Raw genomic sequence first — 72,089 nt, 5'->3', positions numbered from 1 at the left:
CTCTCCACAATTCTTTGCAATCTCTTGTTATAACATATATATGCTTTTCTTTCATTAGAATAACCAAGAAATATGCCTTCATCACATCTAGGATCAAATTTGCCAATAGTATCATCTCTCCTGATATAACATTTACTACCAAATATTTTGAAATACTTAACTGTAGGTATATTGCCAAACCATAATTCATAAGGTGTCTTACCAGTTTCTCCTTTGATATGTACTTTGTTGAATGTATAAACAATTGTGCTCACTACTTCTCTCTAGTAGATATGAGGTAGACTAGCTTCCATCATCATTGTTCTAGCAACATCCAAGATAGTTATGTTCTTCCTTTCCACAACTCCATTCTACCAAGGTGTCCAGGGAGTAGAAAATTATTTCCTTATACCATGCTTCTCACAAAAGTTATTAAACTCACTGGATGTGAATTCTCCACCACGATTTGACCTCAAACATTTAAAATCAATCCTATCTCAGTTTCCACTTTAGCCTTAAATATTTTAAACTTTTCAAATGCCTCAAATTTTTCCTTTAGAAAAGTAACCCACATCATTCTAGAATAATCATCAATGATTAGCATGAAATATATATCATCTTGAAAACTTATAGCAAGGCCACACAAATCAATCTGAATAAGATCAAGAACATCATTAAATTTATCTTGTATACTCCTAAAAGAGGTTCTGACCTGTTTACCCATTTGATATTCTTTACATACCGAATTATAGGGCTTCATAATCTTAGGTATATCTCTAACTGCCTTAGTTGAATTGATCTTCACAATGCAATCGAAATTCACATGACACAAGATTTTATGCCATAGCCAACTCTCATCAACATATGTAATCAAACATGTCATCTCATCGGAGTTCAAATGAAATATGTTACCTTTTGTCAGTGTACCGATTGCAATCTCCAAACTAGATCTGTTAATGATTTTTCATTTTCCATCCTTGCACTGTAATTGAAATCCCTTATCCACCAATTGTCCTACACTCAAAAGATTATGCCTTAAACCTTCAACATAATAAACATTGTCAGTATTGTTCTTACCATCCAATGATATAAATCATTTTCCTTTGATCATACATGCTTTTTCATCTCCAAATCTAACCAGAACACCATTAAATTCTTGCAAAGATAGAAACTTCCCTTTATCTCCAGTCATATGATGTGAACAACCGCTATCAATTACCCATTCATCCTTGTCCTCAATCTTAGCAACAAGTGACTTCTCTTCCAGTGCCGAATCTGATCGACAGTTCACATAACCAGAAGACAACTGAGAGGGGGGGGGGGGTGAATCAGTTGTCATAGATTCAATAATTATAACTTTAATACCGGAACCCAAAACAATAATACTGGAATAGCAATTAATCAATTAAGCATAAATAATAATCACAGAATAAAAGTCATCTACACAACACCAAGATTTGTACGTGGAAAACCCGATAAAGGGAAAAACCATGGTGGGAAGCCTACCCACAGTCAGATAATACTTCTACAGTAAGTATGTGAAGTACAATGAAGGGGCTTGTAGTTTCAAGAAGGCCAACAATCTAGAGCACACTGCTCATCACAAAAGGAGCCTCACTGACTACGTACAAATCCAGACAATAATCTGGAGAAGTGTTGAACTGCAAAAGATAGTATCTCCTATGTCAGAGTACAGTTCCAGTTAAGCTCGATACTGGAGGACTAAATCCTCTTACATAAACCCAATTCAATCTCCAATGATCGACCAAATCCTCTACCTGAATGATATTACATTTATTCGCACATTACATTCCTTGACCATGACGTCTTATATTAACAATGATGATCTACAATGAGATCTTACATCTATTTATACAAACGCTCGACCATAAACAATCAGGTCAGTCACCAAACAATAAACATATTACATAAGTACAAACCATGTCGGCCTTAGACCAAACAAATAATAACAACACATAAGACATCTCAAAAATATATCTATAGGTCCTATCCACATGTTATATTAAAGCCAATCCATAACCTAGATCAACAGGGACCAAGTATAGGTCCACACGCTTCAACAATGATCTCCAACCACCAAGTCTCGAACATGATCACCAACAACATCCTGAAACTCCATCAGAAGCTACACCAACACCACTTATGCAATTCATAAAAGATCTCCACTAGAAGCTTTGTCAGTGAAACCCTCACCAGAACCAGAAACCAATCTTCTAAGAAAGTAGGATACCATCCAATCACCAGACCAAAACCAACTGACCAAATATGAGTATAAGTATCATGAACAAGCCAATTCCATCACTAGATTATATTGGATCCTATCTGATCATGCCAGATCCAAGTTAACCAGAAACCACTTAACCTACCGAGACCAGAAGGGTGCTGGTAAAGCATCCAAATAGCTAGTGTTGACATCAATGACAAAACATCAATGCAACACATAATCAATTCCACCAAATGGACAACAATCTCCCCCTTTGTCATTGATGGCAACACTAGATATAAAAAATATCTAAGTACCAAGAAATGCTAAACAAGTCTCCCCCTGTGGAAGACAACCAACAATCACCCGCATATAGCTTTGAATATCTCTCCCCCTTTGACATTTCTCATTTCCTTTCTTTATCTTTTTCACATCAATATCACTCCCCCTTTGACATCAATGCCAGAAATCTAATAGAAATATCAAAGAAAAAACATAAGCCTCTGAATCTCAAAGATGACTACTCCCCCTGAGCAGTAGCATCCCACATCAGTGTTAGAATGAATAGTATCTTGATAATTCATGCCAGACTGATGCCAAACCACATCAATCAAGTCTCTACCAGAGGGGCAGAAACTCCCAATCTATCTCTCAGATACTCAAATGATTCCTTGGATAAAGGTTTAGTGAAAATATTTGTAGTCTGTTCTTTAGTGTTCACATAAATCAGTCTAACTTCATTTGCTTCCACCTTCTTCAAAAAGTTATACTTGATAGATATGTGCTTTATTTTAGAATTAAATACCAGATTCTTTGATATATCAATAGCATCAGAGTTATCAATAGCATCAGAGTTATCAATAGCATCAGAGTTATCACAGCATACCGAAACCCAAAACAATAATACCAGAATAGCATTTAATCAATTAAGCATAAACAATAATCACAAAATAAAAGCCATCCACACAACACCAAGATTTGTACGTGGAAAAACCGATAAAGGGAAAAACCACATGGGAAGCCTACCCACAGTTAGATAATACTTCTGCAGTAAGTATGTGAATTACAATGAAGTGGCCTGCACTTGTAGGAAGGCCAACAACTTAGAGCACACTTCTCATCACAAAAGTAGCCTCATTGACTACATAGAAATCCATACAACAATCCAGAGAAGTGTTGAACTGTAAAATATAGCATCTCCTATGCCAGAGTACAGTTCCGATTAAGCTCAATACCGGAGGACTAAATCCTCTTACATAAACATAATTTGATCTCCAATGATCGACCAACTCCTCTGCTCAAATTATATTACATTTATTTGCACATTACATTCCTTGACCATGACCTCTTACATTAACCATGATGATCTACAATGAGATCTTACATCTATTTATACAAACCCTCGACCATAAACAATTAGGTCGGCCACCAGACAATAAACGGATTACATAATTACAAACCATGTCGGCCTTAGACCAAATAAATAATAACAACACATAGGACATCCCAGAAATACATCAATAGGTCCTATCCACATGTTACATTAAAGCCGGTCCATAATCTTGATCAACCGAGACTGATTATAGGTCCACATGCTTCAGCAATGGTCTCCAACCGCCAAGTCTCGAGCATGATCACCAACAACATCCTAAAACTCCATCAAAAGCTGCACCAACACCACTTATGCAATTCATCAAAGATATCCACTAAAAGCTCTGCCCGTGAAACCCTCGCCAGAACCAGAAACCAATCTTCTAAGCAAGCAGGATAGCATCCCAACACTAGAGCAAAACCAACTGTCCAAATATGAGTATAAGTATCATGAACAAGTCAATTCCATCACCAGATTATACCGGAGCCTGCCAGATCATGTCAGATCCAAGTTAACGAGAAACCACTCAACCTACCAGGACCAAAAGAGTGCCAGTAAAGCATCCAAACAACTTGTGTTGATATCAATGACAAAACATCAATGCAACACATAATCAATTCCACCCAATGGCCAACAGAATCATCTTCCTTGATAGCCAGGAACACCCATTCATTCCCATTGCTGGAACCACTAGCAGAGTCTTCTGTTAGTTCATCATCAAAATTAGTAATGCCTTCCTCATCCGCTATGTAGCATGATTTGTCTTTGTTTTTCCTGTACTTATACTTGTTCTGATATCCAGGGTTAGGCTTAAATGATCTTTTAACTCTTTCTTCAAATCTTGAATTCCTTTCAGGACATCTAGATGCAAAATGACCAATCTTATTACATGCAAAACATTTAAAAGGTGATTTTCCTTCATACTTACTTCCTACCGGTCTTTTAGGTACTCTTCTAGCAAATAGTGCTTCAAGTTGCTCAAATTCTTCATCTTCTCTCTTCATATCATCCAATTCCTTTGCATATAAAGCTTTCCAATCTTTCTTACTGGTTGATGATGCAGATGCATGAAAAGCTAGTTCAGACTTCATAGCTGCAGAAGGTCCGAATTCTTCAATCTCAAAAGCAAATGGTTTCCCAACCAAGGTATCTTTGTTCACAGATGTATTAGACATTGTTATCAACTCATTAATAGCAGTAGTCTTCATCTTGTAAGCCAGTGGTAGGGCTCTCAAGACTTTATAAATAATTTCATTTTTGCTCAGAGTTCCGCCACAACATTGAATTCTCATAACAATCTCATTTATCCTTTCCATAAATGTAGTAATCCTTTCATATTCTTCCATCTTGAGGTTTTTAGATCTCACTTGGTAACCATCAAGTTTAGCAATATTCACTATTGGGTCACCTTCATTAAGAGTCTCCAACTTATCCCATATAGCCTTTCCAGATGATTTGTTGGTTAATCCCATTATTTGCTGATCAGAAAGTGCACACAAGAGGGTTTCTCTTGCTCTACAATCATTCTCAAGCTCCTTATCCAGGTTTGTCAGAGGAGGATAGCCAAATGTCGGATTATGAGGTTTGACACCATTCTGTGTGATCTCCCAAATCTCCTTGCTAAGACATCTTAGATGAGTCTCCATCTAAATCTTCCATACTATGTAATTTGTTCCATCAAGCCTCGAAATATCTCTCCGAAAGATATCTCTAGATGAACTGGATGAACTTGAACTATTAGATGCCATAGGATATTCCTCAAGTAGTTAAGCTTTCTGTAGAGAGGACCAAAGCTCTGAAACCAATTGTTAGACAATTCAAATAACTGGAAGACAACTGAGAGGGGGGGGGGTGAATTAGTTGTCACAGATTACTAGAACTATTAGCAATTAAAACTTTAATACCGGAACCTGAAACATTAATACTGGAATAATAGTTAAACCAATTAAGCATAAACAACAATCACAGAATAAATACCATCCACATGACACCAAGATTTATACGTGGAAAACTGGTAAAGGGAAAAACCATGGTGGGAAGCCTACCTACAGTTAGATAATACTTCTGTAGTAAATATATGATTTACAATTGAGGGGCCTACACTTGTAGCTGCACTTGCAGGAAGGACAACAACCTAGCGCACACTTCTCATCACAAAAGGAGTCTCATTGACTACATAGAAATCCAGACTACAATCCGGAGAAGTGGTTGAACTGCAAAGATACCATCTCCTATGCCTAAGTATAGTTCCGGTTAAGCTCAATACCAGAAGACTAAATCCTCTTACATAAACCCAATTCAATCTTCAATGATCGACCAAATCCACTGCCTGAATGATATTACATTATATATACAAACCCTCAACTATAAACAATCAGGTCGGCCACCAGACAATAAACCAATTACATAATTACAAAACATGTCGGCCTTAGACCAAAAAAATAATATCCAACACATAAGACATCCCAGAAACGTATCGAGAAGTCCAATTCACACACTTCATTAAACCGATCCATAACCTAGACCAACCGGGACCCAGTATAGGTCCACATGCTACATCAATGATCTCCATCTGCCAAATCTCGAACATGATCACCAACAACATCCTGAAACCATACCGGAAGATGCACCAACACCACTTATGCAATTCATCAAAGGTCTTCAGAAAAAAGCTCTGTCGGTGAAACCCTCGCCGAAACTAGAAATCAGGCTTCTAAGCAAACAGGATAGTATATGATCACCAGACCAAAACCAATTGACTGAATATGAACATGAGTATCATGAATAAACCAATTCCATAACCAAATCATACTAGAGCCTACCGGATCATGCCAGATCCAAATCAACCAGAAACTACTCAACCTATCAGGACCAGAAGGGTACCGATAAAGCATCCAAACAACTAGTGTTGGTATCAATGGCAAAACATCAATGCAACACATAATCAATTCCACCAAATGGCCAACAGATGTAATTTCCTTAACAATGCCTAATGTTAAGATAGCTGATTTACAAAGCGAATGGAAGAATATCAAAAGTTTAATAACAAGATATGCATGTTTCTCTTGATGTTGGGCAACTAAAACGGTTAATGAATGACCAAATTATTGGTAATTTAGACATGAAATGGTAGATGGTGGTCAAGTAATTGATAACGTGTGCAATCCGACAATATTTACTTGATTAAAAATCTCAATTGTTGTCTTCACACATGCCAATCTCAACATTTTTTGAATAATATGCACTATGATTTAGCCATATATTATACAATCTAAAGGAATGCATGATGTTTTCCCCATCTTTCAAATTTTGTAGTTCATTTTGAGTTATAACATCATTTTAAGCCAATTCATATTCTTAAACTTGTAATTTCTTTGAGTTGGTTTGAATGCTTAAGATATCTATGGCAATATTTTCTATTTTTATGTTCAATTGTTATGTTGCCTATTATGTAAAAACCTATGTTACATTTCAGGTTCAATGATTTGTAGATTTTTCCTCCATTTCAATACAACTGGATTTGGTCATAGCATACACACATGTAGATGCAAAGACATGTATATATGTACCTGTATATATGAATACTTATATATATTTTTCAATACACTTCTCTTCTCATTGGTTAATGGCGGAAAGTTTCATCGATTTTTTTTTTCATTAGAGTTTAATCAACTTATTCATTGGGTTTTGATGAAATATATATTTTTATCATGTTAATCTTGGTTTGAGTGTGAGTTTTACAATAGAGAAGATTTTGTTTTTAGAAAAATAATGAGCATATTTCAAATGAAGATGGAAAAATTGAATGACACCAATTTTGAGTTTTTGAAGCTTAGTAATATATTGAGATTTATATGAAGTGGTTTTCGAAAGCAAATATATTAGAATTTAAAAACATGAGTGGAATGTGTTGGATAAAAAAGAAAGTAGTTTCATTAGGTTCTATTTGATTAATTGTGTGTTCTTGAATGTTTTAGGAGAATCCATCACAAATATCTTGTAGATGAAGTTATAAAAACTATATTGAGGTAAATAAATGGTGAATAAAGAATAATTAAGGGAAGGAATTTATTCATTGAAGATGGGTGATGATGAATTTGTAAATTTGAACATTTGAATGAGTTTAACACCATGGTTACCCAATTGAAGACCATTGGTGTTGTGATGAATGATGAGGATCAAAATGTCACATTAGTATGTTTTAACCAAATTCATGAGACAACCACATAATGGCTATTGAAAGTACTTCACCAAGCTCACACATGAAAATGTGGCATTTTCTTTTAAAAAGAGTGAAAGGAAGATCAAAGTCTCATGGTAAATTCAAGAGAAAATTTCAGAAATATAGTAAGAAAGACCACATTTGGAAGGACTACAAAGCAAAGAAGGAAAATAATTGATATGATGATGATATGGATTTCAAAACTTCTTAGGATGAATCTGAAGCATTTGTTATAGCCTTGGGTATGCATGCATAGTTGAAAATGCATTTATGATCAACTTTGTTGCCTCTTTTCAAACAACTTCACACAAGAAGTGTTTTTCAAAGTGTGAAAATATTAATGGCAGAAAAATCTACCTTAAGTTGACAAATATGGACTCTTTTAGAGAAGATTCATGTATCACTATTAGGATATTAAATAAGCAACAACTACTCAATATTATTAACATTAATGCGAGAAATGAGAGATATAGATGGGAGAGGGGTCTCCACCTTAAGAATGAATTATGAAGAAGGGCTTAGTGATGGGAGTGGGGGATTGTTTTGCATAGTTTTATAGAAAGAGGCATATGGGGTAATGTTATAGATTACATTTTGGTGGAAAGTGGGGTGTATTAATATCAATGATAACTAGTGAAGGAAATCGAGAAACATTTGACAATTGGTGCATCGAAATAATACTAGAGAAGAAAGGGTAGTGGTAGATATGAAATTGATATTAGTAAAATTCAAAGGTTTAGAAAAGGATGGTAGGTTTATGATTGGGTGGATTAGGGAAGCATTTATGGATGAAGCCAAGATAAATTGAACCCTTTTTGGGTTATTTTCATGCAGGTTCAAGGGAGGGGAAGAAGGGGTTGGGGTATAGAGAATTTGAGGGTAAGAAGGGGAAGGATCAAAAGGAGGTTCAATGGGTATCGACCAAAAATAATTTGAGAAGTTGTCAAGAAAAGAGAGAGAGGCTAGAATCTATTGTGGTGTATTTCATGTACTACTTTGTTATGTAGAGAATTTAGACATGTATGGAATATGGAGGGGACTAATTTCATTGTAATGAGCCATGGGTGGCCCCAAATTCAAATAAAAACAATCAAAGTTAGGGATAACAAAAAAGGGTATGTTTAAGGTTTTTGGTTCTACCTAAAATGAGGGGTAATTAAACCTAAAGTAGGTAAATATAGGTTTTTGTGTGTGTATAAAGACTTTTGATTTCTCATATTGGTCTTTATACAACTTGTGGATGTATAGGAACTCCTCTATGCTGACAATGATCATGTTGATGGGGTCAATGAGGAAAACATAAACAAATTTCAAATTAACCTTAGTAGGGATGTAAAGAGGCCCATCATACATGTTTGTGATAATTTTGGCAAGAAAAATGATTAATGATGGGTTCAAGGATAGAGAACTCTTGAGGTGCTCAAGGTTGGGTATCCATCATTCCCACCATTCTATAAAAGAGAGGTAAATCAACCAACACTAGTTTCTAACACAAGTTGGGGGGAAGTAAGACCAAAACTATTTGAGGAATGTTGTGGGAACATGTTTGTGTATATTTTTATATTTTTATTTAGTTTAGTAAAGAACTTGTTCACTTTATCATTCTTAGTAGAAACCTAGATCATGTTAGAACTAATGAAGTCTTGAAAAGTATTTTTAAGATGCAACAATCATTTTGTATCATACCAAGGAACCCTATAGAACTAAAAAAATATCTTTTGGTCATAAGAAGGTGGAAGGGGTTGTTGATTGATATCTAGGGGTCTAATCAACAATAATTGAACCAAGTAATTATTTAGGAGTTGCTAAAAAATAAAGTAAAAATATTTAGACAATTTTGTTGATTGTCAATTTCAATGTGGTTTTAAAGAATAGAGGGCCCGAACAACAAATTAAGATGTCACAATCAAATAATTAATTTAATTTAGTAGATGTGTTATTTTTAAATAAATATTTATTCTTTTTCATTGGTTCACATATTTGTCTCCTCAAAAAATTAGTTTTAATGACTCTATTTCACCCAACAGTGAAAACAAACTATTAACAAACAGATGGGTAAATTATTGATTAACTTTCCTTTGAATTATGAATAAGGTACAACTCCCTTTTATGATCAAATTTTTAGATTTTTGATATTTTAAATTGGGGTATACTTTTAACCAAAAATTAGAAAAGGAAAACTAACATCTATTCATAGCCATGGCATAAATGCAATTACAGGACTTGGTACAAAATATTTTAAAATGAACATTCAATACATAGGTTTGAAGACAAATCAAATATTTTAAATAAAATGGATTTCACAAAGGACCTCAATGTAAGGATTTAAATACAAGCAAATGGAATATAACTTTAGGATTGAAATACAAGAAAGTAGAATATAACTTTAGGATTGAAATAAAAGCAAGTGGAATATAACTTTAGGATTGAAATACAAGAAAATGTAATATAACTTTAGATTGGAATTTTGAAACACCGCAAAAGGAAATGAATGTTGAGAAAATGGATATCACATTTACACAAAAAGATAATATCTAGATATTCATTAAATCACACAAACTTATAAATAAATATCAAAGCATTACATTCAACTTTATATGCACATATACAAATGAATTCCTCTAGAAATGAGCAAAATTTTATTGCTCTTTCTTTTGATAGTGTCTCTCTCTTACACTACAATGTAATGGGGATCAAATTTTGAACTCCTCTAATGTCTTTGCAATACATATTTAAAGAGTTACAAACATAACTACTGCAAAGAGTCTTCAAAATCAATTCTTTTAAAAGAATCATAAAATAAAAGTAAAAAAATTAAACGTTTAAAACTAAAAAATAAAATAGCGATTACTATTAAGGTGGTTAATTTTGTGGGCCCACATTTGCTCCATCCACTAGGATTTGTTGAGTAGTTACCACATGTGCCTTGTAATTATACAATGTTTGTGACAATTGAAATATTTGCATTATGAGGAATTCTTACTTTTTGGTTTTGAGCTTCCAAAGGGCTTTGTTAGCACAAAAGGTATCCATTTTAGCAATGAAGATGGTCGGATGACTTTAATGTCATGACAAAGCTAATCAATTCTTGCAAACTTCTTTAGATTGTATTTGTTGAAAAAAATTTCATTTGAAAATGCATCAATAACTTTTTGAAAGTCTCCCTTCAACTCATCTACAATAGCATCACTAACATTATCATAACTTTTTAGTTTACATCCTATATGCAAATATTCTATGATAAGGTCAACCTAGATGTGGTTACACTCTCCCAACAACTTACCTTTCTCCTTAATATTTTGTTTGAAAAATGGATCTTTCCATTTTATGCTCTCCCTCCACATCAAACACTTGTTATCACTTACACGTTGAATAATATGCTCCATCACAACTTTATCTAAGCCCATATGTGTAGGAGTTCTTTGAGCTCTTGGCCAGTTTGAAACTATATGGACTCTTCTTGTTTTGTATTGTCTATCTTAGTATAGATAGTGTTCCTCTACAAAATCAATTAATCATAAACATTTCTCAATTGATCAATGGAAGAAGATCCTTTATCTTTCAAATCCTTCACCCATTCTTGAGTGATTGTAATATAAGAGTTATCCTTTTGCACTTTGTTGATCATTTATTTCCCAATTACATAATTGGGATCAAAGGAAGCACATTTTTGTTTGATTGGTTGAGGCGAGAGATCAACCAATGACTTTAGGCATCTTGTAAGCAATTTCATAACGTACTTGAGTTCATCCTTATCCTTCTTATCTCTTTTTGTTCTTACCACCAACATGAAAGTTATCACTTGAAAATTGTGCACATCCCCATTTCTACTAAGGGGTCCTAAATCAAACTTCATCATAGTGTAGTTAGCTACAATAGCCTGACCAGGTTCCTTTTATGTCAATGTTTCTAAAATTTTCACATACAAGTGCCTAAAAATACTATCCTACATAGCCTTGATGGTATCTTCAACTTCTTGGGCTTAAGAGACTTTTATAATAATTGACTTATAATGTTTTCTTTAGGTAAACTCACCGGTATTGTTTTTGTTTTCTTGGCCAATGTGTTCTCCAACCATGGGGGGGAGGAGTACAACCAAATTGAGATGAAGAGCTAAGTGATGAGAAATGCAATTCTCTTCTCAATGGAAATGTTTTTGTTACATTTTGCAAACTAAATTGAAAGGGGGAGTTTTAACCTTTTGGGCAGTTTTGTCAGGCATATTTTAAGAAGGGTCTAGCAATGGGCTAGAGGAATCAACATTGACTTCTTGAATTTCTTTTTCTTGTTCATAATCCTTCTCTTTTCCTTTCTCCTTACCCTTCCTTTCTTTCTCACCCATTGCACCATCCTTTGGTGGACCATATCCACCCCCTCCTAGTGTGGTTGTTTGTTGTGAAAGGATTGACATTGTACTTGATGAGGAGGCTCCTACCTAGCTAGGATTAACCTCTCCTCTTTTCTTTTTCCATGCTTTAGTATGTTCTTTAGAAGCCTCAACCTTTTTCTTAGCCAACCAATTTTTTGTCCTTTTAAGAACAACAATAGTCCTTTTATCAAGGTCCTTAGGTTCCTTCAGACTCCAATCAATTGGAACAATAGGTTGCATTTGTATATGATATGTATAGATAGAATCCACCAAGTCAGACTCATCATCTTCAATATCATTAATATCACATCCTAGTCTTAATGTCACCATTTGCCTCATAGTCATTCTCATCCAACATCTTTTTCTAACTTCATAATCATCAAAGCAATTTTCCCAATAATATTCCATATGAAGAATGTGGTGGAAAGTAGGTCCCAGTTGCAGATTATTCTTCACAATTGTTTTATTGTCAAATGGGAATCTCATCTCATATGTTGAAGAAGTGTGTTAAACAATGTCTATCTCAATGTTGAGAGCATCTAATCATGACTAGAATGAATAGTATCCAAGTCCAATTGGAAATTGGATTCCCGTCTTCTTTCTCTCTATACACTTTTTATTTACTTTTGTAACTTGTTTGTAAATTTCAATGAGGATGAACTCGTCCTCTGCATATTTGGGCAACTTGTGGGGTATTACATCATGACCTCCGAGTTTAATGTAGGTGAACCTCTAAAATTCAATGAAATGGCTTCCATATTCATTCACTAAGTAAATAGCCTCAGGAGAAATCCTTTGACCCAAGTCTCTTTGAAGCTCCTTGACTAGTCTCATGGTGAATACACCATCCACCCTTTTGTATTTGTGATAACTTCTTAATTGAAGGTTAGGGTAATAGTTATATCTGGATTTGATCATAATTTTTTTTCAGAGGTCAAAATCTTGGCCATGGTCTAGTACATGCTACAGCATAAAATTTATAGGAAGACATATAGAAAAACTTATTTAAGGAAAAGTTTGAGATCATGTGTAGATAGGAAATGTGGAAATCATCAAAGCAATATAAACATTAGCCTAGCTCAATCACAAAAACTCAATTGCAATGATTAATCCTAATTACATTCAATGAAAACATGAAGACAAGACATTCAAAATGAAATCTAAGCAAACCAAATGCAGATGTCTCCTTCATGCGGCTCCATTGTCCTTCTTTCTCCTTCAAATTGCTTTGTTTTGTGGATCTCACCTTCAAGTGCATAAACCTAATGTGAAAGCAAGATTGACGAGACGAGACGACATCATAAGGGTACTAGAAGCGTGATTGATTCGAACTTTTGATTGAAGAAATTCATCCAATTTATAGATAAATCGGAGAAAAGACAAGATTAGCATGAGGAGATTTGAAAGGAAATTTCAAATCAAGAATGACAATTATGACAAATTATGACAAATTGACACTTTCTATGCGAAATTGATTGATTGATAATTATGACAAATTATGACAAATTGCTATGTCAAAATTGATTGATTGACAATTATGACAAATTATGACAAATTTGCTATGTCATTCCCATGAAATTAGGAGAAATATTAGAAAAATAGAAAATTAGATGAATTAGAAATTAGGAATTAGAAAATTGATGAAAATTAGAAAATTAGGAATTAGGAGAAATTAGTAAATTGGAAAATTAGGTAAATTAATTAATAATTTTTCATTCATTAATTAATTCACAAAGAGAGGAGGAATTAGTTAGCCAATTAAATAAATATTTAATTGTGACAAGAAGACTTAGGATAAATAAATAAATTATTAATCCTAGAGGATAAATGACAAACAAGGTTAAATGAATAAATCATGAAACCCTGAAAATGCAAGGACGACAATTAGGTCTTGACAAAAGATAATTGATGTCGATTTGATCATGATTCTGATTAACAAAGGACCAATACTGATAAGTGATTTGATTGATAAATGCGCCAATTGACGAGGAACAATGACTAATTGATCCAAATTGACATGATTGAGAAAGACGACAATCAATGTCAAATCAATCACAAAATGACAAGATTGAAAATAACAACGATCGATGACAAATTAATAGCAAAACGACAAGATTGAAAATGACAACGATGGATGACAAATCGATCGCAAGATGACAAGATTGATGACAATTTGATCAAAGGACAAGGATCGATGACGAATCGATCGCAAGATGACAAGATTGAAAAGAGGACAAAACCCTAATTAGGATTGACGATGTCCAAAATGATGACAAATTAACACGCACATTGATGCGATAGGATAAGATCGATCAAAATCATGACTAAAGATTGTTATTGACAAGACCAAATTCGAAAGCGAGACAAATGAAGAATGCAGAAGAAGGACTCGATGCTCGCAAATGATAAAGACCAAGTACGCAACATAGAAGAAATGTTAATGCGATGCAAAAAACCTAAAATAAGGCAATGCGCCAATGTTAAAACACGACTCTGCAAGCGTTGACCAGTTTTAGACGTCTACATTTTGCCCCTCTTTGAGACAATGAGATATTAAGCGTTGTTTCAAAGAACAATAATGAAAATGCCCCAGACAATGACAATGACATATGCATGCTCCCTCGAGGAATTGGCCGAAACATCTAGAAAAGAGGCCAATTGATCGATAAGAATGATAGAAAATGATAGGAGCAAACGGACTAAAAATCGGAGATCGGATGCATGAATGACAAGCAATGGAAGGTGCAAAAGACCGCGACTAGCATAAGATGGAGAGAGAGAATGCCCATCCATGCACTGACAAAGATCTATAAATGAGACAAAGAGAGTGAAAAGTGCTCATTTACACTAGCCAAAGAGGAGGATTTGTTGCTCTGGAAAAGGACACTTGTAGAGAGATGGTGAACATTCCAATGGTAGATCACCTTGGGGAACATGTACGCACCTACAAATGACCCGACGACGCAGGAGAAACGATATGTATCTCGAAAACCCATATTGTCAATTTCATGAATTTGACTTGCTTGCAGAACATTGCGGGGCCCATAGGGAATGTAGAAAGTGACTTCTGTGCCTGTGTGAGTGCATCCTGTGCTTGTGTAGGGTATCCTGCGCTTGTGTAGAGTACACAGGCGCAAGTTGATGCAACACAGGCACAGGATATAGCACACAGGCGCAGTTGTTCACTGGGAACTCAATTTGGGTCAAAAACAACATGCAAAGGGTCCGAAAAGGGGGATAAGGGTAGGATAGGTCAAAATAGATTAAAAACACCTTGATTTGGACATGAAACAAGGAAATGCAGCTCATAGGAGCAAACCCTAAAACTGACAAAATATGCCCCAATTGTGATGCAGAGTCAACAGTATCCATTGATCACGCGGGAGAACCGACCTGACTGCTTCATGTTACGACATAGACTCAGGAGCATGGATAGAGATACATTAGCAGGACTTGGAATATACTACATCACATTCATGCTTGAGATTAGGGCAAACATAGGACTACTTACCGCATTGGCAGAGCGATGGCATTCAGAGGCCTCCTCATTCCATCTGGCGACTGGAGAGGTGACTGTGACACTAGAGGATGTATGGCGTATCCTCCACATTTCGATTCATGGGGAGATGATAGAGTATGACCCAGTGACAGGGAGAGATGCTTTGTGCAGATTATTTGAGTGTGATGTAGATGATCTGGATATCGTAGAGAGGGAGATTGGCTAGGAGACCATGGCATCAGAGTATGATCGACGATATGTGGTGATAGCCATGGTGATAGCATGCCTACTAGTAGGGGACATACAAGGACATGGATTCCCTATTAGATGGGGAAGAGTGCTAGAGCGGATGGTGACAGAGGGGACGGTGTACGCATGGGGACCATGTGTACTGGCTATGCTATATTTTCAGTTGCATCAGATAGCATGTCAAGGAGTTCAGACTTTGAGCTGTGGAGTCACATTGTTACAAGTATGGGCCTTTGAACACATAGCCATATGTTGACCAATTGTAGAGAGACAGGTAGTACCACACTAACCATATGTGTACTGTTATGGAGGAGCACTGAGATAGGGTCCTTTTGGATACATATTGTATTGGCGATATGAGCTAGACAGATTGAGAGAGTTCACATGGAGACCATATCTTTATTGCCCTGGATGGTCAGATGATAGTGATGAGCTATCATTTTGCAGACAAGAGAGATACCTGATTGGGTGACTAGTGAACTGCTAGAGAGTGATTGAGATGTACCTGCCAGAGAGAGTCAGATGACAGTTTGGAGAGAGGTAGGATGTACCTAGAGGGACTGCACACTTTGCTCGATCTCATAGAGAGACGAGTCAGTGGGGGAGGATGATTCAGCCACACATAGCATATGCTGACTTCACACAGCTACAGTAGAGATAATGGGATTGGAGATCAGATGTGGTGGACACCGGGATGACATATGAGTATGAGCGATGGTTTGCACGACGGTGGCCAGTGCCATTGACAGATCCTGACATTCTGGTACCTAGGAGATAGGAGGACTTCCCACTCGCTGGAGAGGAGGAGGGAGATGATGAGGATAGGGATGAGGATGAGGACAGAGAGGATGAGGGGGATGACGAGGATGAAGATGATGAGGATGAGGATTATGAGCCAGATTCAGCCGATCAGGAGTCATTGCAGGATATACCCATAGAGCCGGAGATAGCTAGGATAGAGGAGATGGAGATGTGCAAGGCTACCATAGCGAGTCAGCATGATCACATTAGGACATTAGAGAGACATAATGCCATCTTAAGGACAGAGCATGATCAATTCAAAGCAGAGATAGCCAGATTGACAGCGGCTCGAGATACAACAATAGCCCAAGCACATCGAGAAGAACAGAGAGTCACTGAGTATATTGGGTCGATTAGGGATGCCAGTGCACGTGAGATGGCACAAATGTTGGTAGAGACCAGAGAGGAGATACGCCATTGGAGGACACTGTATGAGAGTGCAGTTCCACCAGAGTAGAGAGCAACGTCATATCGGGCACGATCGAGGATAGAGAGCAGGGCACGCTCTCGGAGGTTAGTGAGGAGCATGGGGATGAGTCAACCTATGAGACCACCATAGCCAGGACTAGGGACAGGAGGGACATCATCCTTGAGACATGGCAGGGATGAGGAGGACAGAGGGAGCACCCAGTGACAGAGGCACGCACTCCTTACGACAGAGACATATGTAGTTTGACATTTTGTAGTCAGCCCGCAGGCCATACTTAGGACAGACAGTCCAATTTTGTACTCCGATATTATTTTGATATATGATATGACATGCATCGACATGATGGGATGCAATGTGTTATGGCTTATAGTTATTTTCCATGTATGGATGTTGTAGCATCCTAAAATTGCGACACTTGCAATTTTGACTACATTTGGGTCTTCATGATGGCGGCGCAACGTTGAATCTGAATGGAGACCTCGAAACCTTCTTGCGACATCAAAAACTACATATTTCTGCACCTTGGCCTGATCCTTCCTTGCACCCTGCTATCCCGGGAGGTGGGACCATGGTGCCTAGCGCCCTGGTCCCTGGCCCTATTTTGGGCCCGATTTCTTGTTGGGCATCGGGTCTTTAAGTTTGCAATTCGGAAAACAATACTTCTAGGTCGGCCTAAGGTCGGAAAAATCAGTCTCTCAACCCTAATTGACAAGTATATAGATTACTTTTCCTCTCCTAGAAAGGGAGGAAGGAAATAAGCAAGTGCAAGGCACGAAAATGACATTCGAACATTCAAACATTCAAGCATTCAAGCATTCCTTCAAACAATTGAGTATTCTAAGTCTCCATTCAAGGCTAAGTGTTGCATTCAAAGACAAGGATTCAACCATTGAAGAGGAGATCACTTACAACATACAAAATACAACATTCATTACACCTTCGCATGTAAGAATACAAACATTCTTACAACAAGGTATCAGTACTTGTTTACATTACAAACATTTACATTTATAGCATTCTCATTTCTTGGTTAATTCCAAAACTGGGGTTTGACCTAAAGGCAAACCCCTAATCCCTAACCCCCCAATCATCCTCTCTTTTCTGTGTGTAGGTTACAGGTACGCGGCTGTAATTGAAGATCTGGAATCCTTGTGCAGAGATGAACAGATCCCCCTTCGTTTCGCGGATTTTTTGGAGGACCGTGTGCACTCCGGGCGCCATCGTCCCGTCAACTTTTGGTCAAATTTGCAGAACAGCATCATCTCGACATTTTACTACTAATTTCAGGTCCGTAGCTTCATCCTGTGTCCCTATCTCCATTTATAAGTGAATCTTTCTTACTTTACATGCATTCCTAGTTCAATCCTTCTATCTACATTCTTTACAAAAGAGGGTATCCTTGATGTCTTAACCCTTGAAACTCATTTAGAATCCAGTCTTGCATTGTGTGAGATTGGATCTTGTGGATTTCAACCCCTCTTTTGAATGTAAAGTCTCTCCTAAGTGAAAACCGTCAACCCTAGTGACCCTCCTTTCTCTCTCCTTGGAGTGGAGTGGGGGGAACAACTAGGGTTCGATTTTTCCGCTTTACATTTTGGTGAACCCGTCGTGAACATCCTAATTTTGATTATTCATGGTTAGATCTGAAAAATTGGCTTCCTTAATTACATTTCCATGTTTGATCTTTTGCAAATTTTAGAGGTTAATTGCATAAAAACCCTAAAATTTTCTTTTTAGTAATTGAGCCTGTGAAATGTTTAATTGTTAATGCTTGTTTCAGATCTACCCTTCTATTGCAAATTGTCAATTCATATTTGTGCTTTAATTCTGAAAATTAAGTGGTTAAGTGTCAAAACCCTAATTTTTAAAACCCTCTTGATTCAACCTTTGACTGATAATTTCACTAATCAAAACACCTCCAAATCGGCTGTAACTTTGGATTCTGCAACAAAATCATAATATCTCTCATCCTTGAAAATTTTGAAAAAAGTTGTGAGGACCGTGTGCACCCTGAGCGCCATCGTCCCTGACATTTTTTCTAAAATTTTGGGAGCTAGATCTTAGTGTATTTTTCTGCTAAAATCCAGAATCTTGGCTGATTTCATTAATTTTAACACTTTCAAAATTAAAGTCAAAGTTGGTCTAGTGATTGCTTGGATAAAGGCTTATAATCATTCAAAAATTGTTGAAATTGAAATTTTTGTTAAAATTGTGTTTCTTACAGTCCTAAATCTGAAAAGTGTGTTGGCATTCATTCGAAATTTCAATGCTTTGTTCAAATTTTTGTAGTTTGTGACTTTTGAAATTAAGTGTTTAATTGCATCAACCTTGATTTCCACTTTCAGAATTGAATTTTGCATGAAATTGAGTCAACTTTTAAATTTCAAAGCTTGCACTACTTTTAGTATTCCCTCTAAAATCATAAAATTTAAAATTTCAGTTTCCCTCTCTTTTTCAAAATTCAAATTTTGCATTTTTTCAACAATCTTGGTAGGGTTCAACTTTGAGATTACAACTTTATTTTGGCCTACCTACAGATCGTAAAATCACTCAATTTTTTCAGATTAGCTTTAAAATCATCATAACTTTCATCCCTGAAAATTTCAAAAAAAGTTGCGAGGATAGTGTGCACTCCGTTCGCCACGGTCCCTGACATTTTTTTCCGAAATTTCAGGAGATTGTCCTGATTGCATTTAATAGCTTAAATCTAGGAGATTAGCTGATTTTATTGAAATTTGCTACCTCTAAAATTCAAAATCTTCTCTCTCTCTTTAGTGCATGAGTTTTACAACAATAAGCCCTACTTACACTATTCTCGTTAGACGAAGCCTTAGAATTAATTCCTTCCAAGGTTAAATTACCGAGGAGATGGAACCTAATTTGAATGGCCTTTTTAACAAGGACATGGGTAATTCCTCTAATCCTCTTAATGATGAAGAAGCTCTCCATGAGGTTCCTGTAGAACAACTTTCAAAATTGGATAACCAATTTGATGATTTTCAGCGATGGATGTCTCAAGAATATCCCGATAGTCAAGCTCTTTCATTAATTGAGGGTCTAAAATGTATGGTTCAAAGTGATAAGAATGGAATTGATATTTTGCGTGGTATTGCACACATTGTGGATTTGAATGTGATGCCGATGAAAAGTTGTGCCGAAACTTTAGGTTATACACAACCTCCTACTCAAGTCAATCATTCTATTCCTTTGACGACTTCTATTGCTAGTATACCTACTTTTACATCAAACATAATGACTACTTCAATACAAGACATTCCACCTATGATCACCAGTCATGGGGGCAATCCTTCCTCTTCAATCAACCCTCTTCCTTCATTCAATCCAACTTCTTCATTCATTCCTTCAATAAGTGTTCCTATTACATCTCCACAAATAAACACGACGCAAGGGGGGAATTCATTTAACCATTCTATTCCTCCTTGTAGTGTTCCTCCTTTCCAATAATCTCCTATGACTAACTATCATAGTGTCCCACCACCTTACTCTCAATCAATACCTTCTTTCAATAACATAATACCTCCATCACAATCTAACACGTCTAATATGAACTCTTCGACTGAAGCGACCATTAACAATCTTGCACAAACTGTCTCTTCTTTACAACAACAAATTGCCTCTATGAATCAATCTAAGTTTAGTGTGCCCACATTTGATGTTGCGAGCCCACTTTCTCTTGACATTGTTTGAGCTATCCCCCCTAAACATGTTGAAATCCCGCAATTGGAGCTTTATAATGGTAAGGGTGATCCTCTAACACATGTTAAGACCTTTCAAACAATATGTACCGATTTTGCTTATGACCAAAGGTTGCTTGCAAAACTGTTTACTAGAACATTAAGAGATAAAGCCCTACAATGGTATTGCTCGTTGCCTTCTTATTCTATTACTTCTTTCAAACAACTTGCAAATGCTTTTATTCAACAATTTCAAAACAATATAAGTCCTAAAGTTACTTTGATTGATTTAATGCATTGTAAACAAGGTGTTAAAGAAAGAGTGACTGATTTCATTGGTAGATATAAGCATTTGTATGCTCAAATTTCTTTTCCAGTACCTGACAATGATATTCAAAGAATCTTTATTTCTAATTTACAAAAAGATATTAGAGAAAAACTTCTGTTTTCTGAGTTTACTTCTTTCCAACAGTTGTGCGCAACTCTTCACAATTATCAACTGACTGTGAGTCAAATGGAACAAGCAAATCCTATGGCTCTGAGTGATAAGGGTGATAGTAGTCAACAACCATTTGGGAAGTTTAAACCGAATGGAGAGTCCATTAAGTTCAATGAAAACATCATCAACAACAATGTGAATGCAGCATCAGGTGTGCCTCCTATTTCTAAGTTTTTCAAGAAAGAAAGAAAGTTTACTCCTTTGAATGAATCATTGCATAGTATTATGAATAAGTTATTGGAACAAAATGTGCTTACTCTCCCTCATATAAGGCAAATAGATCCTGCAAAGATTAATTCACCCTATTTTGATAACAAATCTTTTTGTCAATTTCATCGTCAACCTGGGCATGATACTGAAAAATGTTTTGCTTTAAAGGGTAAAATTCAAGATTTGATTGATAATAATACTATCTCTGTTTTTGGTGTGAATGATAAAGGCAACACATCTGTAGCTCCTCCTAACCAAAATCTTAAGATTTTTACCGATCCATTACCTTCTCATACCTCTAATGTGGTTGAGACTATTGATTCCTCTGTCTCACCTGATGATCTTGTGTCTGTGACTCCGAATGTGATTAACTTTGTAGAGCAGCAGAAAATCCCTAAAGAACCTTCCATCACATTTGATTCCAGTGAAACTATCAGGGCACCTAATGGTCCTTTATATATAGTTGCAAAAGTCAAGAATACACCTTGCCGTGGAGTGCTTATTGATCATTCTTGCATAGTTAATATCATTACTAAAGAATTTCTTTTTACTTTGCAATTGAATCAAGTGATCTATGACGAAACAAATGTGGTTGTGAAACTATTTGATGCATTTTCTTCTCCTGCAATTGGTTCTATTACATTACCTATTGAGGTCCATAACAAACCCCTTGATGTGGACTTTGCTATTATTCCATCATCCGAACAATTTCGTGTGAAGCTAGGCTATGCTTGGCTATCTTCCATGAAAGCTATTGCTTCTCCTATTCACAAGTGTTTGAAATTTCCCCATAATGGTGAAATTGTTACTGTCAATCATAGTCTCTTTAAACCAGCTGAAAGAACTTCTAGCGTTCCTATTGATTATTTTTGGCCTAAACAATTTCAATCTCTTCCACCGCGAAGTGATCATCTTTTCAAATCTTATCAAAAGTGGAAAAAAGATATGATCCTATCTCTAAGTGAGCCTAGAACACCCAAACTTGATATTCCTATCATTCTTGAGAAGGAAGTTCTTCCTTTGAAAGATAAAACTAATGTCTTTCCTCAAGAAGATTCCCAACCCATCCCTATGAATGTGACTATGTCTATGACTAATAAACTTCCTAAAAGTAGACCTATACCTCCTCGTCATGATGGACTTGGTCTCCTTCCTAAACCACATATTCCTCCTTTATATGGAGCAGTTCCTCCTCCTCCCTCTTATAGAGAGAAGAGACCTTCCTCTTCTCCTATTGTTCAACCTAAGAGACCACAACCTAAACACCCAAGTGATAAGGATGAGAACATTCCTCCTCCTCACTCTTCTCAACTTCCTACTAAGACTAGACGAAATCGTTCTACACGTGAACGCTGACGAAAGCGTCATCTTAGAGCTCAGGCAGCTGCTTCTCAAACTTTGCAATCCCCAAAAACACCTTCAGCTAGTATTATTCCATTTTCTCCTCAGCCGAAAATTGAGCCAAAATCTCCTAAACATAAGATGCATGATGGTCTTGATCCTGTGTGAGTTAAAGATCCTATTTTTATAAATCTTGATGATGATATAGATGAAAATGTTATTCATGATGAAAATGTTACTCCTCTTTCTTCTGATAGTGAATATGAATATGTTGATGTTGATAACCATTTATCTAACGCATTTTCTAAAGCACTTATCCTAGCTCCTAGACAAGAACAACGTGGCTTGGAACATGAACATAGCCCTTGTTTGGATCTTGTGATAGCTGCATCTGCTGTGTTGGATGTTCCTCCTCTAGCGTGTTTCCTACCTTCCCAAAATATTGATCAGCAAGATCGGGGGGTGGATGACGTGCTAGACTAGTTTCATTAGCATAGCAGACTCTCTCCTCCTCTCTTGATCTCTTTTGTTACTTCTTCTGTGTTATTCTCATTCTTCTATTTGTTGTCCTTAGTGTTGTCTACTTGAGGACGATGCAAAGCATTGAGATCTCTTTTGGTCTCTCTCATGTTGACTCAAAAGACACATGTGTTCCCTTCTTCTAGGTGACCTTCCTTGATTGGGGAATGAAGAACAATTATGCATACATACATATGATATACATGAATTATCATACAGCATACTGACCCTGAGGAAAGTGAAGTCACCTTGTGCTTTGTGTTTTGTGTCTATTATCCTTGGGTTTATCTCACACTTGGGGGCTAAATCCTTGTGATAACATGCTCCTTTCCCTTCTCATTTCTTATATGTATCACTACCTTAAAGAAATCACCCCCGATGAGGCATGTGCGATCGCTTTAACGTAGGGGGGCATACACCCCGTTCATATCTCTTCAAGATACTTGAAAGTTTCTTGGCAAACTTAGCTTTGCCTTGAAAATCTTTGGTATTTTTCTTGCATGACTCATAGTGAGGGAACCTTACTATTGACAGTCATGGTTCTCCCTCGTGATCTTCCCTTTTACTTTGTCAATCGAAGTCGTAAGATCCTTAGTCCACTGGGGGCTTGGTGTATCTTGCCTCCTTGATGTGGTGAAAGTCTTTCAACATTGTTTCCTTGTACTTTACTAGAAGTATGGGCATACGCTTATACTCCTGCTAAAGTGGGGGCTAAATGTAGCGTCCTAAAATTGTGACACTTGCAATTTCGACTGCATTTGGGTCTTCATGATGGCAGCGCAACGTTGAACCTGGATGGAGACCCCAAAACCTGCTTGCGACATCAAAAACTGCATATTTCTGTACCTTGGCCTGATCCTTCCTTGCACCCTGTTGTCCCAGGAGGTGGGACCATGGCACCCAACGCCCTGGTCCCTGGCCCTATTTTGGGCCCGGTCTCTTGTTGGGCATCGGGTCTTTAAGTTTGCAATTCGGAAAACAATACTTCTAGGTCAGCCTAAGGTCGGAAAAATTAGTCTCTCAACCCTAATTGACAAGTATATAAATTACTTTTCCTCTCCTAGAAAGGGAGGAAGGAAATAAGCAAGAGCAAGGCGCGAAAGCAACATTCGAACATTCAAACATTCAAGCATTCAAGCATTCCTTCAAGAAATTGAGTATTCTAAGTCTCCATTCAAGGCTAAGTGTTGCATTCAAAGACAAGGATTCAACCATTGAAGAGGAGATCACTTACAACATACAAAATACAACATTCATTACACCTTCGCATGTAAGAATACAAACATTCTTACAACAAGGTATCAGTACTTGTTTACATTACAAACAGTTACATTTACAAAATTCTCATTTCTTGGTTAATTCCAAAACCGGGGTTTGACCTAAAGGCAAACCCCTAATCCCTAACCCCCCAATCATCCTCTCTTTTCTGTGTGTAGGTTGCAGGTACGTGGCTGTAATTGAAGATCTGGAATCCTTGTGCAGAGACAAACAGATCCCCCTTCGTTTCGCGGATTTTTTGGAGGACCGTGTGCACTCCGGGCGCCATCATCCTGTCAACTTTCGCTCAAATTTGCAGAACAACATCGTCTCGACATTTTACTGCTAATTTCAGGTCCGTAGCTTCATCCCGTGTCCCTATCTCCATTTATAAGTGAATCTTTCTTACTTTACATGCATTCCTAGTTCAATCCTTCTATCTACATTCTTTACAAAAGAGGGTATCCTTGATGTCTTAACCCTTGAAACTCATTTAGAATCCAGTCTTGCATTGTGTGAGATTGGATCTTGTGAATTTCAACCCCTCTTTTGAATGTAAAGTCTCTCCTAAGTGAAAACCGTCAACCCTAGTGACCCTCCTTTCTCTCTCCTTGGAGTGGAGTGGGGGGAAGAACAAGGGTTCGATTTTTCCGCTTTACAGATGTCTTATGCACTGTTTATGAATGTATTTTTATGTGTTTTTGATGCAATTATAATATGAAATGGATAAAATACTTGATATGATGGTTGATGTGATGTTGGATATAATGCAAATGTACTAACCAATGAATGTAGGATGCAACATATGTGTTTGGGGAAATCGGAGCACTAGACCGAAATGACTATCCGAACTAACGGAAGAAATGTTAGTAAGAAGAAATGAGGTAGAGGACAGTTAGAGACAAATAAAAACTTGCTTTTAGTAATGCACTTTGTAGGTGAGAACCTTTATTTAATGTAGCAAAACCGATGCAGAGCATCATGGCATTGAAGGCCAGAGTTGAAACGCAACCCTTTTTGCAAAAGACAGACACATCGCACATAAGGAATGAGTGAAGCATCCTAGGGTGCATACATCAAGGGTCGAGGTGTGTGCGGCGTTCACAAAGAGAATGTACTTATCACAGACACCCAATGATATAGTTGCCCCAGTTTGTGACAAACATTCCACAAACAACAATCACAACAAAAAAGAAAGGGACCATGAACCATCCCGATCACTCTAAATCACTTAGTGACATCATCGAGCATATAGGAGCATGATCAAAGCCAAAGATAAATCAATAAAAAGATAAGACTCACGAATTCCAACAAGTCAAACAAACAACTTGTTCTTCATTATCAAAAGTTGAAAGTGTTGATAAGACGCTCATGTTTTTTGGTTTTAGGGAATGCAGTACCCCATCTAAGATAGGACACAGTTTGGTTTTGAGTATACCACACCCTGTATAAGACCCATGATAGTAGTGACAAGGACAAATGATTTTGAGGTTGATTGATATGACAATTTTGATTAGTTTGAATGTTTGGTTTGATTGAAAAAGTTCATCTGTGAATACGTGATTCCATTAAAGCACAATGTGTGATTGCGAGTCGTTGGAGGTATGCTCAGCAAGCTGTCTATGCACAAAGGGGATATTTATTGACAAAATGCAAAATGCTTGTTTTTGGATTTGGAGTTTCTTCAGGACATTAGTTGATTTTTTTTGGATTTTTGCAGGACATTTTTCAATTTTTTTTTTTTGATTTTTTTAGGACATTATTTGATTTTTTAGGGATTATTTCAGGACATTTTTCAATTTTTTTGGATTATTGCAGGACATTTTTCAATTTTTTTTTTGGATTATTTCAGGACATTTTTCAATTTGAAAGTTCCAGTGATTGATCATGACAAGAGGAACGCACCCAATGCACATCAGAAAGACATATATAGAGACTAGGACCAAAACATATGCACAAGAAACCGGAGTATGCAAGACAATGATGTTGACTAATCACAGGCCTGGAACAGAACATTGGGTCAGGACAAGGATAGACATGATAAACCTGCAGAGAGAAAGCATAGCTAGAGGTCATGATAGATGACAGAGCAATGATATTTTTACACATGGTGCCTGTTTGCTAGGTTTTCACCATGGTACTTGCCCGAAGCGCCTATTTGCCAGGTTTTCACTAGAGGGCGAATCATTTTTCTTTACTTTTTTGTTCTTTTTCTTTGTTTTTCTTTTTTTTCACTTTTTTTTTTTTGTATTTTTTTATTATTTTTTCAGGATCATGTTTGAAGAACTGCTGATAGAAAATTATGCCCAGTACTTGTGAAGGTGCATGCTATTTATAGGATCTAACAAAGGTTCACCTTCTGGAGTGGCAAGCTGATATGCCCTCGAGGCATAGGCTGCAATCACTATAAAAGGCCCAACCCAATTAGGTTCAAACTTGCCTTTGATGACGTCAGTAGATTGTGCATTCTTGGGGTTTTCCTTTAAAACCGGATCTCCCACTTCGAAGTGTCACCCTTTGACCTTCTTATTATAAGAGCGACGGAGATGGTTTTGATATGCTTGCAAATGTGTCAGAGCTGTCTGACGCTTCTCATCTAACATCTCAAGCTGATGCAACCGAGAGACTCTGTGCGCTTCATCATCAATTAGATGTTGCAAGGAAACACGCAAAGAAGGAATCTCCACTTCCAAGGGTAAAATGGCTTCCACACCATACACCAAAGAATAAGGTGTTGCTCCAGTAAGTGTGCGAATAGAAGTGCGATAAGCCCATAGTGCTAGATTCAACTATACATGCCAATCTCAACCAGCGTCATTGACAACCTTTTTCAGGATCTTGATAATGGTTTTATTTGATGCTTTGGCTTGACCATTACCTTGTGGATAGTATGGACTGGAGAAATGGTGTTGGATATGAAAATTTTCATAGAGTTCCTTGACATCTTTATTCTTGAAGGGATGGCCATTATCTGTGACTATGGCAAGGGGAACCCCATATCGGCATATGATATAATTCAGTAGGAATTTTGAAATTTGCACACCAGTGTTATAGGTCATGGGGATAGCCTCGATCCATTTTGTAAAATACTTAGTGGCTGTGATGATGAACTTGTGTCCATTTGCAGATGTCGGGTGAATCTTGCCAATAAGATCCAATCCCCATTGAGAAAAGGGCCACGTAGATATGACAGAATGAAGCTCTTGGGCTGGTGCATGAATGTAGTTTCCATGGATCTGGTATTTGTAGCACTTCTTAACAAAATCATGAACATCCTTCTCCATAGTGGGCCAATAATACCCAGCATGAATCAAATTTTTGGCTAAGTTAAGACCATTGAAATGGCCCCCACATATACCATCGTGAACCTCGTGTAAAGCCGTTTGTGCTTCGTCAGAATCCAAACACCTGAGGAGGGTATGGTCAAAGGAATGACGGTAAAGGGTGTTGGAAATGATGACATATTTGGCTGTCTGTTGGATGAAGGCTCGGCGTTGGTTAGCGGAAAGGTTAGGTGGTAAGGTTTGGGGTTTTAAATATTGATAGACATCATTGTACCACGAGGAGTTAGGGCCAACAAGAACACACATCACATCTGCTATCAGAATTTCAAAAGAAGGGACAAGCAACTGTTCGACCAAAAATTCACATTTGTCCATATTGTGGGGCATATTCATCATGGAAGCAATCGTAGCCATCACATCTGCCGACTTGTTTTGAATTCTTGGAACTTGACTGAAATGGATAGCCATGAATTTTGTCTTGAAGAAATCTACTATGTGCTTTTAGGGAATAAGCTTTTCATCTTTCATTTCGTAGTCATCATTCACCTGATGGATGACTAACTGAGAATCTCCATAGGCTTGCAAATGTGTGATATTCCAGTGGACTGCTACTCGGAGTCCTATGACCAGAGCTTCATATTCGACAATGTTATTGGTACAATGGAAAGTTATTTTGTAGGATTTTGGAATAGCATCACCTTGAGGGGTGACAAACAATATACCTGCTCCGGACCCGAACTTGGTATGGGATCCATCAAAGTATAACTTCCATTCATTAGAAGATGTAAGAGCAAAGACTAATTCATTCGGAAAATCGGTCAACATGGGATGATCATCATAAATGGGAGCCTCTGCAAGTTGATCTACTATGACTTGTCCTTTTATCGCCTTTCGCTCCATGTACTCAATATCAAACTTACTGAGGATCATCACCCACTTTGCTAGGTGACCTATCAAAGCTGCTCTACTAAGCAAGTATTTCAAAGGATCAATCTTTGCAACTAGCAATGTCTGATGACTTAACATATAGTGTCAAAGCTTTTGTGTTGCAAATACCACTGCTAAGCATGCTTGTTCAATAGTTGAATAATTCAGCTCATAGCCTACTAGTGTCCGACTGATATAATAAATAGCTCGCTCTTTGCTGTTCTCATCTTGTTGGGCCAAGAGAACTCCTAGTGCCATTTTAGTTGCAAAAATATACAATATAAATGGCTTTCCTTCTATAGGAGGCATTAGAATAGGTGGCGATAGCAAATAGTCCTTAAGAGCTTGAAATGCTGATTGACATTGCTCAGTCCATTTAAAAGTGACTCCTTTATGCAATAAATGCTGGAATGGATGACATTTGTTTGCCAATTGAGCTATAAAGTGGCGGATTGACTGTAGCTTTCCTTGCAGACTTCTTAATTGCCGGAGATTGGAAGGAGGAGGCATATTCATTATTGCTTTAACCTTGGTAGGGTCGACTTCAATGCCTCTATGAGAAACAATGTACCCTAGTAATTTGCCGATTGTGACACCAAAGACACACTTCTTTGGATTGAGTTTGAGCTTGTAGGTCTCCATTCGATCAAAGATTGGGCCCAGGATGGCTAGATGACTATCTCTTGTGACAGATTTGCATAATAAGTCATCAACATAGTCTTCCATCAAAGTATGCATGAAATCATGGAAAATTGTCGTCATCGCTCTTTGATATGTTGCACCAGCATTTTTAAGACCAAAGGGCATCACATTCTAACAATAGGTACCCCAAGCACATGTGAATGCAATCTTATGTTGATCTTCAGGAGCAATGCGAATTTGGTTATAGTCGGAGAAACCATCCATTAATGAGAGCATCTCATATCCAGCAGTCATGTCAACTATGATGTCTATATTTGGTAGTGGAAAATCATCTTTAGGGCATGCTTTATTGAGATCCCTAAAATCCGTACAGATTTTGATTCCCCCAGTTACCTTTCTAACTGGTACCAAATTTGAAATCCAGTGTGCATAATCAATGGGTCTAATAAAGCCCACATCTAGTAATTTTTTCAGTTCTACCTTGACCAAAAGAGCCACCTGGGGATGCATCTTTCTGAGTTTCTGTTTGACAAGCTTGGCATCTGCTTTTAATGGCAAGTGATGAAGGACTAATTCTGGATCAAGGCCAGGCATATCTGCATAGGACCACGCAAAACTGATCTTTTTCTCAAGAAAGAAATTGACAAAATCTATCTTTTCCTATTTTGATAAAGAAGCAGCGAAATGAATGACCTTAGGGTTGTCAGGTGTACCCAAATTGATTTCCTCGATCATTTCCACAAGCAAAGTTGATTTATCTTGACTTGATAGGGGTATGTCCACTCTTCGACCTTTGGGCGCTTCAGAGAGGTTTTCACCCGCAGGTACCTCTTTTATTTTTACTTTTGTATGATCAGAGAGTGCCTTACGGTTTTCACTCAAAGACCTATTCTTTTGATTTTTTACTTTTTCTTTTCTTTTTTCATTTTGATGACTGGGAGATGGAGTTGACTCCCCAAAATATGCTGTGGAAATGTAGATAGGAAATGTGGAAATCATCAAAGTAACATAAACATTAGCCTAGCTCAATCACGAAAACTGAAATGCAATGATAAATCCTAAAAACATTCAATGAAAACATGAAGACAAAACATTCAAAATGAAATCTAAGAAAACCAAATGCAGATGTCTCCTTCATGCGGCTCCATTGTCCTTCTTTCTCCTTCAAATAGCTTTGTTTGTGGATCTCACCTTCAAGTGTATAAGCCTAATGTGAAAGCAAGATTGACGAGACGAGACGACAACATAAGGGTACTAGAAGCGTGATTGATTCGACTAGGGACCTTGATTGAAGAAATTCATCCAATTTATAGATAAATTGGAGAAATGACAAGATTAGCATGAAGAGATTTGAAAGGAAATTTCAAATCAAGAATGACAATTATGACAAATTATGACAAATTGACACTTTCTATGCAAGATTGATTGATTGTCAATTATGACAAATTATGACAAATTTGCCATGTCATTCCCATGAAATTAAGAGAAATATCAGAGAAAATTGAAATTAGATGAATTAGAAATTAGGAAATTAGAAATGAGGAAATTAGGAATTAGGAAAATTAGAAAATGAGGAAATTAGGAATTAAGTGAATTAATTAACAATTTTTCATTTATTAATTAATTCACAAAGAGGGAGGAATTAGTTAGCCAATTAAATAAACATTTAATTGTGACAAGAAGACTTAGGAACTATTTAACCTAGAGGGGGAAATGACAAACAAGGTTAAATGAGTAAATCATGAAACCCTAGAAGATGAATTAGAAATGCAAGGATGACAATTAGGTCTTGACAAAAGATAATTGATGTCGATTCGATCATGATTCTGATTAACAAAGGACCAATGCTGATAAATGATTTGATTGATAAATGCGCCAATTGACGAGGAACAATGACTAATTGATCCAAATTGACATGATTGAGAAGGACGAAGATCAATGTCAAATCAATCGCAAAATGACAAGATTGAAAATAACAATGATCCATGACAAATTAATCGTAAAACGACAAGATTGAAAATGACAACGATCGATGACAAATCAATCGCAAGACGACAAGATTGATGACAATTTGATCAAAGGACAAGGATCAATGACGAATCGATCGCAAGATGACAAGATTGAAAAGAGGACAAAACCCTAATTAGGATTGACGATGTCCAAAATGATGACAAATTAACATGCACATTGATGCGACAGAATAAGATCGATCAAAATTATGACTGAAAATTGTTATTGACAAGACCAAATTCGAAAGCGAGACAAAAGAAGAATGCAGAAGAAGGACTTGATGCTTGCAAATGATAAAGACCAAGTACGTAACATAGAAGAAATGTTAATGCGACGCAAAAAACCTAAAATAAGGCAATGCACCAATGTTAAAATATGTTGGGTTCACCAACTAATGTAGATAGGAAATGTGGAAATCATCAAAGCAATATAAACATTAGCCTAGCTCAATCACAAAAACTCAATTGCAATGATTAATCCTAATTACATTCAATGAAAACATGAAGACAAGACATTCAAAATGAAATCTAAGCAAACCAAATGCAGATGTCTCCTTCATGCGGCTCCATTGTCCTTCTTTCTCCTTCAAATTGCTTTGTTTTGTGGATCTCACCTTCAAGTGCATAAACCTAATGTGAAAGCAAGATTGACGAGACGAGATGACAACATAAGGGTACTATAAGCGTGATTGATTCGAACTTTTGATTGAAGAAATTCATCCAATTTATAGATAAATCGGAGAAAAGACAAGATTAGCATGAGGAGATTTGAAAGGAAATTTCAAATCAAGAATGATAATTATGACAAATTATGACAAATTGACACTTTCTATGTGAAATTAATTGATTGATAATTATGACAAATTATGACAAATTGCTATGTCAAAATTGATTGATTGACAATTATGACAAATTATGACAAATTTGCTATGTCATTCCCATGAAATTAGGAGAAATATTAGAAAAATAGAAAATTAGATGAATTAGAAATTAGGAATTAGAAAATTGATGAAAATTAGAAAATTAGGAATTAGGAGAAATTAGTAAATTGGAAAATTAGGTAAATTAATTAATAATTTTTCATTCATTAATTAATTCACAAAGAGAGGAGGAATTAGTTAGCCAATTAAATAAATATTTAATTGTGACAAGAAGACTTAGGATAAATAAATAAATTATTAATCCTAGAGGAAAAATGACAAACAAGGTTAAATGAATAAATCATGAAACCCTAGAAAATGCAAGGACGACAATTAGGTCTTGACAAAAGATAATTGATGTCGATTCAATCATGATTGATAACAAAGGACTAATACTGATAAGTGATTTGATTGATAAATGCCAATTGACGAGTAACAATGACTAATTGATCCAAATTGACATGATTGAGAAAGACGACGATCAATGTCAAATCAATCACAAAATGACAAGATTGAAAATAACAATGATCGATGACAAATTAATCGCAAAACGACAAGATTGAAAATGACAACGATCAATGACAAATCGATCGCAAGATGACAAGATTGATGACAATTTGATCAAAGGACAAGGATCGATGACGAATCGATCGCAAGATGACAAGATTGAAAAGAGGACAAAACCCTAATTAGGATTGATGATGTCCAAAATGATGACAAATTAACACGCACATTGATGCGATAGGATAAGATCGATCAAAATCATGACTAAAGATTGTTATTGACAAGACCAAATTTGAAAGCGAGACAAATGAAGAATGCAGAAGAAGGACTCGATGCTTGCAAATGATAAAGACCAAGTACGCAACATAGATGAAATGTTAATGCAACGCAAAAAACCTAAAATAAGGCAATGCGCCAATGTTAAAACACGACTCCGCAAGTGTTGACTAGTTTTAGATGTCTACATCATGTAATGTAACTTGTCACTAATATGGTTTTCTCAACCAGCACAAATGATTTATATAAAGAAAAATGTCCACTCCTTAAAAGTTATTGGCATTCACATTTCCCTTCAATCTATCTAGTAGTATTATGATATCTAAAATTTCATCTTTAATGTGGGATTTATGCAAGTTCTTTCGTAATTGGGATTCACCTCTCTTGGGAATTGCAAACCATTCTCATGCAATGGTGTTCTTATTGTTCCCTTTATTTTCATTGAACTAACCCTATGATGTAGTGAATTCAAAGTTTGTAGAGATTTCTCCCTCAACAAATCTAAAATTATTATCATTTTTCTTGATTTTTGTGATCTGGATTGTAGTGGTTTATGCATTCAAGTATTCAGTTTGTTCATTGCACAATAATAGGGAAGGAAACAACTTCAAGTAAACTACTTTCAACTAGCCTTTGGGTGATTGGTGCTCTATTCAGCCTATTTATTCTTTCCCAAAAATCTCCAAGTTTATGTGCCCTAGCGTACTATCACCAAATCTCTAGCAATTTATGAGTTAGACCATGTAGGGCTCATTTACCAAGTACTTAATTTTCACTAAATTATAACTCAAAATTATGTTCTTTGATCCAAGAAAAACCTAAAAGAGTAACAACTAGGTTACATGACTTTCACTTTTGAAATTATGTGAAACAATGCTGAAAATGAGAAAAGAAAGAAACTACTTAGAGAACCAAGAATGCAAATTTGCTATTTTTATAGTCTTTGAGAACATATTCAAACTGAATTCTAGTTTTTTGTAGTTAATCTCCTTATTACAATTCTACTCTTGCATGATTCAAAAATCTCATGTCTCTTTCAAAAATACTTAAATGACTCAAATTGTGAATTTTTTTCTTTGTTATACCATGACAATTAATCCATTTACTCAACTTTGATAGCTATAAATGTTCGATAGGTAGCCTTGGCACCAACTTTTCAAAAATTGTCTTTTGGAACAAACAAAGGAAAGTTTGGTTGGCTCTCAAAACCTTGTCAAAGTCTAATAAAAGTTTTGAAACCGCATTTGATCTCCATTTTTTCTTTTTTCTTTTTAATTCTTCTTCTTCTTCTTTGTTTATTTCCCCTATTTAATCTTTCTTTTTCCTTCAATGGGTTTTGAAACTTTAAATAAAGAAGAGGTTGTGAGTTGTGTGTTGAACATCGATGAGGGTGTGAGAACCTTGTCAATTCCCTAAAGAGTTGTCAAAACTCACAAATGACTCTTTAAAACTTTGATAACTTTCTTTTTCTCTTTCCTCCAGCCTGAAACTTTGAAGTTCTTGGTTTGGTGTTGGATCCTGACAAGGTTGTGAGAACCTTGTGGTTCCTAACAATGACTCCACTACTAAAAGAAGCAACCTCTTTTTGAAAGAAACTTGAAGTTCCTTTAAAAACTTTCACCTTGAAGATAACATTTTGAAAGAGCACAAGGTTTAGAAAGTAATGCAGACTTTAGAAAATGTTGTGAGAGCCAACCTTATGGCCAACACCCAAGGACTTAAATATTTGAAGATTTTTTATGAACAATGAGAAGACAAAGATTTTTTCAAAGCCAAGGCAACTTGTGAGAATCCTGTCGTGGCTCTATGGTAGTTTTGAAACTGATTCAAAAGGCCAATTTTAATTAACAAGATTAAGTGTTAAAGGACTTTAAAGGGACTTAATGAAATTATAAGAACATAAGAAGGATCAAAAGACCTCTAAAACTTAGACTTTTCCATTTAATGGTGTAAAACAAGGAAATAAACTAGTGTGATACAATACTAGGCCAACAACGAAAACCTAAGAAACACACTAAATTGAAATCTTAACTATAGAGTATGTATGATGCAAACAAGAATGAATGAAATAAATGAAACATTTATAACTTCAAGCATGCATCAAGCGCACCTCCATTGCTCTTCTCAACTTTCATGATGTATAGTAATGCTGCTCTCAGAATTATGTTGAAGCACTTTTTCAACAATGTGATCTCACAAAATCTTTAAAGACTGTGGTTGTGAAATATTGATGATTGAAGATTGCTTTTATATATTTTCTAATATCGATCAATGATGGAGATATGATGAACAAGATTGAATATCGATGGATGACATTCAATGAGAAGAATTGATTGAGATAATTATGAAATTAATTGATTGCATGATGGAAATAGACATAATTGATTGATCATGACATGAATTCATTTATCAGTTGAACTCAAAGTAACTGGTAGTTGAGAGGTGGAAGTGAAGATATAATTAGCATTAAATAATTAAAAATTATTTAATTGAGTGCATGAGAAGAGAACATAAATACAATAAATATTTAATTTATTTTTAGAAGAGATATGTTCAGAAAAATGAATAATTAAATAAGTTAAAACAAATTATTTAATTATAGAGGACTTAACTAATTAAATAATTAAAATAACTATTTAGATATGGAAGACTAGAATAAAAAGAATTAATTAAATAATTACAAATTACTTAGTTAATGTGCATGATGAAAATAATTAGAATACAATAAAATAAATAAATTCTTTAATTCACTTGCAAGGGAAAAGAATTATAAAAAATAAATAAATTATTTAATTTGTGTGCATGAGAAAATAATTAGGAAAAATAAATAAATTATCTAATTTGTGTGCATGAGAAAAGAATTAAATAAATTAAATAAATTATATAATTCATGTAGATGTGGGATAAAACAATAATTTTATTTATTATTAGAAAAAAATATTTAAGAAATATTTTTTTTTGTTCGAAAACCTAAGAAATGAAACGGAAATGATTATGTAATGGATAACTAAATAAATTAAAATAATTTATTTAATTATAGGACACTTGAAGAAAAGAATTAATTAAAAAATTAAAATTATTTAATTAATGAGGAGAGAGCAAAAAGAATAAATAAATTGAATAATAAAAATGATTTAAATAATTTAATTAAATAATAACATTATCTAATTAATTTAGAGGAATTATTAGTGAAAATGTCCCTAGCAGGTGTTGGACAATTTTGAGTATCTACTTTTTGCTCCTCTTTGAGACAACGCATTTCAGTGTTGTTTCAAAGAAAAATTGGAATATTATGATATGGTTCCTGCCCTAGTGTACCCTAATGGAATACAGGGTGGAGGTAGGTTGTCTCATCAAGAGATTGTTTGTGTATTAAAAGCATGAATGGTCTCTTGAAAGAAGAAGAATAATGTTAGATGAAAGATAAAATATGATGGACTTGTAAAGCACTGAGAGGGGGGGGAGTGAATCAGTGACACCAAAAACAATACTAGTTTAAACACTAACCGATAGATATACTTAACAAGTTTGTTAAACAATATGCATGCAATCCAAAATGATATAACAACATCCATAATAATTAAAACATCCACCATAACGCAAGTATTTGTAGGTGGAAAACGCAAATGGGAAAAACCATGGTGAGATGGGATTCACAAGTTAACTATCTGCAGTAATAGATAACTAACCGGTTAAGGTCTACAAAAAGTTTCTCTGTGAGGAGCGAATCCTGTTAAAGATCCCAAAGCTTAGTTAAAAGCTATACCTTGTTAAAGGTAGTACCCTGTTAGGAGTAACCTCAGTAGAGGATTTCTGAATCCAAACTAATAGATCACCTAGTTAGAGGATTTGTACAATGAAGCTTGTTAGAGCTTACCCGGTTAGGGGATTTGACTATTGCAGTGATTGGAAAACAATAGGTGGTGTGATCTAGTAGTAGCACAACTTGCTTCTATAGATCCTCTTCTGAGAACTCAAAACTTCATTACCAACATACTCTGCAACTTAACAATTCTTCCTTTGCTCAAATCATCTCATAACATATCTCCTTCGCTCATTCAAAATTATTCATTGTGATGTCAATATATAGACATTTAAATTTCATGTCAACCTCTAGAAATCATAACACAATTTCCTAGGTGCAGTATATCTGGTCAAACAATCATAACTCATCAAAAAAAATATCGTCAAAATTTGTCAGTGAGGATAACTCATCACGACTAGTGATAACTCATCATATAATCAATGAATACCGGTTAGAATAACAATACCGGTTGGAGTTAAACATATAAACCATTTATCTTTTGATGCTCCTTTGATAATCTCCACTGGATCTTCAGGTTGATGCCGAGTTATGTATATCCACCGGTTGTCTTCATGTATATACCGGTTGTCACCATGTATCGGTTAGATATAAACCTCTAGTATACCGGTTATAATATAAACAACTTTGAAGTCACACCGATAGACAATATGAACATATGTGTGTGTATGTGTTTCATCAATGACAACATATGAAGATATTCATTACAATCATCATCAAGCCAACAATCTCCCCCTTTGGCATTGATGGCAACACTTAGAAAATTTTACAGCAATACCGCTAAGCGTGCTTACAATTTTATTTTTTATACACACATATATATATACTCCCCCTTACAACATACAACATACAAAATTTTCATAACACACATACATATTTCTACTCCCCCTTTGACAACAATGCCAAAGCAATATATATATATATATATAGAAAAACTTGTATCAAAATGTTTTACATATACAAAAACTTGAAAATCTGAATCAAGATGTATGAAGTGCGATCCTCAGAAAAATGTCACTAAAGTTACTCTTCAATTGAGAAAAAGCATGTTCCCATGTCTCCAGCAAGTTCTTAGTGATCTCAATTGTGGTCATAATCTGAGTATAGAACTCTTCCATTGAATCAAGTGAACATGTCTCTGGAGTAGCCAAAATTGCTTCTACATTCTTGTAGGCTCTTTGCAATATGTCTACTTGGGGTCTAAGTAGATTCTTCAATTCCTTTAGGGATCAGAGTCTTTTTGCCTTTTCAAAATCATAGGTATCTAACCTATTTTGCAAATCATCCACAAATTTGCCAAAAGCAAAAATAGAATCTTGTAGTGGTACATATGCATTGCATATCTTCTCTAGCTCTTTCTCTATTTAAATTTGCCTATTATTGATATCATAATAAAGGAATGAAACATTAGAAGTAGATGCAAGGATTTTCCCTCCTATTTCAATAGCTTTTCTTAATAAATCTTTATTAAGAGATAGAGCAATTTTTCCCGTATCAATCTCTTTCATAAGTTTCTCTCCATGCTTCTTCCTGTAACTCTTATCAGGAATAAGTTTGTGTTGCTTCTTCTAGGGGCTTAAGTTGATCAGATGCATCAACAACCAATTGACCAAGTTTGCAAATAGGAGTTGTCAAATGCCCTGTAGCAGTTTTTCGGTAGTAGACTTGTCAGAATATCCACAACATTCTAAATGGTTTCCTCTTCCATTCTCTATTCTTTAAGTCTCTTCTTGTGTACCCTAGATTGCATGAAAATTGTAATCTTGATCATTTCAGATGCACTCATATTATCAACAATTATAGGCCCTGAGATTCCTAATGTGTCATCATCATCATCATCAGTCTGTTGTATGACTAATGATTTTACCAGTTCAATAGATGTTACCTTAATAATATTCTCTTTCTCTTGTCCCTTTTCCTTCTCCTATTCATAAATATGTGTATCAAATTTTTCCTCAGATTCCTTCTAAGTATCCTGTGAAATCGGTGCGACTTGGGGTTTCACTGGTTGTTCCTTGGCTGGTGGAACATCCACTCATGGTTGAGTTGTCGGTGTATCAACTGTAGTAACCTGTGAGTCAGTGATTTCAGGTGGCTGCATATCTGGTACAATAATGTTTCCAGATAGATCGATTGTGTCTTGAATATCATCAGCAAGTATGACTCATTTGGAAATAGTGTCATCCTTCTTCTTGACAAGATAGACAACACCAACTTGCACAATTTCTTCCTCATCCATTTCAGGTCGATCAACAATATCTTTCTAATCCTTAGAAGAATGTATAATCTCTCACATCCGTTGAATATTATGATAAATCTGATGAGTCCCAGTTTCAATAGGTTGCACCTTTCTATTGGGATCTAAGAACAGAGAGAGAGGGGGGGGGGGTGAATCAGTGTTCTGCCAGAATAAACAGTTTTTAACTTTCTAAACCATTCATGTATGTATCAGTAAACAAACAAGCATATAACAAGAAGCAAATAAACCATCCACATAAATGAACACCATAACACACAAAATTTATACGTGGAAAACCTCAATGCGAAAAAACTATGGTGGGATTTTTGACCCACATTATCAGTTCATTGGCCATATGAAAAGATATTACATAAAATAGGGGCCTACACTTATAGGAAGGCACACTGCCTAGAGCATAATGCTCATCACTAAAGAGCCTCACTGACTACAAGATTTCTGCCAAAGTAAATTACTGAAAATGAACTCAGGAATGCATCTGCTATGCCAAGTAGAGTTCCAGTTCTAGTTTTGCTCTGTACCGGTTCACAAACTTGAACTATTACTAGTATTACTTCTCCAAGAATTATTTCCAAGCTATCTATAGATCATTGCATGATATAATGTTCACAAACAAAAATGATCTCCATACGTATATTTCACATCTCACAGTTCTGCTATACCTATATATGTCTATCATCTATTCCATCACAATAATCATATTAAATTGACCTAGTAAACTAACTTATATACCTATTACACATGATATGCCTTATGTCGGCTTATAATGCATTTTCAAAATATATTCAATGTTGGCCTCGACAATAATTACAAAATGATTTACTAAATATGTTAGGACCCGAAGGCAACTGAGAGGGGGGAGGGTGAATCAGTTGTCTATTAATTTCAACCCAAATATAACTTAACCAAACTTAATGCATAATACCAGTAAACCAAACTTAATGTCGGTTGACAGTTTAACAGTTAATAACAGTACCGATAAAGTTTAATGCATGAAACAGAAAGACAAATAACATCCACAACACATAACACATATATTTGTACGTCGAAACCTTGTAAGGGGAAAAAACACGGTGGGAAACCTTACCCACAATCAGATGACACTACTGTAGATAGTATATGTGTACAAATGGGGTCTGCGCATGCAGAAAGGCCAACTGCCTAGAGCTCACTACTCAATCACAAAATGGGAGTCACACTAACTACAATTGGATGGTTAAATCTAATGATAATGTATTGCTTAAAATAACATCTTCATATGCTGGATTCAGTACTGGTTAAGCTCTAATTGTCTTCTTCATACCTTCCTTGAATCTTCAAATGATGTCTGTGTGTATAGATCTTCTCATATTTGCATATACCTTATTACATTCCTTTTCACACTTTCTCCATAATCTCACAAATGAGATCTTACATATATACCAAAACGTAAGACCAAATGTGTAGGTCGACTCACTAAGAATATTATAATTAAATCAATTACAAATGAATCAATATGAGATGCATCATGTCGACTTAATGCATTTACAAGAATAACCAATCAATAAGACATCTCCATAATGTGCCATGCTGATCTAGAATAGATAATGCTTGCCAGTCCATAACCTAGACCTATTTGCCGGTAACATCAAATATGCAAACTCGATTAGACCAATAACCAAATCACCAAATCCAAGTGTCCAAACAATATCTTCAACATAACCAAGTAATCTCCAGATGATAACAGATCATCTTCAATGTCGGTGAACAATATAACCTGTCGGTGAACTAGATATTGATGACTTGCATAAGTCACTGAACATGTCGGTGAACATAACCAAAGATCTCCAGTGCTGATAAGTGTTCACAAGTGTTGATAAGTGTTGAAATCAATGAAAAAACCAATGCAACACATCCATAATACCAACAATCTCCCCCTTTGGCATTGATGGCAACACAAGATGGAAAAACCATCTAAGTGCCAAAGCAGAAATGCCAAAAACCAAAAACATACAATCTCCCAAAGAGATCAATTACCAGAAATCAAAATACATAATATTTCTCCACCTAGGAATAATCTCTCCCCAAAAGATAATGTGTTTTTCCATAGATATCTCTCCCCCTTTGACATCAAATGCCAAAGCAATACAAAAGCAAATACAATCAGTTCATAGAACTTCTTACAAATACCAATTGTTATAACCAAATTTATCCAATCTACTCCCCCTAAGAAGTAGGTCTCCTTCATCAAAGCCGAAAAAAGGTTTCTCAGTTAATCCTGCTGGTCTGATGCCATGCTCCAACTATCTAAGTTTCTACTGGTGAGGGTATAACTCCAAGCTGCTCTCTGAGATATTCAAAAGTTTGTTTAGGCAAAGGCTTAGTAAAGATATCCGCAATCTTCTCTTTAGTATTCACATAAACCAATTTCACTTCTTTTGCTTCAACATTCTCTTTCAGAAAATTGAATTTGATAGAAACATGTTTAGTTTTAGAGTGAAATACCAGATTCTTTGATATATCAATTGCTACCATATTATCACAGTAAATGATTATAGGTTCTTTGGATTTTACCTTTATTTCCTTCAAGCTTTGCTTAATCCATAATACCTATGTACAATTAGTTGCTGCTGCAACATATTTTGATTCTATTGTTGATAGTGATGTAAAACTTTGTTTCTTTCTCAACCATGAAATTAATCTGCTACTAAGAAAAAATGCTCCGCCGATGGTTCTTTTTTTGTCATCTACATCTCCTACCCAATTTGCATCTATGTATGCACATAATTAAAAAATTTCATCTTTAGGATACTATAAACCAAGATTTGTTGTGCCTTGTAGGTACCGAAAAATCCTTTTCACTGTTGATTCATGATTTTTCTTAGGATTACTCTAAAATCTTGAAACAATACATACTGCATTCATAATATCAGGTCTTGTTTGTGTCAAATACAATAAACCTCCAATCATAGACTTATATCTTGTCGGATTAAGAAGTGGTGATTCATCCTTTAATGATAGTTTATCAGTTGTAGTCATAGAAGTACTTACCGTTTAGAGTTTTCCATACCAAATTTCTTTAGTAGTTCTTTCAAGTACTTTGATTGATTTATGAATATACCTTTATCAATCTATGAAATCTGCAATCCTAAAAAGAATCTTATCTCCCCAATCATAGACATTTCAAATTCTTCCTACATCTTATTAGAAAAGTCTTTACACAATCCTTCCCCTCCAAAAATGATATCATCTTCAATAACCAAGATGTCATCATTAGTCACTTTGTAATATAAGTTGATGTTAGCATTACCTTTAGTGTAACCAAGCTTCAAAAGATATTTGTCCAATCTAGCATACCAAGCTCTAGGAGATTGCTTCAATCCATATAAAGATTTCCTTAACCTGCAAACCATATCTATGTCATCTGTCAAAGAAAATGCATCAGGTTGTTCAATGTAAACTTCCTCTTCAAGATCAACATTCAGAAATGCACATTTAACATCCATTTGATATACTTTACAGTTCTTGTGTGTCGCAAAAGCTAAGAATAGTCTGATTGCCTCAATTATAGCTACTAGTGCAAAGATTTCATTGTAGTCAATTCCTTCTTTATGTTAATATTCCTTACACACTAATCTTGTTTTGTTTCTGATTACCTTACCATCTTCATTAAGTTTATTTCCGAATACCCATTTAGTTCCAATTACATTTTTATTTTTAGGCCGGGGAACCAATGTCCATGTGTTATTCTTTTCAATTTGTTCCAATTCATCTTCCATAGCTTTAATCCAATGTTTATCTTCACATGCCTCACTAATAGTTGTTGGTTCAATTTGACAAATTAAACATACCTCTTCATTTGCTAGTCTTCCTCTAGTCATAACACCTTGATACTTATTCCCAATTATCTGACTTTCAGAGTGATTCAATCTTACATACCTAGGTGTATTCACTTTCTACTGTTCTTCAGTCACTGTGGAATTCTCAGATGATATCAGTGTGACTGGATCAACATTGTGTACCAGTGTACTCATTGTAGGTTCATTTGTGATTATCTCAATTGCTGATTCAGAGTCCATGGACCTTGAATTACCTCTAAACTATTCATCAATCTTTACATTTTCACTCTCAATGATTTTTTGCAATCTCTTGTTAAAACATCTATATGCCTTTCTCTTAGATGAATAACCAAGAAATATTCCTTCATCACTTCTAGGATCAAATTTACCAATATAATCATCTCTCCTAATATAACATTTTCTTCCAAATATTCTGAAATATTTAAGAGTAGGAGTAATACCAAACCATAGTTCATGAGGGGTCTTATTGGTTTCACCTTTGATGTGAACTCTGTTGAATGTGTAAACAACTATATTCACTGCTTCTCTCCAATACACATGAGGTAGGTTTGCTTTTGATATCATGCTTCTAGCTGCATCCAAAATAGTTCTGTTCTTCCTTTCCAAAACTCCATTCTGCTGGGGTGTCTGAGGTGTTGATAATTATCTTATGATTCCATTCACTTCACAAAATGTATTAAATTCCTTAGATGTGAATTCACCTCCTTGATCTGATCTCAAACATTTGATTTTCTTATCGGTTTCATTCTCTACCATTACCTTGAATATTTTGAATTTCCCAAAAGCTTCTGATTTCTCCCTGAGAAAAGTAACCCAACACATTCTAAAATAATCATCAATGATTAACATAAAATATCCATCTCCTTGTAAACTTCTAGTTCTTGCTGGACCACATAAATCAATATGAATTAAGTCAAGAACTTATTGGATTTTTTTGGAATACTCTTAAAAGTTGCTCTAACTTGCTTTCCAAATTGACATTCCTTACATATCAGATTGTGAGGTTTAACAATCTTAGGTAAATCCCTTACTGCCTTAGTTGTACTGATTTTCACAATGCAATCAAAATTTACATGACAAAGTCTTTTATGTCATAACCAACTTTCATCAATATGTGCAATCAAGCATGTCTTCTTATTGTTATTCAAATAAAATATGTTACCTCTAGTTTGATTACCGGTTGCAATTTCCAAACCAATTCTATTCATGATTTTGTATTTACCATTCTTGAATTGTAACTGAAATCCCTTTTCAACTAATTGACCAACACTGAAAAGATTATGCTTCAAACCTTCAACATAATAAACGTTGCTAGTATTGTTCTTACCATCAAAAGATATAGTGCCTTTTCCTTTGATCAAACAAGCTTTATCATACCCAAATCTTACTAGACCTCCAATGTATTCCTGAAAGGTTAAGAATTTACTTTTATCACCAGTCATATGATGTGAACATCCGGAATCAATGATCCATTCATCCTTTAATTCAATTTTAGTTGCCAGGGCCTACTCTACCGGTTGAATTGCTCTACCGGTTGAATAGTAGGTGCCTGTTGATCTTCTGTCATTGCAACAAAAACCCATCCATTGTCTACCGATTCCTCATCAGAATCATCAGTAACTCCTTCATCAACATAGTAACATGATTTGTCTCTATTCTTCTTAAATCTGTATCTCTGATATTCAAGGTTAGGCTTATATGTTCTTTTAGCTTCTTCTTTCAATCTTGCATGTCTACCACGACACGTAGATGCCATATGACCAATTTTATTGTACTTAAAACATTTAAATGGTGCTTGACCTTCATACTTACTTCCAACTAGACCTTTAGGCATTTTCCTTGCAAATAGTGCTTCAATCTCTTCAAGTTCTTCATTCTCTCTTCTGATTTCTTCAAGTTATCTAGCATAGAGTGCTTCCAATCAAAATTTTCAGATGATGATGATGATGATGCTTTGAAAGTCAAATCTGTCTTAATTGTAGCAACAAGACCAAATTCCTCAAGTTCAAAAGCTGAACATTTTCCAGCCAAAGTATCTCTAGATACTGATGTATTAGGCATTGTTCTCAATTCATTAATAGCAGTTACTTTCATTTTGTATGCCGGTGGCAATGCTCTTAAAACTTTAGAAAAAATTTCATCTTCACTTAAGGATCCTCCACAACATTGTATACCCAAAACAATTTCATTAACTCTTTCCATAAAAGTAAAAATCCTTTCATCTTCTTCCATTTTCATATTTTCATACCTGACCCGGAAGCATTCCAGTTTTGCAATTTTGAAAGTGGTATCACCTTCATTCAATGTCTCCAATTTATCCCAAATAGCTTTAGTAGTAGATCGGTCTGATAATCCCATGATTTGCTGATCTGACAATGTGCTCAAAAGTGCTTCTCTTGCTTTGCAATCATTCTCCTAATCTTTAACCAAGGTTGGTGGATTAGGTTGACTCTGTGTAGGACCAACATAGCCATTCTTTGTAACATCCCATATGTCTTTTCCAATGCAATTCAGATGTGTCTCCATTCTGATCTTCCATATACCATAGTTAGTTCCATGAAGCTTTAGACTGTCCTTCCTAAAATAGTTAGTTGCCATAGAATCTCCTCAAGCTATTAAAGTTCTGCAAAAAGAGGACTTGGATTTGATACCAATTGTTAGGACCAAAATATAACTTAACCAAGCTTAATTCATAATACCGGTGAACTGAACTTAATGCCAGTTGACAGTTTAACAGTTAATAACAGTATCGGTAAAGTTTAATGCATGAAACAGAATGAAAAATAACATCCACAACACATAACATAGATATTTGTACATGGAAACCCTATAAGGGGAAAAACCATGATGGGAAAATTTACCCACAATCAGATGATACTACTGTAGATAGTATGTGTACAAATGGGGTCTGCACATGCAGAAAGGCCAACTACCTAGAGCTCACTGCTCAATCACAAAATGGGAGTCACACTAACTACAATTGGATGGTTAAATCCAATGATAATGTATTGCTCAAAATAGCATCTTCATATGCTGGATTCAGTAGCGGTTAAGATCTCATTGTCTTCTTCATACCTTCCTTGAATCTTCAAATGATGTCTACGTGTATGGCTCTGCTCATATTCACATATACCTTATTACATTCCTTTTCACACTTTCTCCATAATCTCACAAATGAGATCTTACATATATACCAAAACCTAAGACCAAATGTGTAGGTCGACTCACTAAGAATATTATAATTAAATCAATTAAAAATGAATCAATATGTGATGCATCATGTCAGCTTAATGCATTTACAATAATAACCAATCAATAAGACATCTCTATAATGTGTTGTGCTGATCTGGAATAGATAATGCTTGCTGGTCCATAACCTAGACCTATTTGCTGGTAACAACAAATATGTAAACTCGATTAGACCAATAACCAAATCACCAAAACCAAGTTTCCAAACAATATCTTCGACATAACCAAGTAATCTACAGGTGATAATAGATCATCCTCAGTACCAGTGAACAATATAACCTATCGGTGAACCAAATACCGGTGACTGTGCATAAGTCACTGAACATGCTTGTGAACATAACCAAAGATCTCTAGTGCTGATAAGTGTTCACAAGTGTTGATAAGTGTTGAAATCAATGACAAAACCAATGCTACACATCCATAATACCAACAAAATAAATCTTCCTCGATGTCGACTTCCTTGAAGCATTGATGCCGGTGCCTGTGCTGGTGCCGGTGTAGGCCTGAATGCTTCCAATGCTGGTATCTTCTAGTATACACCTCCTAGTGCCTGTTTGTGACTTCCATCAGATCTTTCTGCCATCAATGACAACAAACTAAATCCAATGAGTTTCATTTGCCAAAAATCTCCCCCTTTGGTATTGATGGCAACACTCATGTGAAAAATGGATTCCCTGCCGGTGTGCTCCCCCTGAGAAATACACTCCATATACTCCATCTAATAATATTTTATTTGATATTTTTCACATATGTACATACTCCCCCTTTGACATTAATGCCAGAGACTGGTGAAAGAATAAAAGAATGAAAGGATACTATTCTTCAGGATTTCTGGGTATTCCTTTTGTAGCAACTAAAGATACGTGTCCCAGCCTAATTTGAAAGTATTAGATATCGATGCAAGTCCACTGAGTACTTGTGGGAAAGTGATTCCTTCTCTTGGATATCTACCGATGTGGGTTTTGCTAGCATATCCATGTATTCTTTCTTTTGAACACCCAATGAATCAAGTCTAGGGCTTACCAATCCTCTTAAATTTCTTGCTCTCCTTATTATTTTATCTTTCTCCTTCTCAAAAGAAAAAACTTGGTTCTCCAAGGACAAAATTTGTCCATCAACATATGTGGTTAGTGCAGTCAATCCATCAAAAGAGTTAGCAATATTAGCCATTTTGTCATATAACTCCTTCAATCTGCTATCTACATTAGCTATAAGATTTCCCAAATTATAACATACTCTTTAAATATTAGTACATTGTTTTAAACAAATTTCAATGGGAATAAGCTTGTCTTCTATTTTCTTCTTCTCAATTCCTATGAGTTGATCAAAAGATGCTCTTTTGGCTGTAGAGAAACTGTCCAAAGCCTGTCAGTCTGCAATCTATCTCAAGGATTGCAAATTATTTGATATGTGCTCTGTTAAAGTTTTGAGCTTACCGGAAGGGCTTGCTCCATCCTCAATCTGGTAGTTATGCATTATTATATGTAGTATAGAGACCGATTGATCAATTAACCCTTTGTCTATAGTTCCTTCCTTTAGCAATTTTTGAGTGGCCATCATCATTAATTCTGTTGGACTCAACTCAGAGACTAATTTCTTCTTGACCTGAGAAGTGTCAATTGCCAAAAATCTTGCTGGGGAATCAATTTTACCTACCCGTATGGATTCAGTAGATTTTACCTTGTCCATCTCAACCTCTTTTGCACTAGTGGCTTCGCCACTTGGTGCAATATCGGTTACTGCCAGTGGAGTATCATCCATAGTGTTTCCAAAGTTTTTTATATTTCCTTGCTCAAAAATTGTTTATGCCGGTACATACTATACACTCTCTTTAACTTTTGGTTGTGGTTGTGCCAAAACTAGAGTTGAACTGCCCAAAATACACTTTCCTTTTGATTTGTCAAGAATGGTGGAAGATGTTGCCTTTGCAAATTCTTCTTGAGATGTGACAAAGCCTGGGATTTTTTGAAAGAATTTTTTCCATCCCTTACTTGTCTCATTTATCACCTCATTTACTCTTCCCATCATAAGGATTATCTGTCGGCTTTTGCTACTAAAAATTGTCCTCTTAGAAGTATCTATACATCTTTTCATCTCTTCATTATTTATAGTACCACATTGTTCCAAAAGTGCAACTTCCTTGATTTCCCTATCCCTCTTGATAGCATCAAGTCTTCTAGCCTCAAGTTTATTATACAGGAATAAAGGTATTTCATTCAAAATTTCAACTAAGGCTTTCTTATAGATGTCTATATATAGTAAAATAGCCTCTTCTAATTCATTTTACTCATTTTCTTCAAAATATTCATAATACTTTGAAATATTCTTTAATATTCCATCTTTTGTAACTTCATCAATAATTTCAGAATAGGTCATTGTTGTCTTACCAGTTTCAGTATCATCACCCTTCTGCTTTTTTCTTGTGGTTGCCAGTGTGACTGGTTTCCTCTTTTGCATAGGCTTCCTTACCGGTGGCGGAGGTGCAGTAGGCTGAGCTACCTTTCTAACAAGTCTCCTCCTAGATTTTGCCTTTTGTTGCTCTACTGATGGTTTTACCACATTCTTCCTTTGCACCCTTTTGAAAGCTAGAGGTTCATTATCCTCAGAGTCAGAGTCAAAAGTGATTAGGGAAATGTGAACTTGTGGCTTCTTCACTTCTGCAGTACCAACCTTTGTCGGTTTAGCTACCTGTTTAGATTTGGAGCCCAACTGCATGTCTATCTTGTGAATCACATCTTGCACATATGTAGGCATCTTCTCTATTTTCTTTTCTCTTCTTTTCCTATTAAAGCTGGTTTTTACTTCAAAAACTTTCTCTCCTGTAGTACCAAAATGTTTTGTCTTATCATCTAATGGGGCATCTAACAACATCTTTCCATAAAGTTTGAAAATGCTATCATCTACCTCATATCCAAGCTCAGTAATCTAGATTTGTCTAGGTTCAACTGCTTCTATGAGAGCTTCATCAGTTTTCACCAGGAAACATATGTCAGTGGAATACTTCTCCACAATACTCTTTGAAATTCTCTCCCTTTTCCTCATGTTCTCCTGAAATGTCTTAAAATAACCCCAAAGTTTCTCATCTCTACTGGTACCAAGACCGGTGATAGCTATCTTGATCTGCATACCTACTGGTATGTCATGAGCCTATTGCTTCTTTCCTAAAATGGGTATCTCATTCAGGAAGTAAAACATTAAACAAACAATCAAGTTTCCATATCTGAAAGTGCCTTTCTTGGTTCCTTTGATCTTAGTAAGGTTTAGCATTAATTGACTCCTCATCCATTCACATAAATCATACTTCACATTATTCCTTAGCATCTGATATGTGACATGAATGCATAAATTTGCAACAAAATTCAATTGGTTGGATTGAGTTACCTTGTATCCTATGATCATTCTTGCAAACTTTATGTTTGTGTCAGTGATTGTGCTTATCCTCATTGATCTGCTATCAGATGTAGCACTTGTGAGTTTTTTGACCTCTGTGTTGGAAATTTTCTTGCCAGGTTCTTGTTCGACCCTGGGTAAGTCGATGATAGCTTTAATTGCCTCCTTTGTGATCATGTAGGGTCTCTCTAACCAAATGAATTCATTGTGAACCCTGCTCAGAATGTATCTGATAACTTCACCCTTAAATTCTGGTAAATACAGAATACCGGTTAACCCTAGATCCTCAATTGCCTTGAATTTGGGTTTAATGGTTCTGGAGTATCCCAGTATCATTGATTGATACATGCTTTTGATGTCTTCGGTGCCCAAATCCTCAAGAGTGCAGTGAATGTATGCCCTCGCATCTTCAACATACATTACTCTGTCAGAAACCCTAGAAAATGCTCCCATAGAGTCTTCCTTCTTGGCAATTTCGGGAACCTCCTTAAAGGCTGGCTTTAACCTATCCTTGCCTTCGATAATTTTAGGATTTATAATAAAAGTAGGTGCTGATGATCCAGATGCCATGTCAGAAAATACCCGAAAGTGAATATCGGTGGATGATTTGAGTGCTTCAGATAATTGCTTGAAATCCTCACTCAATGCTTTACTCGCTCTTAATTCACCTTTACTTCGCTCTGATTGTTTGAATGCTTGGTGAGTGAAAATGAATTCACTTACCCTATTTTATCACTGAATAAAACCCTAATTTCCTATAATTAATGCTTCACCAACAACCCTATGGATGTCAGTTTCACAGTTATGTGTTGGGGTAACCTTCATCGATGATGAACACATTTCTCTAGATCTCCTCAGATCTCTTCTGGGGTAACATGCAAAATTTAGCAGTGAATTTGCCAACCCCTAAGACTTGTGCCTTAGTTACCAGTGGAATTTCCTTCTGGTGGAGGAATACCCTATTCTACCAGTGGATTTGCGGGTATAGATCTATCTCCACTTTGTTCTTCAGATTTTCTAACCCCTTTTAGTGTGATCTTGTTGTATTTCATCTACCTTCTGCTTTCCTCTCTCATTATTAACTGGTTGAGTCTTTCCTCTACAATACTTAGCAATATGACCTATTTTGTTGCATGCATAAAATGTAACATTGTTCTTCTAAATTGTTTAGCCATATGCCCACATTTATTGCAAACAAAACATATACCATTGAGTTTATAAGCATTATATTGCCTTACCGGTTTCCTCTATTTTGATGAGTTTTGCATATTGGCTGTCTGGTCTTCATTTGACGAACCAGAGCTTTCACCTTGTACAAATTCAAGTCCTCTAGAATCATCAATCTGTCTTTGTCTTTTCAGTAAGTCATGCAACTGTGCAACATTGATCCTAAACTTTTCTTTATACTCACTTGCAGTAGTCAGATCATCTCTCAGAGTAGTTACTTTCCTTTCAAGTTCTTATTCATTATTTTGGGAGTGTGCCAAATCAGTTCTCAAAAGATTATTCTCATGTGTCAATCTTCCACATTCATCGAACTTGTTCTTCAGAGATAAAGCAAGATTATCTTGCTTCTTCTTTCTATCCTCAATATCTTTTGATAACCTCATGGTCAGATCTTGCATTTCATTCTTCATGAGCTTGTTTTCTTGACTTAGTTTCTTACATTGTTCCTTAAGAGCATTCTTCTCCTCATCATCCGGTTGTTGCAGAAGTTCTTTTCTCTTGGCTTGAGTAGATGATAACCTTTCTTATAGGATAAGAATGAATTCATTTGCAGAATTCAATTCTTCTTGCAATTTCAAGTTCTTCATCCTTTCAGCATCATAATCCTCAAGAGCCATCTCAAGTTGCTTCTCCATAGCCACGTTCAAATATTTCAGTTTTAGGATCTTCCTCAAGTTGTTAAACTTCTTCAAAGGTACCAGGCTCTGATACCAGTTTTTGGGATCTGAGAACACTAAGAAGGGGAGGTGAATCAGTGTTCTACCAGAATAAATAGTTTTTAACTTTCTAAACCATGCATGTATGTACTAGTAAACAAATAAGTATATAACAAGAAGAAAATAAACCATCCATATAAATGAGAACCATAACACATAGAATTTATACGTGGAAAACCTCAATGAAGAAAAACCATGGTGGGATTTGTGACCCACAATATCAGTTCACTGGCCATATGAAAAGATATTACATAAAACAGGGGCCTGCACTTGTAGGAAGGCACACTGCCTAGAGCGTACTGCTCATCACTAAAGAGCCTCACTGACTACAAGCTTTCTGCCAAAGTAAATTATTGAAAATGAACTCAAGAATGCATTTTCTATGCCAAATAGAGTTCTGGTTCTGGTTCTTCTCTATATTAGTTCACAAACTTGAACTATTACCGATATTAATTCTCCTCCAAGAATGCTTTCCAAGCTATCTATAGATCATTGCATGATATAACGTTCGCATAAAAAAATGATCTCCATACATATATTTTGCATCTCATAGTTTTGCTATACCTATATATGTCTATCATCTATTCCAACACAATAATCATATTAAATTGACCTAGTAGATTGACTTATATACCTATTACACATGATATGCCTTATGTCGGCTTACAATGCATTTTCAAAAGATATTTAATGTCGGCCTCAACAATAATTACAAAATGATTTACTAAATAAATTTTCCTCAATGTCGGCTTCCTTGAAGTATTTATGCCAGTGCCGGTGTAGGCCTGAATGCTTCCAATTCCGGTATACTCCTCCTAGTGCCAGTTTGTGAGTTCCATCAGATCTTGTTGCCATCAATGACAACAAAATGAATCCAATGAGTGTCAATTGCCGACACTTTCCACTAAGTAGCTTTAATCTTCTTGTCTTGAAAGTAAATTGGACTTTGTACTTATCAACCAATTCAATTAACTCATCTTTTGTCAAATCATAAAAATATTGCACAAATACATCATCAATTATTTATTTTTCTTTCTTCACAACTTCCTCCCATTTATTCAAAAGAATAGTATATAAGGAATTGGAGATATCCTTTTCAAGATCATGAGGTAATCTATTGTAATGGCACAAATAACTGATTACCTATTGAACAATTTGTTCCTTTTTATCCTCATTGAATGAATCAAAATGATCTTTGATATTATCAAATCCGTTTCTTCCTAATGTCTTAACTGTTCTTTCAAAATTAGTCTCAGGCTTGAAAGTTAAGACATTAATAGGTACAGCTTCCTTTGGCACTTCTTTCATTGGTTTAGCTTCTTTACCAGTTGCTTTCATTTTCTTGGGTTCCTCCTTAGTATCAATACTTTCAAATTCTTCTTGGAGAATTAGTTTCCGACCTCTTTTCTTTGATGCAATCTCCTTCTTTGCATGTACTTTAGGTTCTGGTTCCTTCATGGTTTGGACACTTCATGTCACTCTAGTACTTTTTATTACTAGAGGTGCTTGCTCAACCTTCTTCCTCTTACCTTTACCACTTACAGTTGGAACACTACTGGTTTCAGCTTTTACAGTTTGAATCTCAATTGTGTCCAATCTTGTCTTCTTTTTGTCCACTGGAGATGCCAACGGGTTATTGATGTGATGCTAAAAATGTGGTATATAAGAAAGGCATACACATATAATGAGACAATAAAACATAATGGAAAGCTTAATTGAACACTAAATTAAAGATGCAAACCATAAGCCTTCCTTGAAATGTCCCATTTTCCTCTATTCTTGAGGACCTTTAAGGTGTTGGATTGATAGGCTCTCAGCGGAGCAATGACCTCCAAAGTGACAACTCAAGAGTTGAGTAGCTACTTGATCATGATTGATTTTGCAAATGATATGAAATACAATGCGAAGATTAATCCAAGATACTAATTACTAGATGATTGAAATAAAAATGTCTATAGTAATGATACTAAAACTATGGATGCAAGGGATCCTTATTGCTCCAAAATGGGGGATATTTATAGAAATTCCAAGGCCAAAGCTGAGGTGGCAGGAATCAATGGTCCAGATCTGATCTGAAGATATCAAGGGCCAAGATTGAGGAAGTTGGAGAAGAGGTTGGAGGAAGGGACACTTGTCATCTCTATGGTGACAAGTGTCAAGGAGCCTTGCTCATGAGAAGGAAAATGTCCAAGGGAGGAGACATGTGGCAAAAGTGCCATGTGTGCTCATTTGAATGTAGAAATTCAAATCATTTAAAAAATGATAATTAATTTCAACAAACTTGAGTTTGTTAATCTTAATTATTAATTAGAAGAATTGATTTATATGGGGTGAAATTAATTAATCAAAAGGGGATATCAAATGAACTATGTAAATAAATCATGTAGATTTATTTATTAGTAGATGAATAGAGAAATTAATCAAAATGCTTGTGAATTCAATTAATTGGGAAGAGAGATTAATCAAATAACTGGGTATTTAATTAACTATCTTCAGACCATTTTTAGATGTATACATTTTTCCCATCTTTGAAGCGATGTGTGACGAGGCGTTGGCTTGAAGAAAACTCGATTGATGATGTTGCTGATATTGATTTTGATAGGATGCTGATTTGATCTTGATTTCGATGCGGATTTGATTTCAATATGATATTGATTTAATTTTTGAGATGATAAATCTCGATATGATGCAGTTTCAATGTTTGACATGATAAATCTTGATATGATTCCCTAGACATTGACTGGTAGCTATCGATGCGAGGATGCCGCCTCGAGAGATATATCAGATAATTTTTGCAATGTTTTTGAATTTTTCACGATTTGTTGAAATTTTTACGATTTTTAGATTTTTAATGATTTTCCGGTTTTTAGATATTTTTCAGAGTTGATCCGATTCATTTCTCAATAAGAAATTTGAAAATGCTATCCTACTAAGTTGATTAGTTGATTAGATTATTAAAAACTAGTGGAATAAAAATCCCACTTAAATGCCCCATTGTGAGTTTGAAAAGGTGAATTCATCTACTGGATTCTTCATTTGTGCACTTCAGTTGTTTGAAAAAGTTGCTCTGGAGGAAGGAATGGCAATCCCGTACCACCAACATAGGTTTGAGCAAGTTCGGCGACATGAGTGTCCTCCGGCCTATGGTCCATCGGTACGTACTCCGAGAAAACCAGCTTTATCATTTTTTTTTAGTTGATTTTCAAAAAATTTAGCTATTTGTAGAAAAAATCATTTTTTAGCATTTTTGTCATGTGGGTTTGATTTTTCGTTTTTGGAGAAAATGATTTGATTTTTTATTTTTGAGAAAATGATTTGATGTTTCGATTTTTTGCCATTTATTGATTTTTTTCAATCATTAATATGATTATTCAGATTTTTTGAGAACTTGATTTTTTAAAAAATTTTTAAAATTTTTTTATTAATGAGTTGACTTTTTCGATTTTGACTTTAGATGACTTGATTACTGAAGTTTTTGATTGTGATTGAATTTTGGTGTTTATCTGATCCCCAACTGTCACGATGCTCAAAAAAGAGGCTGGATTCCTGTCAATTCGATTTGATTTTTGATTTCGATAGGGTAAGATTTGATTAGCTATCTAATTGAAAAAAATTAGACATTCCTGATTGGTGTAAATAGATGATCAGCTCTAATTATCTCGATGCACACATGAGATGATATAGGATTGATAATGACCTCATGATAGATGAGCATCATTGATAGGGACCCAACGAGATTTGATAAAAATTGCAATTGAGCAAGATAGACAGATAGATAGATAGATTTGATAGATAGATAAATCAAGAGACTAATATGATGAGATGATTTGATTGCAAGAGAACTTTAGTGTCCTCCAGTCTCGGGAGTGCTTACCAAAGACATGGATGTTGATACCCTGCCTTTGCCAAGCGAAGCGAGACCACATTGATAGGTGTGGTTTATCTTCCCTTCTCGACATGCCCTGACCCTTGATTAATTGGGGATTATTGACAACCTTAGAAGAGCATTGGCATAGTGAGCACAATACTTTTCACTTATTGATGGGCGAGATGATGGTGACACCCAAGGATGTATACCAAATACTGCGCATCCCTGTGATGGGTGAGCTAGTGTGTTATGATCTCAGTGAGCAGGGTGGGACAGATGCACTTTGCTGAGTGTTTGAGGATGATGAGATAGGCGGATATGATATTGCGTGGCAAGAGATGCTAGAGCTAGGTTATGCCACATTACCCACTATTCTTACTGGATTCATTAGAGGTTTCCTTTGTCCTGATCATAGGTCAAAGGGATTATCAGTTGGATGGGGTCATCTCCTTGAGTAGATGGTGACACAGGGGACCCAATTTGCATGGGGGTCATGCATGCTGGCGCACTTGTATCATGACCTGCACTGAGTTGCATACTAGGGATTAGCTACATTATCAGCAGGGGTGACCATTCTCTAGATATGGGCCTGGGAGCACCTACCTATCACACGACTATTGGCTGACAGAGATAGACCTATAGCCAGACCTTATGCTAACAGGTATCCAAGAATCATTATCCAGTGAAAGCTGGGCAAATTGGAGTATTGGCAATGGACACTGGATGATCTGGATAGTGTGATATGGAGATCGTACAGAGATTGCGAGATCTGGCCCGAGGATGCAGTGGAGATGCCATATGTATTTGTGACGTGATACTTGATCAGATTGACATCCTATGTTATTGAGTGATTCCTTTGTATGAGGGTGATGAGACAATATGGAAGGATACAGGGGATAACATAAGGTACAACTCATTATGCTCGCAAGAGATTGGATGTGGCTAGTTGGGGGCCCTCTATTTCATATGACCAGGCATGTGTAGAGTATCGATCATTAGGGCCATTGGATTGGGATTATCTTTCGGATATGATAGATAGTGGGATGACAAATGAGTACACTGTATATTGTACTGTACATAGGTTTCCAAGGCTAACATGTCTGGATGAGCCAAAGCCCATTTTAGATGAGGATGATGAGAGACTATGACGTAGAGCTCCTAAACAATTGAGAGATAGTGGGGGGAGAGGAGGTGGGGGTGGAGATGATGGGGATGATGGAGGGGATGACAGAGATGGATATGGAGGAGATGCAGGAGATCATGGTGTTGGAGATGATGATGGAGGAGATGATGATGGGAGAGATGATGATGGGGGTGATGATGATGGGAGAGATGATGATGGGGGAGATGGTCGAGCAGTGGTAGTGACAGGCACACTAGGAACCAACAGTTCTAGATCTTCTAGAGATGTATATATGGATTGGATGACCCGGGTGGTCAAACGGAGGAGATTAGATCCAGTGGATCAGGGGCATCAGGTCCCTGAGTAGGAGGTTCCCTAGGTTGAGTAGGTACCTATGAGAGTGTCATGGGTTGAGCAGCCATAGGCAGAGGCACCTCAATAGATCCTCATTAGGATTTTGTCTCATCAACAACAAGCTCAGATTATGCACTTATAGGGTTAGGTTCAATAGCTAGAGAGTTGACTAGTAGAGAGGGACGCTCAGATGGCCGAGCTAGAGGTACAGATGGCTTCTCCCATGGTCAAGAGAGATGCAGTTAGGGATAGGTGTTGGTAGGTCGAGGTGCAGGTATAGATGTTAGGAGAGTCTAGTTCAGGGAAGGCTTCCTTGAAGATGATGCGCCAGGTGGTCTGAGAGGTTGAGTATTACAGGACCTTATACTATAATGTTGTTCCTGTTGATCAGTTGGCTCTAGGATTTTCACAGCTAAGTAGGAGATCAGGACAAAGCCAGTCTGAGAGTTGAGGAAAGACAGGGCCACTTCAGAGAGATCCCCCAGGTGGGGACCCAGGTAGAGGGGTACTAGCTGGTGTTACTAGACCACCGCATTAGGATAGAGTTCTGCTTGGCATCCTAGTGGTCACACTGATATGGGACATTGATCCATTCATGTACACACCATTTGTGATGAGATATTGACGATTCCTACGATGTATATGTGTTATGTATCTCACATATTTTTGTGACATCATTGTATCTTGGACATTGATCTTTTTGATTATATGATATGTAGTCAATCCTATTCACTCTACATGACCTATGAGATGATGGATGCATTCTATTTGCTATATGATTATGTTGTGCAGTTAATTTCATGATGTATGCTTTATTTTCTATATGTTTATGGATTCTAGATGATGGATGCATGCTTCTTATATGATGATGCAGTATTTACATGATGTTATGCAAATGCGAATATGTATGCTTATAAGTACTATGTGATGTATGCGTAATGCAATGTTTTCTATGTTTATGATATTTTTATGATTTTTTTCATGCATGTTAATATGAGATGGATGTAATGCAATGCAATGCAATGATGCTATTTTATATGATTGATATGAGATGGATGCAATGCAATGATCTAAAGAAAGAAATGAATTTTTGGATGTTCTATATGAATGATGCCTTAGTATGCAATGGTTATATGAGATGAACTAACTTATCATGCAGGATGAATGAATTGATTATTTTTGTTATTGTCCAATGTACTCAATCACGTTATTGTTGGCATTATACACTTAGATGAGAAAGGTAGATGTTTTCATTGATGGCAACAAGGTTCCATAGGTTCAACCGGCAATTGACTTCACCTACTGGCACCAACAGATAGAAGAAGGTTTATTCACATTGGCATTCAGTTTACACCAGTAGAAGATGATACCGAAATTCCAAGCCTACTTGGCAATAGTATTGTTTATGCGAAATAAGTTGTAATGTAAATTATAATTGTATGGCCGACATATTGTATTGTAAAGACACATATATTTATGAGTTCTTGTAGGTCATTTGGTATGAAAAAAAGTAGTATGAAGTAAGCAATGATATGAGATAGGATAGAGATATGATAGAGAATAGTTGTATATGCATTTTGATGTGTTTATTTTGGAATGAATAAGAAGCAGAGTAGAGCGAAGACTATTCTATGTAAGCAGAATAATTTGACAGCATACCAACTAGGGTTTTTGGTAGAGGTAGAATCGGTATCAGATAGAGCATAATAGAGAACTCATCCAGCATTTTGATGGAAGTTGTAAGAGTTCAATTTTTGTGTTTGCATCAGTGTGACTCCATTTTTGTTGAGCATTGAGCTCTAGGCAGTTGTCCTTCTTGCATGTGCAGGCCCCTTTTTTCACTAAGTAATATTTATTCATATTGGCTAGTGAGTAAATATTGTGGGTCACAAATCCCACCGAGGTTTTCCCTTACCGGGTTTCCTCGCCAAAATATCTGTGTTATGGTGTGCATTGATGCCGATTCTTTTGTTTCTCTTTACTGCATTACTGTTTTCTTACCGCTATATTAATTTCAGTTACAAAATTGCAAATAAGTTTAAATATTTCATCTACCAGTCAGACACTAATTCACCCCCCCCTCTCAGTGTCTTTGGGATTAACCAAGTATCTAACAATTGGTATCAGAGCCCGGTCCTCTATTTGTAGAAGCCTAACAACTTGAGGAAGATTCCAAAACTAGTACCGATGGAAAGTTTGAGACAACAGTTAGAAGCAAAGATTGAAGATTTTGATGTAGAAAAATTAAAGAATATCAAACTGGAAGAAGAACTCAGATCTACTCGAGAATTCATCAAAGCACTTCAAGATAACCTGGTCATGGCACAGAGTAAGAGAAAAAAATTGCATGAGCAACTACAAAAACAAGATGAAAAAGAAAAAGAAACTCTCAAAGATATTGCAGAGAAACTGAGACAAGAGAACAGTAACATGAAGAATGAGATGCAAGACTTAACCATGAGACAATGTAAGGATATTAAAGATAGAAAGAAGAATCAGGAAGATTTGGCCAGACGACTTAAAGAAAGATTAGATGAATCTAAAAGGCTTAGTTATGAAAATGATATGCTTAAAACAGAGTTGATTCAGATGCAACATGACAAAGAGGAACTTATGAGACAAGTTAGCATTTTGGAAAGTGAGTTGGTCACTGCAAATAAATACAAAGAGAAATTCAAAAAGAGTTAAAACAAGCTTGATGATATGCTGAAAAAGTCAAAGACCTGATGGAGAAACAGTTGGACTTGTATTTGAATATGGAGAAAGTTCTGGAACTACAAATAGTCATGATCACAATAAACCGGTAAGGCAACCCAATGTTTATAAATTCAATGGAAAATATTTTAGTTGCAACAAATTTGGTCATAGAGCAAATCAGTGTAGATATAGGAATAATCAGAATACAAACTCATCGACCGGTCAATGTTCCAAATGCAATAAATATGGTCATCAATCAAATTATTGTAGAATAAATGTAAAATGATATGCTTGTGGTAGATTTGGACATCTATCTAATCAATGCAGAACTCAAACCGGGCAAGATTATGGAAAAGCTATTCAAAGAAACAATGTAACTTGTTATGCATGCAACAAGATTGGGCATATTGCAAGATTTTGCAAAAGCAATAATGTACCGACAAACAACAAAGGATCTAATGTCAAAGGCAAGGAAAAAGTGAATGAAATCAAGAAAGAATTCTCTAAACAATGGGTCAAGAAGATAGATCAGAGAAATGGTGAATCTGGCTCTGCACCAGCTTAACAAAGCAATCCTGCACCGATAGGAAATTCTTCATTTAACCAAGGAATAATCCTTAGGGGTAAGGAAACTAATTGAAGATCATGCATTTTACCCTCAGATGGTGGTAAGAAGTCATAATCCTTCTTTACCGGCACATATGTTGAGTTACAATGGAAATTCACTAACCGATGAAGCATTTAGTGTGGTTATTAAGTTAACTTTTTGGTTATAAAGCATTGAAATTTCTCATTTCAATTCACCAAGCATTCAAGTATTTGAAGAGCACAGGAGTAGAGCACCGATATTCAAAAACTAAAGCAACAAGAATTTTTCTAGGGCATCCAAGGTTTTCACTTAAAAGGTATTTATTTTGCATCATGGCTTCTTCATCTTCCATTCCTAAATTCATTGCAAACCCTACTGTTGTGGAGAATATCAAATGTCCTAGACTAGTCTTTAAGATAATCCCTAAGATAGCTAAGATGGATGACTCTATTGGTGCATTTTCAAAAATTCCAAAGGGAGTTGCATTTGTAGAAGACCCTAGGGCATACATTCACTGTAATATTATTGAAGATTTAGGGTCTGAAGATATAAAGAACATGTTAATGAATGTCATCACAAACAAACAAGGTGTAATCAAACCTGAACATAAGATTGTGGAAGATTTAGGGTTGGTAGACATCCTTCATATGCCCGAATTCAAAGATGAAACTATCTGTTATGTTCTTAATAGTGTTCATAGTGATTCTTATGGCTAGACTCAGTTTACAAAATCACTAAGGAAGCAATTAGGGTTGTTACAGGTTTACCCTCTACTGGCACAAGGCTTGAGAAGAAGAAGAAAATTCCAAACAAAGGTGTTATGGATCTAACCTGCCGTACATCTGATAACAGATCACTTAGGGTAAGTGACATAACTGATGATAATGTTAAATATGCTAGCATGGTTATTGGTTACAAGGTTGGACATATAAATAGGTTGAATTCTATTTCTAGTCTATGCATTCACAATACTTATGAAACGGTAAAGAACAATGCAAAAATTGATCTTTGTGAATGGTTAAAAGATGAATTGATAGATAACTTGGACAAAATCAAGCGTGATAAAAAGGGAGCATTCAAATTTGGGAATTTACTTCTATGTTTGATGCTATATTTCTCAAAGGAGTTTCCCGACATAGGCCATAAAGACTTTGCCTATGATATTTCTATTGGAAAACAAATTAAGGAGGCAATTACCGACATGGGTTCAGAAGGAAACAACAGGTAAATGAATACTTCAAAAAATTTCAAGCTAAAATGAAGCAAAGAGAAAGAATCCCTCAGAATATTGTTGATAAAAATGATAAACATATATGCTTTGTTATTAAGAGAGATGAAATATGGAAGGAGGCAGTTAAACCTAGAACTGTTTGGGTAATAGAAATGGGATATGAAGTGGACTCAAACATTTTAGAATCTTATGCCAAGATACTTCTAGATGCACCACCAGAACCTAGTGAAAAGATCTTTAACACTGCTGAAACCATAGAGAAAGATGTTGCTATTCAGAAGCAAAGTAAGAAACGAGATATAATATTGAAAGATGCTTTGAAGTTTGTTGAATATGTTATAAAGGGATTGTTGAAACTTGATCAGATGAGTGGTGTTTCTGCAAAAGAAATAAAATCTAAACAACAACTGGTAACACATGTTTCCCCTGTTGTTACCTCATCCAAATCTGATAGTGAGAAGGCTGCATAATTTAAAAGGGTGGATAGGAAGAAGAGAAAATTATCAACGACACCTGCTCCATCACCTAAGAAGACAAGGACACTTAGAAAGAAAGAACAGGTTGTGAGAGAGCCTAGCGGTTTGAAAAAAGAAGGTTACACAGAAGGAACCAGAACAAAAGGTATCCGACACTCTTTCCCTGAAAGAGCTTGTTAATGAAATAACTCAGGATGGAAATCTCAGTAATGTTAGTAAGTTTTATCATTCTTTTAAAGATTCAAATAAAGACACTATTGAAGAGAGCATAATTTTGTACTTAGATATATATAAGAATGTTCTTATTGAAGTCATTGATGTTCTCCCTAATGACTTATATCTGAGACTTGAAGCTAAAAGAATGTCTATTATGGAATTGGATAAGAAATTGAAGGTTGAAGCACTGTTGGCTATTCATCTAGTTAAATCTAAACAAGAAATTGATGAATTAATATCTGAAGCCAACATAACTGGTTTTGCAAGTGGTCACCAATAAGTAAGCCTCATGGCCGCAAGAATAAAGGAAATAGAAGATGAGACAACAGATAAATGGGATATTTTCTTTGTGGAGAAAGAGAAAAGAGAAGAAAAAGAAAGACAAAAGGTCGACAAATATTTTACTAAGGTATATAAAAAGGATATAAATGAAAGAATAAGGTTGGTAGTGTACCTGACTTCACAATAAAAGATAACTTACTATCACCGACTCTGGACACCACACCGGCAGTAGTAGAGGCATAGGCAGAAGTGCAAAATCAACCCAAAGAAAAGATATCAAATGAAGTAAAAACAAATGATGTTGGTCCCGAGTCAAACATTCTATTTACAATGAATGTTGACACTCAGGAAATCAATATTGTAATGGATAATACCTCTATTTCAGAAAGTTTTGAGGAGAAGAAATCTAAATCTATAAATGTTGAGATCTTTGACTTACCAGTCAAGGTAGTTGACACTCAGCACAATGTTGAGATACTGGCAAAAAAAGAACAAGAATAAATAGCATCTATATAGGAAAAGAGTAAGAGTGAGAATGAGGATAAGGAAGTGGTTAAGGTAGTTGAACAAATAACAGGAGAAGAGAAGAAACTTAATGCATAACCTAGCACTTCTCCCAGTACTTCTACTATGGATTTCAGACCAACAACTATCACTGATGTAGTATTGGATTCTATAAAGAAAATAACTGAGTGTAATGCCTTAGCATTCAAGGCTATTGATGGTTCTCTACCAATTTTGTAGATGATTGCATCGGAGTGCAAGGTAGATCATATTGTTGTCTCAATAGGTAAATTGGACACATTGTCTAAATTCATTTCTACTAACATTTAGACATTAGACAAGATGAATGAGAAGACTATTCAAAAAATGTTTGATAAAGAAAAGGAAGAATTTTTTTGAAAAACAATAAAGGAATGTACTAAGTAGATTGATTCATTGCTACTGGTCTTGAATTCCACTATTTTGGAATATAAGGAATTATACCGGGAAACTTGCAAACCTCATCATTTAACTGAAGATATTGATGATCAAATCAGGAAAACTCAGAAGAAGATTGATGATATTGCAGATAACATAATTGGTTCTTCAGAACTAACATCAGTCTTAGATCAGGAAATGGCTATTCATGAAGAAAAGATTGAAAATATGGAAAAAGAAAGGTCTAGATTGAAAATGAAAACCCGAGAGTTGAAGAATAAGCTTGGTCCAAGATTGGACAATCTAATCACTCACCAAAAGGCACTATCAAAGGCTACAATTCAAGGAGATAGATCATTGAAACTAAAAATGCACTATCTTACCGGGATGATCAGGAATACTAAAGCAATAATAATTGATAGTACAAAGAACCTGAAGTGTCTTAACTTAGTTCTTGCAGATATTTTCTCAGATTGTACATAACAGACTTTAGGTATCTAGGTAATTTTTGAATTTTTGATACTTTCGATATCCTTTGTCATTGATGTCAAAGGGGGAATGGTATAGTGAGAAAAATGTAAGGCATGGTAAAAAGTGAACATAAGGAGATCATTTTCTCAAGGGGAGCACTCTTAGTTTTTGGTTTTTGATTTTTCTCATGAGTGTTGCCATCAATGCCAAAGGAGGAGATTGTTGGCATTATACACTGAGATGAGAAAGGTAGATGTTGTCATTGATGGAAACAAGGTTGAACAAGGTTCCATAGGTTCAACTGACAATTGACTTCACCTACCAGCACTAACGGATACAAAAAGGTTTATTCACACTGGCATCCAGTTTACACTGGCAGAAGATCATACCGACATTCCAAGCCGACTTGGCAATAGTATTATTTATGTGAAATACATTGTAATTTATATTATAATTGTATGGCCGACATATTGTATTGTAAAGACTCATATATTTATGAGTTCTTATAGGTCATTTGGTATTTAAAAAAAGCAGTATGAAGTAAGCGATGATATGAGATAGGACAGAGATATGATAGCGAATAGTTGTATATGCATTTTGGTGTGTTTATTTTGGAGTGAATAAGAAGTAGACCAGAGCAAAGACTATTCTATGTACGCATAATCATTTGACAGCATACCAGCTAGGGTTTTTGGCAGAGGTAGAACTGGTATCAGACAAAGCATAACAAAGAACTCATCCAGTATTTTGATGTAAGTTGTAAGAGTTCAATTTTTGTGTTTACATCAGTGTTGTAATCAGTGTGACTCCATTTTTGTTGAGCTGTGAGCTCTAGGTAGTTGGCCTTCGTACATGTGTAAGCCCCTTTTTGTACTAAGTAATATTTATTCATATTGTCCAGTGAATAAATATTGTGGGTCACAAATCCCACTGAGGTTTTTCCCTTACCGGGTTTCCTCACCAAAATATCTGTGTTATGGTGTGCATTGATGTTGATTATTTTGTTTCTCTTTATTGCATTACTGTTTGCTTACCGGTATAGTAATTTCAATTACAAAATTACAAAAAAGTTTAAATCTTTCATTTACCGATCAAACACTGATTCACCCCCCCTCTTAGTGTCTTTGGGATTAACCAAGTATCTAACGGTGATAAGAGAGATAACACCATGTTGAAGTCTTTAGCCTTGGAAAAGATGAGTGTTGTGATCCTATGCAAAATGAAATGCAAATCTACTTTAGAAAATGTAAATGCAAAATGAAATGCAATGCGGCGATCAGACCGATCATGGAGTCATTTCTTTATTTCATCATTGAGCCTTTAAAAAAAATGTGGGAAGTGAGTGCAAACATTAATGGTATAATTGAACCATGATGATCTGAGCACTACTTTCAAGGGTTTTGATATTGCAAGTTAGCACAAGCATTGAGGTATAATTAAACCACGATGACCTGAGTGTTGCTTGCGTAAAACAAGAAGTATTAACCATTTCTATATGCAAGTCCGAAATGTCTTCTATGATACTTCGATGATCATGTCCTGAGACAACTTTGCACATATTAATGATTAATTTATAGATAGAAGACAAGAAAAATATCATGTTCCTTCCTTGTTCCTCTAGTCAAAGACATCCTGGAGTCACTCAGAAATCATGATAGAAAAAAATCAAGATAAAATAGTTGAGCCATTATTGTCAAAGTGTTAAAATCATTAGTCAAAATATATCATCCATTGATATGTGTGTCACGTTTAGACTGAGATGTGATAGTTGATGGTTGACAATTTGATCTTATGTTCAACATTGGATGTATCTTAGTTTTTCGCTTGTCAAGTGTTGCCTAATGGTTGTTCTACCTTTTTGAGTAAGCTCAAAACGATGAAAATTTTTGCCCCTAGCTAGGTTCAGGATTTCGCCCCCAGTCTAGAAACAAACTTTATAATGATATATACAATGATCCAAACCATGACGAGAAATCATCACGATGCCTACATATTTACAAAGGATTTATTAAGGATATGAACAACATTGATGGAAATGAATGCAAGAGGAAGGATGCATGAATCGATAGATGGAAGAGCTAGCTGATAGATAGCATCTGTTTGCCAGGTTTTCACAATATGTTTCTATTACACTTTTTCTCATATTTGATTTTTTTTTATTTTTCATTGTTTTTGTTGTTTTTGTATTTTCTGCTTTTCCACTTTTTTTGGATTTTCTTGCTTTTTCACTATTTTTGGATTTTCTAATTTTTCACTGTTTTTGGATTTTCTGATTTTTCACTGTTTTTAGATTTTCCTTCCTTTTTAGACATATAAATTCTTCAAATGCATGCTATTGATGGGTTCCTCAAGCTAATCCCTATCTTGTGTTGATAGCTAATATGCTCCTGACCCAAATACTGTTGTGACCACAAATGAACCTAACCAGTTTGGTTCAAGCTTCCCTTTCTTTTCTTGATCTGACTAGTTTCGTGGATTTTCCTTTAGTACTAGTTCTCCAACTTGAAAGGTTTGTGGTTTGACCTTGTGATTATAACTTTGACACATTCTTTGTTGATATACCTTTAAATGATCAAAGGCATTTTGTCTTCGTTCATGGATTAATTCTAACTCCTCGAATCTAGATACTCGTTGTTCTTCATTTGGGATAAGACCTTTTAATGATACTCATAGAGAAGGTATCTCTACTTCTATTGGCAGTATAGCTTCTAATCCATAAACAAGATAGAAAGGTGTGGCACCTGTTGGTGTGTGGATACTAGTACGGTAGGCCCATAGAGCAGGGTTCAATTGAATATTGGAATCTCTGCCAGTATCTTTCATTGTCTTTTTGAGGATGTTCAAAATAGTTTTGTTTGATGCTTCTGCTTGCCCATTTCCTCGTGGATGGTAGGGTGTGGAAAATCTATGTTGGATCTTGAATTTCTCACATAGCTCTTGGACATCTTGATTCTTGAACGGTCGCCCATTATGAGTGATAATGGTCATGGGTAATCCATAGCGACAGATGATGTAATTCAAGATAAATGAAACAATTTGTTTTCCTATGATATTTGTGAGAGGTACTGCCTCAATCCATTTTGTAAAATATTCTATAGCTACAAGGATGAATTTGTGACGATTGGATGAAGAAGGATTTGTCTTTCCTACTAGATCAAGACCCCATTGGAAGAAAGGCCAAGATGTTGCCAAAGCATGAAGTTGCTAGTGCATGAATCAAATTCCCATGGATCTAACATTGTTTGCATGTTTTAGCTATTTGAAAAGAATCTTGTTCCATAGTTGACCAATAATAGCCCAAACATATGAGTTTTTTTGAAAGGGTAAGACCACTTGAATGAGTGCCACAAATGTCGTTATGGACTTCATTTAAGGCCATCTTAGATTCTTCTTGTTCAAGACATCTTAAAAGAGTATCGTCCAGACCTCATTTAAACAGGGTATCCATGACAAGAGTATAATGGGAGGATTGGCGAATAAAGTTTCTCTTTTGATTTTTTGACAAATCGGGAGGTGGGGTGTTATATTTTAGGTATGTATTAGTTTGGCCATAGCGGGAGGAATCATGCCCAACAAGGTCACATATAGTTTGGGAATCAAGACAATTATGAGCAGGGCAAAACAACTCTTCCACCAGGAATTCACAATACTCTTGATTTTCTTGTGTCTGAAGTAGAGAAGCAAGTGTTTCCATGGCATCTGCTGCTTTGTTGTCATTCCTTGGAATTCGCTCAAAAGTTATTTATACAAAATACCTCTTTAAATAATCTACCATCTTTTTGTAAGGCATTATTTTTTCATCCTTTGTTTGGTAATCATCATTAATTTGATTGATGATGAGCTGAGAATCTCCAAAGAATTGAAGTTGTGTAATGTTCCATTCTATAACCATTTTGATACCTGTAACCAAAGCTTCATATTATGTTGTGTTGTTGGTGCATGGAAAGCTTAATTTGTATGCTTTCAGAATTGTAGACCTTGTGGTGTGATGAATAGAATACCTGCTCCTAATCCATGTTGTGTATATGAGCCATAAAAGTATAATTGCCATGTTTTTATGGTGACTATTAGGATATCAGCATCAGGAAACTCAATGTGTAAAGGACGATCATCTTGAAGCGGTGCCTAGGCTAGTTGGTCTGCAATGACTTGTCCCTTGATAGATTTTCTATCCACATACTCAATATCAAACTCACTCAAGATCATGATCCATTTTTCTAATCTTCTTGTTAATGTTGCCTTATTGATCAAATACTTTAATGGATCGATTTTAGCTATCAGCTTGATGGAGTGAGATAGTAGATAGTGTCTTAATTTTTGAGAAGCAAAAACTACTACCAAGCATTCTTTTTCTGTTGGGGAATAGTTGAGCTCGTATCCCACTAGTGTTCTCTTGATGTAGTAGATGGCCCGTTCTTTTCCTTCATTATCCTATTGTGCAAGCAAAACTCCTAATGATACTTCGGTGGTTGATACATAGAGTAATAATGGCTTCCCTAGAATTGGCGATATTAGGATGGGTGGTTGCATGAGATAGGCCTTGATCTTGTTGAATGCCTCTTCACATTGATGGTCCCACTTGAAATGAACATTTTTGTGCAATAGATGAGTAAATGGTTGACATTTATCTGCTAGTTGAGCAACAAATCTTTTGATTGACTGGAGTCTTCCTTGGAGTGATCTGAGTTGACTGATATTCTTGGGAGATGCCATTTCCATGATTTCTTTGACCTTATCTGGATATACTTTGATACCTCTAGCTGAAACAATGTATCCCAATAGCTTGCCTGAAGTGACACCAAAGGCACATTTCTTTGGATTTAGCCATAGCTTGTATTGTTCTAACCGGTCAAAGATCTTTTCCAGTATCCCTATATATTCTTCTCTATTGTATGATTTGGCCAAGATGTCATCCACATAGTCTTCCATGAATGTATGCATCATGTCATGGAATATTGTTGTCATAGCTCTCTGATATGTGGCACCTGCAATCTTTAGTCCAAAAGGCATAACGTTCCAGCAAAAAGTACCCCACAGACATGTGAAAGTTGTCTTTTCTTGATCTTAAGGTGCTATTTTAATCTAATTGTATCCAGAGAAACCATCCATTAGAGAAAACATGGAGTGTCCAATAGTTAAATCTACAATGATGTCAATGTTTGGCAAAGGAAAGTCATCCTTTGGACATGCATTATTAAGATCTTTGAAGTCTGTGCATACTCTAATACTTTTGTCTGGTTTGGAAATAGGAACGATGTTTGATACCCATTGAGGATATGCTATAGGTCTGATGAATCCTAAGACCAAATGTGTAGGTCGGCTCACTAAGAATATTACAATTAAATCAATTATAAATGAATCAATATGCGATGCATCATGTCGACTCAATGCATTTACAAGAATAACCAATCAATAAAACATCTCCATAACGTGTCGTGCTGATCTAGAATAGATAACGCTTGCCGGTCCATAACTTATACCTATTTTTTGGTAACAACAAATATGCAAACTTGATGAGACCAATAACCAAATCACTAAAACAAAGTGTCCAAACAATGTCTTCGACATAACCAAGTAATCTACAAATGAGAATAGATCATCCTCAATGCCGGTGAACAATATAACCTATCGGTGAACCAAATACCAGTGACTACGCATAAGTCACTGAACATGCCGATGAACATAACCAAAGATATTTAGTGTTGATAGGTGTTCATAAGTGTTGACATCAATGACAAAACCAATGCAACACATCCATAATACCAACACAAGTCAGCCAAATGTGATTCTAATTCAAGTGGGCTAGTTCCTAATGTTTTCCATGCATACATGTGAACTACATCGACTCCTACATCTTCTTCAAAGCAATTTTCTTCAGCTGATTCTTCAGAATGATAGGAATCCTATTCTCATTCATTAGAATCTGTCTCACTTGTAGCTTGCAATCTACAAATTTTCTCATATAGCATTTGATTTGTTTCTTCTATTTTTCTTACTTTATCTTTTCTTGTTTCATATTCAACTTCTTTTGGACTGAGATTGAGTTCTATCAACCTTGCTATGAGATCTCCTTGATTTGTACTAGCTTGTTGCTTGTTTTGATTAAGAGTTAATGTTGCTTGGGTGGTACCATTAGTTTGTTTTTCCTATTTCTTTGAGGATTTCTTCTTTTGCCATCTCATGTTTGTTTGTGCTTGTTGCTTGGCAGATGCTTCTTCCCTTTCAATTGCAACCTGTTCTTGTTTGTTTTCATATTCCTCTTGTTGTTGGCTAGAGGATGTGTTCTCTGGTAGAGTAACTTGTCCATACCCTAAGCCTACTTTGTCTGTAGCCTGCTGAGTATGAGGTTGGATAGGTTCTGAGATACCTTCTTGTCTTTTTCCTATTGGACCTGTTCTAGTGTATCCCATTTTTTGAAGAATGTTAAATCCTTTTCCATAATTTTCTGTAGGTATTCTGACATTGTTGATCTTTTGTTGGACTTCTTCATCCTTGTATAGCCACTATAGCACATCTTTGTCTTATGTTTCCTCTGATAAGGTCCCAACACTAACAAATTCTCCATCAAATATATGAAGATGTTTCACAATTGGTTGTTGTTGAGAGTTTGATGGTTTTCCATAACATTAAGGAGAAAATGGTAATTGTCATAGTGAATATTCTTCATTCCCTCAATCTCTTAGCTTCATTTTTTTTTCCATACTTGACATAACTGAGGAAAATGATTTTTCTTTGGATTGTGTGTTCAAAGATGATGCCTCCCTATTATGAGGAACAATGAACTCTTGAGCTAGTTTTAGATTACTACAGTACTGAAATGGATTTGAATATACTGATATCATGATTTCCTACCCATTGTAGGGAAATTTTAGGCACTGATGATATGTTGATGGAACAACTTGTATGTCATGTATCCAGGGTCTTCCCAAGAGTATGTTGTATGATAAGTCCAAGTCTAGAACTTGGAATGCTGTGTCTCTTTGCAAAGGTCCCACTCTAATGGGTAATATCACAATTCCTTTAGAGGAACATTCTTCTTCATCATATGCTTTGATGGTGATCTTTTTTCGGGGATCAACTGCCTCTTCTGAATAACCTAGAGCACAAATAAGACTCAATGAGCAAATGTTTAAGCCAACTCCACCATCTATTAGGACACATTTAACACACGTCTTGTGAATGAGGACTTCAATATGCAAGGGAGGATTATGGGGATGTTGCAAGGATATGTCATCTTCTTCAGTAAATGATAAGCAGTGAGTGGTTGTGAGTTGTCCCACCATGGGTTTTAATTGATCTATATCAAGATCTTTGGACACTGTTGTATCTACTAATGCTCTTTCTAGAATTTCTTTGTGTGTAGGTGAAAGCTTTAAAAGTTCTAAGATGGATATTTGCGTGGGAGTTTTCTATAGTTGATCCACTAGACTATATTGATTTCTAGTGGATGATGTGTTAGTTGTAGGACCCGACAAAACAAATTTGGTTTTTCTTCTCATAATAGCATGAGTGGGTTCTTGATTTTGTTTCTCTTTAACCATGATCACATTTATGACATTGTCATACGTGTGAGCATAGTTCACCTTTGCTTTACCTTTACTGTTATGCTCTGTTGATGATTCACCTTTCTCATAGTTAGGAAGTGGAGTTTTGAAAGTTGTGGGAGATTCATTTGTTGTATGTCCATCCATAATTATCACTCCATTATCAATCAAATCTTGGATAACATGTTTTAACTGTTGACAAGTATCTATTTGGTGTCCTTTGTTTCGATGAAAATCACAATAATGGTTGTCATTCCACCAAGCACGTTTTACCTTGGGTTCAAAGTTTCTTGCTTCTGGCAAGGTAATTAACTTGTTTGTGAGAAGTGTCTTTAATGTTGACGCAAGTGGTTCACCAATGTTTGTAAATTTCCTTTGAAAGAAATTGTTGAGAGTTGATTTTTGGTGATTGTTGTTTTGTTGAGCCGCTGCTGAGTGATTGGATAAATTAAAAACCAGTTATTTTGGTTTTACATTATTGTTATCCACTATCCCATCATTGACGATATTACAATTTCTATTCCAAAATTTTGGCTTATCATTGTTGTTGTTATTAGTGTTGTTAGGAGGATGAACTCCTTCTTTGTG

This window comes from Cryptomeria japonica, chromosome 5 (genome assembly GCF_030272615.1).
Source record: "Cryptomeria japonica chromosome 5, Sugi_1.0, whole genome shotgun sequence".
NCBI lineage: Eukaryota > Viridiplantae > Streptophyta > Pinopsida > Cupressales > Cupressaceae > Cryptomeria > Cryptomeria japonica.
Note: the sequence above shows the minus strand (reverse complement) of the source record.